Source organism: Tamandua tetradactyla, chromosome 22 (genome assembly GCF_023851605.1).
Source record: "Tamandua tetradactyla isolate mTamTet1 chromosome 22, mTamTet1.pri, whole genome shotgun sequence".
Classification (NCBI taxonomy): Eukaryota; Metazoa; Chordata; class Mammalia; order Pilosa; family Myrmecophagidae; genus Tamandua; species Tamandua tetradactyla.
Window position 1 is genome coordinate 33,126,336 of NC_135348.1, and position 72,089 is coordinate 33,198,424.

Below are 72,089 nucleotides of genomic sequence, written 5' to 3' on the forward strand. Positions count from 1 at the left end.
TTCCCTCTCAGGACAGCCTTTCCTTCATCTCATAAATTCTGATATGTTGTGTTCTTATTTTCATTTGTCTACAGATAGCTACTGATTTATCTAGCAATTTCTTCTTTGACCCACTGGTTGTTTAAGAATCTGTCATTAATTCTCCATATATTTGTGAAAATTATTGCTTTTTTTTTTGGTAGTTATTGATTTCTAGCTTCATTCATTGTGATTAGAGAAAATGCTTTGAATAATTTCAATATTTTTAAATTGATAAAGATCAGTTTTGTGCCCCAGCATATGATCTATCCTGGAGACTGTTCCATGAGCACTAGAGAAGAATGTATATCTTGATGTTTTAGGTTGTAATGATCTACATATTTCTGTTAGGTCTAATTCATTTATCAAATTATTTAAGTTCTCTATTTTCTTGTTATCTTTTGTTTTGTTCTGTCTATACAGGATAGTGTTGAATTGAAGTCTCCTACTATTATTGTTCAAATGTCTATCACTCCCTTCAGTTTTGCCAATGTTTATCTCAGGTACTTTGGAGCTCCTTGATTGGAAGCATAAACATTTACACAATTGTTATTTCCTCTTTCCCTTTTATTAATATATAGTATCCTTTTTTGCCTCCTATGATGTCTTTACATTTAAAGTCTATTTTATCTGATATTGGTATAGCTACACAGGCTTTCTTTTGGTTGCAGCTTGTGTGGAACATCTTTTCTATCCTTTCATTTTAGCCTATTTATATATCTATTTCTAAGTCTCATAAGTAGCATATAACTTGTTTATATTTATTAATCCATTCTGCCAATCTGTATCTTTTAATTCATAAGTTAAGTCTGTAACATTCAAAGTTATTAATGTAAAGGTATTTCTTGCATCCACTAGCTTATCCTTTGGATTTTGTTTGTGAGATCTATGTATTCTTTTCCTTCTTTCAATTTTTATCCCTTAGGTTACCCTTACTGGTGCTCTTAGTTGTATGCCCTCCTCCAGACCTCCCACTCCAGTCTTTTTTTTTCTGTTTTCATCCAATAGAACTCTCTTTAGTATTCTTGTAGGGCTAGTCTCTTATTGGCAAACTTTTTCAGCATTCTTTTGCTTGTGAAAATTTTAATCTCTCTCCCCTTCAGTATTTTTTAAATTTTTATTCTTATTTATTTGTGTGTGTGTGTGTGTATGGTTTGGGAATCAAACCCGGGTCTCCCACCTGGTAGGTGAGCATTCTGCCACTGAACCACACATGCACTCCTTCCCTCAGATTTGAATGACAATTTGAATTTGGGTACAAAATTCTTGGCTGGAAGTCTTTCTCTTTCAATGTCTTAAATATATCATACCACTGCCTTCTCACCTCCATAGTGCTATCTGAGTTGTCTGAACTCAGCCTTATGTGGTTCCCCTTGTTTGTAGTAGATTCTTGCCACATTCAAGATTTTCTGCATCTTTTCAACATTTGACAGATTGATTAGTATATATCTTGGTGAAGGCCTATTTGGATTTATTTTATTTGGAGTTTGATGGACTTCTTTGATTTTCATAGTTCTGTCCTTTATAAGGGTTGACAAGTTTTCCCCCATTAAATCCTCAACTAATCTTCCTAGCCTTTTACACTTCTCTTCTTCCTCTGGGACACTGATGATTCTTATATTTGTGGCTTTGTTTTGCCCATCATTTCCCTGATATCCAATTCAAAGTTTTCCATCTTTTCGTTATTTGCTGTTTTGTGTGTTGAAATCAGTTGCCCTGTCCTTTAGTTCGCTTATTCTTTTTTCTATCTCTTCAAATCTGCTGTTGTGTGTCTCTAGTATATTTTTTATTTGTGCTACAGCATCTTTAATCTCTGTGATATGTGCTATTTCTATTTAGTCTTTCAAATTCCTCTTTGTACTCTTCTAGTTTCTTCCTGATCTCCTTTAATTCATTAGCCATCTCATTGACTTTTTTAATAAAGTTATATGGGCATCTTTCATTAAATGTTCCAAAGTCTGTGTCTCCTCTGGTGTTTTAATTTGTTCATTAGATTAATTATATCTGCCTGCATCTTGATACATTTAGTGATCGTCTGTTGTCTTTGAGAAATGTAAATATATTGATAGCATTTATTTGGAAACCAAAAATTTCCTTCAGTAATCTTTAGCCTTGTATTTGTGGGATAGATGTAGAGTGAGATGTGGGGCAAGGGGCAGGACGCAACAGTGTGTGACAGGTTGTGACAAAGGTATAAGCATAGGTTAGGGATGCTACATTGGTGTCTATATGCCTCATGTGCCAAGTGTGGGATTGTGGCTGTGTGGTACAGGGACCATGGGGGTGATGTGTGACCCAGGCAGGCCTTGGAGTGCAGGAGCAGTGTGCAGCATACAGGACACAGAGGTAGGGCATGGCAGGAGGTGGATGAGGTGTGCTGTATGAATGCATGGGGGATAGTGTGTAGGTAATATGTGGGTGGATGCATGATGTATGGGGTTCGTGGGTATCGGTATGCATGGTATGGGACATAGTGTTCAGGGCACAGGGAGTGCATGGCACAAGTGTGTTCTTGGGGGGTAGGGATGTGGATGAGTGTGTGTAGGGGTGGGGTACATGCCATAGGGGTTGAAGAACTTGATTCAGGGGTGTGTGACATTGTGTGGGCAGGGCCCTGGTACAGGTGTGCAGGTCCAGGGGTATTGGAGAAAGGTGCAGGCATGTGCAGGGTGGGGCTATATAGCACAGATGTGAATGTGATCACCTGTCAGGTGTCAGAGTATGGTGCTTGTGCTAGGTGTTGGGGCAAGGGTTTGCACATGTGTGAGTCAGGGGGTTGGGGTGCAGGGGTCACAAGGTGGGTGCACAGAAGTGTGGGCACCAGGTGGGGAGGATGTGGCTATGTGTGTGTGTGGGCACATAGGGGACTCTGGGGAGTGACCTGGATGTGTGCATGCTCAGAGCTCGGGAACAGCGGGCTGGGGTTGCACTTGAGTGGGCTATTGTTGGGTTTGGTCCAGATGTGCAGGTCAGTGTTTGTCCAGAATTTGGAGTGTAGTGGGAGTGGGTGGGTGTGCAATCTGGGGTGTCCAGACACTGATGTATGTGTACGCCAAGCTCAGGAGTGATGGGGCAGTATTTTGTGACTCTATGGGCTGGGAATGTATGCAACATGGGCATGAAAGTGAGCACCCGGCAGGCTGAATGCATAGGTGACCACCTGCAGGGAGCAGGGAGAGGGAGGAAGGGGTCACAAAGCTAGGAGACAGTGCACAGGACTCAGAAGGGGGTGCGATGCGGCTGTCAGCTTGCACAGGAGAGTTGTGTAGGGCTGGGAGAGGCATGTGTGCATGCATGGGGTGTGGGTGTGGGGAGGGGAGTACTGTGGGGGTGGCAGGTGATGGATTTCAGGTATGTGAGGGATGTGAGTGGAATCACAGGGTGGGGTCAGTGCATTCAAGGAACATGGCCTGGCTTGCTTCTTTGTCCCTGTCTCCCTCTCAGTCACTCCTGAGGGCTCCGGACTTCCATTTCATAAGGGGTATGCAAAGCTGTTAGTACTAGCTGGATGATCTCCAATTTTCTGCATCTCAGTTCTCCAGCTTTTGTATCCAGGCTTCCTTGTGTGATGTAGAAGTCCCTCTCCGGTCACTTACACCGTGGAATCACCATCCCAGTTACCTTCCCATGACTTCTCTAGCTGTTCCTTGGGAGCAGGATTGAATTCTACCTACTCTAATCCACCACCTTCCCAGTTTATAGGTTTTCTCTCTGAGACTACCTTCCTCAAGAGAAAAGAGGAAAGGAAAGACATGAAGGCTTAATTTTTTCCCCACTGTTTACTCTTAGGACTTTGGCCTTCATTTCACTGACAAAAATCCTGACATAATGTCCTTAGAAAAAGAAAATCATTGGAGCCAAATTTTCAAGGTTTTTATAATGTGAAATATCATTGTTTTGTGCTCACCTTGATTGATAATTTGGCTAGGCAGAAAAAGCAAAGTTGAAAAATATTTTCCTATCTGAACAAGTAGTATCCCCTCTTCTTCCAGTTCCAATGGTCTCACAACCATCTGATTTTTGTCTTTTTGTGGGTGACTATCTCTTTCTCTAAAAGATATAGCTTACTCTCTTCATTAATGTTCAAAATTTTACAGTTTCTTTTTTGTATTAATCTACACCAGTATTTGTGGGGGATGTTAATTGGAAGACTTATGTACTTTCAACAAAATGTCCTCTTAATAGATCATTTCTTTGATAAATTCTTCTTTTCCATTTCCCTGTTCATTTTTTCTGGGTACTGTATTATTTAGTTGTTGGATTCCCTAGATTTTTTTTCTATGGCATTTGTCCTTTATCTAATATCCTCTTTTTTAACTTTTAGTTGTTTATTTTGATAAGCAGCCTTAACTTTGTATTCCAAATTTTCTATTGATTTCTTTCTGTTGGCAATTCTTTAATATATTTATTTTCATTAGAGAAGTTATAGGTCTATAGAAAAATCATTGGGAAAACATATAGTTCCCATACGACCCACTCTTAACATCTTACTTTAGTGTGGTACTTTTTATACTATTGATGAAAGGATATTATTATTGTGCTATTAACTATAATCCATAATTTACATTCATTTTTGCAGGGTTTACTGTTCATGTATGGTCCTCTGTTGTGTGTTGGGTTTTATCTGAATTTTTATTCTAGCAACATTTATGCAACCTAAAATTTCCCCCTTTTATTATTCAATATATGTACTCACTGCTGTTAATTACATTTATGCTGTCATCCTCCTTCAGGTCTCCAGGTGACCAAGTGATAATAGAGTCGTCCTATTTCTAGTCCCAAGTACTTCAATATCCCTCACTGGTTTCCATTAATCCTGCTTATCCATTTGTAATTAGTCCCTTCGCTACACTCTCTTCCACTACCCTAGTGGAATCAGCCATTTGTTTCTTGAGAGGATCCCAGGTCACAGGATATATAGTTATCTCATTCTACTAAGATAACTAAGTTAAGTTTTTAAAGAGAAGAATTTTGAAAATTTATTTATTTTTGAACTGAGGTTAAATATCTGAATACAAGCCAGATTGCAATACAAATATTCAATTGATCTCCCTTTTCCAACCTCATATTTTTCTCCTTTCTGTATTCTCCCAGAATGGAGCCACTGTGGAGTTTTGCTGACAATTTTGCCCCATGTTTGCTTCCCCAATCTCAGAATCTTTCCTAAACTGTGTCTTCTTCAGCTTTTCTCCTAGTCCCTACAATAATTTTTATGGGTCTCAGGAGAAAACAAAATATTTGTATTTGTTCTATTTGTCTCACTAAACTGAAAATTCCTCTTCCTTAATTTACTTTAAATTGAGCTATGAAGTGTCATTTTGGTCTTTTTGTCTTTCTGATTTACTCTTTAAAATGTATAAAAAACATACAAGGTTTAAAATTTAGTCTAGGGCGGGCCGCGGTGGCTCAGCGGGCAAAGTGCTTGCCTGCTATGCCGGAGGACCTCGGTTCGATTCCCGGCCCCAGCCCATGTAACAAAAAACGGAAAAACAAAATACAATAAAACAAGAAAATGTTTAAAGATGTTTCCCTTTCTTCCTTCCTTCCTTCCTTCTATCCTTCCTTCCTTCTATCTGTCTTTAAAAAAAAAAAAATAAAAAAAAAAAAAATAAAAAAAAAAAAAATTTAGTCTATTTAAAAAGGTATGTGCTGCAGAGTCTCATTCCTGTCTCCTTCCCTTTCATACTGATCCCGCACCTCCTATTAGTAACAATTTTCATTAGCTTTAGTTTGTCTTTACAGTGTTTTTTATACTAAAATAAATATATAATATCTGTATACATGATAGTCATTTTAATTTTTTTCATTTAACATTCTGATAATCACTTTATATAAATGTGTAAATTTTATTATATTTCATTTTCTTTGTTATAGCTTCAACATTCTATTTTGTAGATAAACCATGTTTTATTCAACCTTATCCCAGTTAATAAGCATTTTGGTTATTCAAAATCTTTTTATATTTCAAACAAATTTGGATTTATGGATATCTAAGTTTGGAGTAGAAAAACTCCCATAAACTTACCCACAGAATGTGTTGTCTAATTCTTGGATTTATACCAGTTTGGTAAATGGGAAAATGGTATTTTTTAAGAAGCATCAAATAGTAATGAGTAAAAATAAGTGAAAAATAAATCATATTAAAATAAATTACTAAAGTCAATGGTTATAATATTAATGCAAGTGATGGAAAGGTTTTCATGTTATGTTATTAAGTGATAAAATCTTACAGAGAAATAAACAACTCTTATCCTTTATTGAGCCTAATTTCTTTTAAGAATATAATGATCACTGTGGGCTCTTCCATAGAAATATACAGATATAGCCTGAGAAAACATTAATATTTTCATGTAATTTCACTTCATCTGCAGAAATAAAATTATAAATTTCTTATACATTTAGGAACACATTATTCATATGACGTCATTAAACACACATGTATATATGTATATATTAATTTATCTATATATAAATTCATAAACAATAAAAATATAAACTAAAATATTAACCATCATTATTTCTAGGATGATAGAATGAAACATGATTTTCATATTTTATTTACTACTTTATGCGTAATCTGATTTTTCTACAGTGATCATCAATTTCTTTTAAAATAAGAACACTAAATCTTTTATTTTGTTAGGAAAATATTGTTCGAGTTCATATAAATGATATGTTTAATTTTCTAAAGGTTTGAACTTTAATAAGTTGAGTAAATATTTTAGCATTCTTCTATTAATTATTTTTAGAATTCTTTTAGGTTGTATCTTTGGGAAATATCACCACAAGTGTTAACTAAGCATAAGGGAAATGTTTCTCTTAGAATTAATCAACAATGTACTAAAGTATTTTTTCAATGTTCTTTTTTTCCCAATTTGTTTCTGAAGTTTTTAGAAAGAGAACTTATTCAACAGATGTCTTTAGGATTTTTCTGTAAAATAAGGTGAATCTGTTTCTATTTAGCATAGCTAAATACTTAAGATGTGATAGATAGTCAATAAAAATGCTTAAATTATTTGATAACTGCATCAAACTCACCAAATAGATATAATACCCCATTAAAACACAATAAACTCACCGTTAAATAATTTCAACTCCCCTCACTAATTATATAGCACCAGAGATTAGAAAGTTTATGGTTTCACATAGATATAAAATTATAATATCACAGTGAGTTATAGCAATTTTGAGTTGTCAGGAAGAGAAGAAAGAAAAGAGATAACAATTGAAACTACCGAAATACAATTGTCAAGTTTTCCAGAGCTAACTTTAAAGAGTGATCAACTGCATTCAGTGCTAAGAAACTAGTAAGACCAGTACAGGAGATTTTCCATTAAATATGAACTTAAAAATATCATTAGAAAATACATCAAGATAGGTATCCGTGGATTTTATTTTTGTATTTTTTGCATGGACAGGCAGGCACTGGGAATCGAACCTTGGTCTCTGGCATGCAGGCAAGAACTCTGCCTGCTGAGCCACTGTGGCCCATCCATATCACTGGATTTTTAAAGCATAATAAAACAGTAGTGGGAACAGTGATAAATGGTATTTGAGGATACAGAATGAGTATTTCCAGTTTACTGTTTTGAGAATTTTGTGACTACAAGAGGACTGGAACCATTTCTGGAGAATAATGTGTACTTAAAAATGGTTTTCTTAAAAAGAGAAATGTTAGATTAAATATGAATGTGATTAGAAATAATTTCATACAATATCGGGATTAATGAAGTAGAAGAAACAAGACTTAATGGCAGGAACAGAGTGGTTGGGAAAGAGAAAGGAGTGATAGCCAGTGATGATGATCCTCTGTGTGAGAAAGGCTTTTTGAGAAAGGAAGGGTGATTCTGTTAGGCACCAAGTCAATAAGGAATCCATGTAGGGCAACAGTTAAGGCAAACAGGTTTATTGAAGGGAAAGGAAGCAGAGGGAAAGCAGGGAAAGAGCAGGCAGGTGGGAGCCAGCGAAACCTGCCAGCGAAAGGAAAGAAAAATGGCTCTGGCTCTTTGTTGTGGGAGCTGTGTTTTAAAGGGAAGGTGACACAGAAGGGACGGTGCCTTTCCGTTTCCTTCCTCACTGGGTCTGTTCTGACCTGTGGGCTCCTTATTGTTTGCCTCAAGGAACATTTGGCAAGGGCAGTCACAAGTTGCAGCAAGGAAGAAGGTCGAGGAAGAAATCACAAGTTTCAGCTATTGCAGCAAGGGGAAGAGGGGGGATTCATGAGTTTCATCCCTTGTGACCTGTCATTCCTGCCTAAAACTGAATAATGATGTTTTTCTTCTACCACTGCTAGCCATTCTGGGCATCCTAACAGGGGTCGGCACAAGAGTTGGCAGTCAAATCGCATCACAAATGCTTTCAAATTTGCTTGGCTGCAAAAACAAGGTGCAAACCCTTCTTGGTTTAAAATGTCATTGCAGCTGCCCTACCAATTTCCCCTTATAGGGCTTCTTATCTTATCAAACTTGTGAGAATAATGTCAAATATTTATAACATGTTAGTGAATGATTTTTGTAATGGTAATTTTGCTACTTTTTATTAAGAATTTAAGATTGGGGTTGGGGGAAGATTGTGGCTGAGGGTAAGTAGTAGGACTGCAGGTGGTATAATGCTTAGCTTTAACTAAGTAAGGGAAATGTGAGTACTGTGTTTAGTTTAGCTAGAATGTCTTGTTCTAAGAGAGGGACTAGGTATGTAGGCACTACTAAGAATGAGTGGGAAAAGATAGTATTTTGAAGAATGCAGGCTATGGGTGAGGTGTGTAGTGGGTGGATGCTTTTTCCATTAATTGCAATAATAGATATGAGGGAAGGTTGAGAGGCCCCCAAAACTCAGGTAAGACTGAAAATGTGGTTTCTCTGTCCACTACAAAAGAAATTAGTTTACCTGCCACAAGGATGGTTACCCTGGGCTCCGTCACGGAAATGGGAAAAGTTGGGGCTGGGGAGCCTGAGCTCCATCAGTCTTCAGTGGCCAGGCCAAGGAGGTCTGAGACTTCAGGTTCCAAGAAGTGGCTGACTGTTAAGGATGGCTGTCTGTTCCCACAGTATGAAGCCAAAGGACAGCCAGCTTTCCAGTGTCCTGCCTTATGACAAAGAGGGCAAGTCCCTGGTGGTGGTTTGGGAATAAGGCAAGCTTTTATTCAGTGTCATATTTGGCCACAATGAAAACAGGGACCCAGGGGTGGCTGAGCTCCCAATTTTGTTCCATCTTGCTGGGCATGGGTGATCCTTACAGGCCACTGGCTAATAATAAATAGCAAGCATCTTTGCACTCCTGTCTGAGTTTTTCCTGAGTTGATTCTTTGGTTTCCCTTTTCTCCTGCCTATTGTTGAAAGCACAGAATGCAATGCAGATGAGTTCGTCCTGTGGTGTTTGGGGTCCTTGCTCTAGTTTCTGGAGTTTTTTATAAATGTCAGGAGCTGATTGTGTAAAGAAGTGTGTGTGTAGGAGATGGCATCCTTCAGGTGAAGTGGGATCTAGATTTAGTGTATTTTTTATGGTATCAAGTAGGGTCAGTAGTAAAGCAAACTAAGCGTTCAATTCATGAAAGATCAGAGAGAGAAAACAGACTGTGTACACTGGCAATGCTTTTGCAACCTGCTACTTCCCTAAGGGGAAAAATGTTGGTGGAGGAGGGGATGGGGGGGCGCAGTTGAGGATGAGGAACTAGGAGTTTCAGTACTAGAGGGAAGAGACAGAGGAAGGGGTAAAGCCTGTGAGGAAGTGTGGGAGGGGCAGGGGAAGGGGAGGTGCAGAGGGTGGGGAAGGAGGTTGGAGGTAGGTGGATGGTTGGCTGGGTCAAAGAAGTTGGTGGGGGGAGGGGGAGAAGAAGGAGAAGGAGTTGGAGGATTTGGTTTTTCCAAAGAGGGAGAAGGAGTGCGAGGTTTCAGTTTTCCATTGAGGAGCAGGATTTGGTAGGTTAATGAAGAAAAGAGAGAGGGCTTAGCTTGGAGTGTCCAAAACACTTGGACATAGGGTACCTTGTCCCACTTTGCGGATTGCCACAGGAAGCTATCAAGGTCAGTAAGAATTTTAAAATCAAAAGTACCATTTTCTGGCCTAAGGAAGGAGAGGGTGAAGAAGTAGGAAAGAGCAAGAGTACTCTGTGGGAGTATTCTTTGGGGTTGCAGTTCAGAGGGCAGAGACGGAATCTCTGAGGGGCAGAAGCAGGGATCCCCACATCTGCACGACAGAGAGAGAGAGTGAGTCACCGAGGGGTTTCTAGGCATCCCCCAAGTCCACCGGGACTAGGAGTGGAGCAGTGATAGCTCACAAGCCCTGCAGGCCACAACAACAAACAGGGACCTGGTCTGTCAGTTTCGGGTGGCTGGGCGGAGAAGGTCGAAAATAGCTGTGCTCATATGGGAGATTCCGACTGAGTGCTCAGATTTGAAACGGAGAGAGAGAGAGAGTGGGGCCTCTAGGGGCCAAAATGAAACTTAGTATGCACCTGAGCCCAAACTGTTGCGGAACCCACAGAAGTATCCTGCCAAAGCATGCCCATGAAACCCACAGATATTTTCTCAGCCTTACTTTAAATAGAAGAGGACCGGTGTTGGGTCGAATGGAGTAACAAAACGAAAAGAGGGGTGCTCAAGCTGTACTGGGAAGAGGAAGGACATAACCGGTTTCAGTCCAACACCCATCACTGAACAGTGAGCCAGGGCATAGAGGCGGTTTATTGCAAGGGGAGAAGGTGGAAAGGGTAAGAGAACACTTTTTTCAAGAGGTTGAATAAAATATTTTCCTGCATATTGATGTGAACTGAAAAAAGGGAGGGGACTCAAGCTATGGCCAAATGAGTTGTAGACGCCTGAATGTCATGGATGTGACATGGCATCACATTGAGACAGTATGAGCCTGTAGACTTACACTGTTAAGTGCATGGAAACCTGAACGACCACGCTGGTTCAGGGAATGCAGTGGCTGGGAGGTTCCCGAAGCTCTGAGGGTCTGGAAACTTAAACATCAGTTTACTCTCTGTTCTTGGTTTTCAGCACCATTATGTTAGGCATAGAGTCTTTAAGGAATCCACGCAGGGCAGCGAGTTAAAGTTTAACAGGTTTATTGAAGGGAATGAAAGCAGACAGGAAGCAGGGTAAGAGCAGGCAGGTAGGGACTCATGAGTTGCAGCAAGGGGGAAGGGGGGAAAGGGTCATGAGTTTCGGCCATTGCAGCAAAGGGAGGAGGGGAGGGGATCATGAGTTTCACTTCTTGTGACCTGTCAGTTTCCTCCATTCTAAAAGAAAGAAAAAAGAAGTCAATGTAAATGAATGGCTGGAATTAGATTTGGTGGTAGAAAAATGAGGAAAGGTGAAGAATTTTAATTTTTCAGACATGTAATATGAATCATCAGCTAGATGTGTGTATGTATGTATGAAAGATGGGATAAGAGGAATAGGAAGTTTGGGGAGTCAAGCAAAGCAGTTCATTATCTTTTGGAAAATGAAGTAAAGAAATATTTTAGAATACCTTAAAGTATATAGGACATTTTTGAAGGATTTCTTTCTAATGGATATATGTGTAAGAGTCAACTGAAAATACATTATGTTCATTGTAAATTTTTATGAAATTATTTAGCAGGATGGAATGGAAAGTGCTTCCAGTTTTAGCATTATGTTTTTCAATGATGAACTAATATTGTAGTTATACAGAACAAATATTAAATTAAACACTTGATTTTCCATATTTTGTCAAGGTAGAAGCAAAAAGTCAAGAAAAATATATGGGAAGATTGAAGAGTTATAAGTTGTCAATATATTTAATGTTAAGATAGTACGTACCAGCTGTGTGACTCAAAGTCTCCAGAAGTCTAAGTAAAGAAAACTTTAGCTACAATAAAATGCATCATTTTTCCTTTGTAAAAAAAAAAGCTAAAATCTTCATTCACTTGCATTGTGAAGAACACTCTTTGTGAGGCCTCACTTCAGAAAGGTGAATCTTTGAATATGCAGATCTCATTTGCATTAAAATACAGTTATCTGTTTTGCTATTTTTGCCAGCCTTACCTGTCAAAAGTGCATCATAGTAAATGGCTATTTTTTTAAATGACATTTTGAGTGCTTAAGAGTTGTTTAATTTTAATATAATTCTATCCCTGATTCTAATGTACAACACTAGACTTCGTGACAATATGGATCAATTTATGTCAATACAATTATTCATGTTGACATAAAAATGATTTTATAGCATTGTAATTCATTTAACTGTTTAGAAATCTATGGGTAAAGCTAGAAATCAACAATATTTAAAGCAATAAAAGAAATATTCTAAATTAGACTGCTTACCTGTAGTAAGTGCTGCTTAGTAAATAATCCTATTAAGGATTTTACAAAGCGTTATTTGCAACAAACTGGAATTCACAGGAACATTATAAAACTTAAGAATTTAAAAGTGTAAATTAACTATGGACATTATGACTTTAACAAAGTCATAATGCATAAAGAAAATGTGAAAAACATATAATGAAAAAGATTTATTCCACAAATAAGTTTAAACCACTTATGATGCAAAAGAAATTTTCAGGGAATGTAAACATAAAGTTGGTGGTGTCCTTGGAATGACCTCTCTCTTAAAACTATTGTAACAGAAAAATTGACTATATCTTTACATGTGAAGGCAGTCTTTCACCAAATATTTTTTGAGCATGTACTACGTGCAGTCAGTATAGACACTGGGAATTCATTGGTAATCAAGTGAGATAGAAAAAAACAAAACAAACCTTTCTTCATGGACCTTGTAAACAAGTGAGACACTTAGAAAATGAACAGACAAACACTTCCCTCAGATGATGACAAGTGATAGGAGAAAAATTAAAGCAGCAAAAGTGAATAGGTAGTGACATGGGAGTACATCAGTCAAGTACTTAACACTTTACTCGTGAAACTCCATGGAGCTAGAAATTGTTGGCAGCAAATCAGGTTTTGCCTTATGTTGAAACTACTCACCACAGCCTAATTAAATGAGTGGTGAGAAATGAAAAGTGGGTACATCAAAGAAGGAATAAAAAATTACCCAACTACCTTAGTGCAATTGAACAGTTAGAATTCAAAGATTTTTTTTTTTATTCTTACAGCCATTCCTTTCCATATTCCTGACATTCTTAACAGCTGCTGTGATTTTTATAATTATAATAATTAAGTTTGAAATTCAGATAAATTTATATTAAAATAATAAAATTTGCAAGAAATCACCATGGGTATATATATGTATCAGTGATCTCTTTCCTTATATTGCAAAACACAAATATATTATTTATGGATAGCTGTAGAAAGATAGGAAGCACAAGGAGAGAGAGAGAGAGAGAGAGAGAGAGAGAGAGAGAGAGAGAGAGAGAGACTTACCTTTAACATTACCACAGGGAAACGATTCATGATCCCTCTCCACCCTTCATCATTAGATGGGGGGGTTCTTTGATTATAATCTATATATCTATTAATTTACTTTTAATTATATGCTTCTTAAGGGACCTCTTATTATGTTTTGGAAAATTTTTCTCATTTCTGTCAATTTTGTACTATTTCCTGTTACTAAAATCTGTGAGTTTTATTTAGACATAGTGTGTGGTAAGCAGAATAAATACCTCTCGAAGATTTCTACAACAAAATACCTGTAAGCCATGAATACATTGCATTGTATAGCATGAACACTTTGTTGATGTGATTAAAGTAAGGAATTTGGGGAGATTATCCTGGATTATGCAAGTGAACCCAGTCTAATCACATGGTATGTTAAAAGTTGAGGACCTTTTCTAGCTGTGCTCAGAAGGACATGTGAAGACAGGTTAAAAAAAGATGCAGCCTTGTTGGCTTTGAAAATAGAGGAAGGGGGTCATTGATCAATGAATGTGGTTGGTCTCTTGAAGTTGAAAAGGCAAGAAAATGGATTCTCCCTTTAAACCCTCTTGTGCCAGTTTGAAACTATTGTGTACACATAAAAGCCATATTCTTTGATACTGATTCAATAGTGCTTTGTGGGATCTTTTTGATTAAGTTGTTTCCATGGAGATGTGGCCCACCCAATTGTGGGTGGGAGCTTTCGATTAGGTGGTTTCCATGGTGATGTGTCTATACCCATTCAAGGTAGGGTTGCATATTAGAGTCTTTTAAAATGCAACCATTTGGGAAAAAGCTTCAGAGCTGACAAAGAGGGACCTTTGGAGATACAGAAAACAAGCAGCCCTGCAGAAGACATTTGAAGAAGCCAGGAGAGAAAGCCAGGAGAGAAAGTTTTATGCTTTCCCAGCTGGCAGAGGTGTTCTAGACCCATCAGAATTTCTTGAATTAAGGTATGGTTTTCTGGATGCCTTCGTTTGGACATTTTTATGATAATAATGATTTTGGCTGGTGTTCTGGCTTGATAAAGCTGCTGGAATGCAATGTACTAGAAATAAAACAGTTTTTAAAAAGGAAATTTATCATCCTGCAAGTTTGTAATTCTAAGGCCATAGTGGGAAGTTATTGCCCAACAGTAAGGGACCAAACTATATACCTCCCATTGCCATGAGAATTACATGTATATATGAAATAAGAGAGAGAAAACTAGCAGACATTGCCATGTATCTTTCCAGCCAACAGAGGTGTTCTGAACCCATCGGTCTTTCTTGAATCAATGGATATTTCCCTGGAAGCCTTAATTTGACATTTTCATGACATTAAAACTATAAAATTGCAACTTAATGAATTTCCCTTTTTTTAAAGATTTTCTATTTCTGGTATATTGCATTCTAGCAAATTGACTACCTATAATGAGGCCTAAGTGTTGCTTCCAGACCTCTTTTGTTGATCAGATGTGGCCTCTCTCTCTAAGCCCAACTCCACAAGGAAAATTATTACCTTCCCCACCATATAGGACATGACATTCAGGCATAAAACTCTTCCTGCCAACGTGGGACCCGATTCCCAGTGATTAGACCAGTCCTGGCCCTGTGGGATTGATAATTCCATCCTGACCAAAAGGGGGAAAAGAAGTATAATAAAATAAGGCATCAGTGGAAAAGAGAGATTAACTAGAGTCAAGAGGCTATTCTTGAGGTTACTCTTCTGCAAGCTTCGGTTAGATAGTGCTAATTGCCATGTGTCATGATCAGGTTCATGTGTCAACTTGGCCAAGTGGTGGTTCCTGTTTGTCTGGTTGGGCAAGCACTGGCCTGTCTGTTGCTATGAGGACATTTCATAGAATTAAATTATGATCATGTTGGCTGCATCCACAGCTGATTCCATTTGCAATCAGCCAAGGGGAGTGTCTTCTGCAATGTTTATTGAAGGGAAAGAGTGAAGTTTAAGCTAATCAATGGAAGGCTTTTACGGAGGATTCAGAAGAGACAGATTCTCTTCCTGCTTCGGATGATGAGCCTCTCCTGTGGAGATCATCCAGACCCTCCATTGGAGTTGTCAGCTTCACAGAATTACCTACGAATTTTGGACTCTATGTCCCCATGGTCAAGGGAGACACTTTTACAAATTTTATATCTACAGATATTTCCTGCTGATTCTGTTTCTCCAGAGAGCCCTAACTAATACACTATGGTTTGCTGAACCCCAGCCAACATCATGCCTGTTAATCCTTAATAACTTCAGGCTCAAGCAAAGATTCTGTAAAGGTTTCATGACTAAGGTTTTTTTTTGTTTGTTTTTTGATTTTTTCTGGAACCTATAATTTCCAGAGGGTTCCTAGGCCAGATAAATCCTTAAACCCAGAAGGGCCAGCTTTTCCAAGATTATCAGCTAAGTATATCCCCTATCCTTTAGTGTTGACACCCCTCTCAACATGAAAAAGTCAGAACAGGCGTTGCCTAAAGAACCCTATAGATTGGGAGAAGGGTCAAAGGAGAAGGAGGGGTTATAACAGAGAAAACAGGATTTAACAGATGAGAATGACTGCTGAATCACTGTATTGATATTCCTTCTAGCCTCCAGTGTTTTGGAGCAGCTAGGAGGAAAAATTGGAAATAGTGGAATGACAATCCGTAACAAATTCTGAAGTCTGTTCTGTAACTACTTGTAGAAGTGTACTTTGAAAATTATTTGCATATATGTCTTTTTTTTGTTTGTATTTCTTTTTTTATTTGTGTATATGTCTTATTTCACAATTTAAAAGATTTTTAAAAATACAAAAAGCCTGACTTCCTGAAGCTTACATTCTAGTGGGAAGGGGGAATATTATGCATCATCATAAAAAATCAGTTATTTATCTCAGGCCCTACCCTAGACTTACTAAAAAACAAATCTGTATTTTAACAAGTTCCTCTAGGAATTCATATATATAAAATTATGAGAATGATTCCCATCCTGGCTCTGGGAATCATTGATTTTTCCACTTTAAATTGACAGATGAGCTTTCTGCCAAATCCACGCTGAACCTCTGCTTGGTTACAGACACTTAAGATATAGCATGGTACTGATGATATGGAAGAAGACTTGTGAGCAGATATTATAGGCAGGATGTATCAGGTTGTCCTGAATTCAGGGTGCTTTCTTTGCTATGAACATTCCTGTATCTCATACTGTGCAACCAGTGGATATAATTAAAACAATCTTAATGACAAAAAAAAAAAAGAAAAGAAATGAGAACAATACTTAGTAAAAGATACTGATATTTTTAGAAATACTTCAAGTTTCTTCCCAAATTAATATTTCTCCTATCATCTGTTTCATGATGATTATTTTCCAAAATTCAAAAGAATGCAAGTGTGGCAAAAACATATGACCAGATGAAATGGAAATATAATGCCATGTAAGATTTGTAACACCATTTTAAATAAAAATTATCTATGATGCCATTATTTCAGAGATATTTCTTTGCTGTTTATTCTTATAGAGTTGGGTTAAAATTCAACCAAAAATTTGTTTGAGATGTTCTTTTCATAGACTTTTATTGTTGCTACTAAATTTAGTCTCAAACAATAAGAATGTTGGAATTTCTATGAGATCTGAACAAAGTTAAGGTAAACATTTTAATTATAGAGTATGCATTGAAATTTTGCACCATTATGTTTATTTTCTAATGAAATACTCAAATGTACTTACTTCGTTAATCAAAGTTGAAATAGACAATGATTATATATTTAACACCAAGCTAATAATAGTTTCAATTTGTCATAAGGTAAAAGGGAATTCTTGTCTTAGTTAACATGAAAACAGTCCTGAAACCATCCTTATTTCTCTAATTCTTTATTATGAATTAAAATATTCTCTATTGAAAAAAAAGACTGACAATTTTGGAGGCTTCCTGAGCTAACAGTTAAGAGACAATTAGTGACATGTGCTCAGGCAAAAGGCCTTCAGGTGGTGAGCGTGAGGAGGGTAAAGAGGATAGGATATTAAGAGAAACAGAGGAACCAAGAACATGGTAATTTGATGAAGAATCATAGAGTTTCTAGAAAGGAGTATGTAATTGGCCATAATGATTTTATATCATTAAAAGAGAGTTTCTCTGAGCAGAACAAGAGCAAAAAATCATGCTAAGGACATGCCACAGAAAAAGTGTTAAATGAAACTAAGATAGAATAGATAGACACATTTATGTGCTGGCAAAATGCAGTTTAAACTGAAATGAAAAAAAAATTACTTGGAAACTCATAAACTAGAAAGATTATTGCTTAATGAGGATCAGCCTGAAATAAGAAAAAATGCAAATGTAAAAGCATCAACATGTTGGTGATAAAATGCTTACCTGAAGCCAACAAACTAAGCAGTCATCTCATATTAAAGTACTTCGTTTCACCTGCATATGAATACAATCTGAAAACCTATGATGAATGAGGAGTACAAATTAAAGTTGAGAAAAGAATCCTCACCAATTACCAATAGGATGTGAAAGGAAATTGCTAACCATACCAAATACTCCTGCTTTTAATCTCTGGAGGATGGTTTACTCATTGTCCTAATAATAAAACACATTACCAAACATCCATAACAATGCTTCAAAATCTGGTGTAATATTTTTAAATATCTACGCATTTTTTGAATGCCTTGTTTTGACTCTAGCACCTATTGATTCAGACTTGGGACTTCTTTTGAAGTTATGCAAGTGCTGTGTATCCTGATGTCAGTAAATGTTCCTAACTTAAGTGAGCGCCACAGATGGAAGGAACAAAGAATCTGAGTGGAGACATTAATAAAATAGGTTATCTGTAAACAAGTTAAGCATAAATATACAGGAGAATATCAGAAATGTAAAAGAAATATCAAACCACCAAGAACAACTGTTTGATGTTTAGTGTTACAGATCAAATTTTTGTTGGGAAAAGTGATTATGAAATGTCCCTGAAACTCAAAAATATTTATCTGTTCACTCAGCTTTGTTAATAAAAATGTCTCTGATATCAAGTGGATATACCAAAAAAGCTTTCTACAGTATGACAAATAAACTTTAGTTTCTATCATTTCTCTCAGTATAGATTATATAGTTCTTTTGGAAATAAACATGAACTGGTTATATTTAAAACTTTACTTTTTGGATTTCCTTAAAATTATAGTATAACTCCTGTATAATATCTGAGTCATGGTGTTATATTATTGAAAGGACTATCCATTTAATGTAAATAAGTTTAGAAGAAGAAACATCAGTTTGTCACAAAATAAGCTGGAGAACACTGACATCCTCATTTCCTTCCTTATCCAGATTAGATTCCAGGCCATCAGTTTAATCACTCCTTTGCACACCCTCAATTACCTTGCCCTCTGTTGCTTCATCAAACTTCCTAAGGATGACGCCTGGGGACTTGGTTAAATCTGACTACCTCCTTACTCTGCATCTGTGTCAGTTTGAACGGATTCGTGTACCCTAGAAAACCAACGATATAAACCTAATCCAATCTTGTGGAGACAGCTGTTTCTTTGAACCTTATTCACCACTGCCATGTTGGAAACTTGATTAGATGATCTCCATGGAGATGTGGCTCTGCCATGGTTCTGTGGCTCTCTCCTCATTCTTGAGCTTTCTCCAAAACGCTTCCTCTTTTAAAGGATTACAGTGCACTAAACAAGACCCACTTGTAATGGCCACTGTCTGTTATGAGAACAGGTTTGAAATACTTGGGGAATAAGAAACATACTAGCATGGGAAGAGAGTTATAAGTAAGTTGTAATGGCCATTGCCCATTACAAGTGGGTCTTGTTTAGTGCACTGTAATCCTTTAAAAGAGGAAGCGTTTTGGAGAAAGCTCAAGAATGAGGAGAGAGCCACAGAACCATGGCAGAGCCACATGGCCAAGAGTCCACCTTTGGAGATTAAGATGGACACTGTTCCTGGGGGAGCTTCATGAAACAAGTAGCCTGGAGAGAAAGCTAGCAGATGTTGTCGTGTTTGCCATGTGCCTTTCCATTTGAGAGGGAAACATTGGACTTTATCAGCCTTTCTTGAGTGAAGGTGCCTTAATCTATGCATATCTGTAGACTTGTCATAATTTGGACAATTTCACAGCTTTACAAATGTAAACTGGCAACTTATTAAATTCCCCTTTGTAAAAGTCGTTCCATTTCTGATGTCTTGCATTCTGTCAGCTAGCAACCTAGAACAGCATCTGATGAGCTTTCACTTTCTTCATCCTGGTGCATATCCATTTAAATTAATAACCAACATCACTAGTAGAAATGTAGTCCCACACTTAGCAGAACATTTCCCTAATTCATTAATTTCTCATACCCCTAGACAATTGCTTTATACTTCCCCTCTCCATAAACTTTTAACAACACCATCCTCACTCTCATCTGATGAATCTGCTTTCTTTCACTGAGAAAACAGAAATAATCATAAGTGAACTTCCACACCACTTCCCTGAAAAACTCCTCAACAATTACCCACTATGATGGAAGTAAGTGTTATAATTCTGTCAATGCACATATATCCATGTGTTGAGCCCCCTTTCATGTATTTCTCTTATTTCATCTTCTATTATCCTCCTTTTTCTTTTTTCTCTCTAGCTAAGTCTTTCTTGATGTTCCGTGAATGCAGCAGGCATTTTTCCAAACAAAACTCCATGATATCTGGCATTGTCAAATGTCTCCTTCTCAGTTAGGCTCTCCTTGATCACCATCTTTTAAATGGACATAACCACGAAGGACCCTTCTTTACTCCCTGCCCTGCAGATGTTTCTCCATAGCTTTCCTCCCTGCCCAACTATATCAAATGAGCTTGTTTAAATGCAAGAACTATAAAAGCACCTGCCACATATCAGGCACTATATGAGTGTTGACTATTATCAATTATTCTTATTCACAATATCTTTCTCTTTATAAGAGCTTGTCTGTCCTCTCAAATTCTAATGGAAATTTGAAAAGGGCAAGGATTTTTTCTATGTCGCACACTGCTGTTTATCTCTTGTACCCAGCATAATTGTGTCATATAGTATACTGATCAATATCTGTGGAAATATACTTAAATAGTTGAACCACTGTAGGAGTATAATACATCAGTTATTATTGATATATATTTATCATTATTGATTTATATATTTAATTTATTGTTTTTCAAATAAAAGATTCAAATACATGCTGAAAAAAAACATTTTCTACCTTCAAGTTTATAAAATGAAAGTGTGTTTCTTTATTGTCATGGTTAGGGACAGGTGTCAACTTGGCCAAGTTGTGGTACCTGTTTATCTGATTGGGCAAGCCCTGGCCTGTCTGTTGCAATGAGGACACTTCATAGGATTAGGTCATGATCACGTCAGCTGCATCCACAGCTGATTCCATTTGTAATCAGCCAAAGGGGTGTGTCTTCTGCAGTTAGTGATGCTAAATCTAATCATGGGAAGCTTTTAAGGAGGACTCAGAGGAGACAGGTTCCATTCTTGCTTTGGCTGGTGAGCCTCTCCTGTGGAGTTCATCCAGGCCATCCATCGGAGTCATCAGCTTCGCAATCTGCCCTGTGGATTTTGGACTCTGCGTTCCTATGGTCACATGAGACACTTTTATAAATTTTGTATTTGCAAGTGTTCCCTCTTGATTCTGTTTCTCTAGAGAACCCTAACTAATACATTTATCTTCCAAATTAATGTGTATTTAATTTTTTTTCATATTTAAATTTTCCTGTGATCCAGAGATACGGTCAGTTGTCTAAAGCTTAAAGACTCAAGTATACTATATCTGATCTTCTTTTGCATATGTGCTAGGTAAGGCTTTTTGGAAATGTGTATTTCAGATACAAAACTGTGGATGTTGTGCTGTCAGCTCAGAAAATTAATTCTTTCACTTCAGTCCTCTTTCAAGCACTTGTTAAATAGCACGTTTGAAAAAACTTCACTTTGAAGAAAGGTCCAGAGTTTCTCAAATGGGAATAATATCGGTTTGCACATTGTTTTAGCTGCCTTAATGGCTTATCTTTATTGTGTCATTTCATACTGCATCACTTAACTACTTGTTGGTAATGTCTATATAATACAAATTAGTTACTGGTGCTCAAAGCCTTGTCTTTGGCCTGCTACTAGGCAAACTAGATGAATATACCCATAGGCGGTATTTCCTTTATCTTCTTAATGGATACAGGCTCAAAATTAAATATGGGCATAATGATGCTTGAGACTGGGGTTTTCCTCCATTGCAGAACTGGGCTTTGTTTTGAGTAAGCCAAGCCATCAGCCTGCTCTGCTAGGGCTCTCCACTTCTTCATGGCTTTGATGGTGAGGTTGACCTTAGAAAGTAAAATAGGTAAGTTTTAATGAATTCTTAACATATTTTCAACCTTTTTCCAAGAATTTTACATTTGTTATCACATATTATTCAAACCATGCTAAGAGGTAGATAACATTGATACACCAATGGAAAAGAAAAGTAGAAAACTGCAGAGAAGACTGTTGCTACTGTGTGCTCAAGGTCACTTCACTAGGAAGTAGCTGAAACAAGGTCTAAATGGAGGAAGTTTCATTCCAGAATCCGGTCATAAGCTCTATACTCTACTGCTGTTTGAGTTTCTCTGATGATTCCATTTTTCTTTCTGAATTGGAAGGTGGTAGATCTCATTTTTATGCTCAAGTTTCCTGTCATTTGAATAACTCACTATCTCATCTGGAGGCTCTTACTGTCCACTAATAAGGTTAGGCACAATTCCACTAATACATAAACTATTCTAACTAGTTCCCCTACCACACAGAGGCAAACATCAAAGGGAAGAATGAATAAAAAGGGAACATTTTTAATGTCTTATTCTATCATTCTTATTTTTGAGCACCTATTTTGTCACAGGCATTGACCTACCACAAGGAAATGGTGTAGTGAGAAAGAAAAACTATGTCTATTTTTTCACAGAATTTACACTCTAGTGGGCTGAGAAAGAATATAATCACATAAACAAAAAATGAATAAAACATTTCCAGATACTTGTAGGTGCTCTGAATAAGTAAGACAGGTAATGAAATTGAATGTCTGGGGTTTGAGTTATTTCAGGGAAAGCCTTATTGACAGTGAAACAATCATGGTAAGACTTGAAAAGAGAGGGAGCTGGGCATACCAAGATTTAGGAGTGATGTTCCAGCCAGACAAAACAGCAAGCGCAAGGTCTGTTATGAGAACAGGTTTGAAATACTTGGGGAATAAGAAACATACTAGCATGGGAAGAGAGTTATGAGTAAGTTGGGGAGATGAACTTGAGAACTTAAGCAAGACTCAAGTTATATAGGGCCTAATTTAGATTTTATTCCGAGTATAAGTATATCCTGTGAAATGACATATCTGATTTACTTTTAGCTTTAGCTTCTAAGTGGGAAGTTAATGAATAGGATCGGGAAGTGCTAGAAGATCTCTTTGGGATTCCAGGTAGAAATTCAGGCAAATGATGGTAATAGACTGAACAAAGGAGGCATTGATGCAGATAAAGTGAAGTAGATCCTATGGAATATGTGGTATATATGTATTCAATAAGACTGCTTGATGTACTTACTGATGAATCCCCTTAATGGACAACTCTGCAAAGCTTATACAGTGAGAGAGAAGATTCTTGCCAACAGCAGGGGAGAGTGTCCATGATATACCGCAGAGCTCACCTTAATCCCTGCTCAATTGTTATAATTTCAGTACCATTGGTTGTAGCTAGTTTTCCTGAAGTGCACTAATTCTAGCTCTCAGAGTCAAAAATTAAATGTAAGAAAAGACAAACAGTTAAGAATAATGAAAAGTGCAAGCTTTAGAGTATTCTTTTGGGACACTTCCAGTCTGTTAGAAATAAGAACGCAGACACAAAAACTGTGTGTATGGGTATATTATATCTTTCTGTAATGACTCAACATCTAAAGTAAATTCTAGAATGTGGAAAATAAATAATTTTTCCCTCTTGTTTCTCATAAGTGAAACAACCAACTCTTGAATTTATCTGCTGAATTTGAATCATGTAAATAATACAGACTGTTTTTTACTGTAAAGCATGCATCTTGAAATCCCCTTTGTGCTATAGCTTGAAAATGAATTCAAAGTTGTATAGTTCAAGATGAAAAACTATTTCATAAACCATGACTAAAATTTTATTTCTACCTAATCTGTACCCATCATTTACTGCTATTGTCTAAGATTCTTGTTTAAGATCCTCAACTTACTTGGGATAGCAGGAAAAGCAAAGACATTTATATTTATTGAATGTCTAACATGCATCACTGCAGATGAGATATTACCATATTTTCTGCCTATAATACTGGGTTTAGATAAGGAATGTTATTTTTGAATACATCATAGTATAATTTCACAAACTAATGATTTGCTTAGAAAAAATTCCACTCTTTCAAACTCAACCCACAAACTAACATTTAAATTATTAACGCTAAGATAAATGAATACAATGATGCATAGAAATAACAAATGAAAACCCATTCCTATAATATTTCTCATATTTTGGACTAATTTACAGTATTTAGTATTAATTATCTGATTTAGTCTTCATTTATTTAAACTACCACTTAATGTTGATTACTCTTCTAGTTTGCTAGCTGCTGGAATGCAGCATACCAAAAACAGAATGACTTTTAAAGGGGGGAATTTATTAAGTTGCAAGTTTACCATTCTAAAGACAAGAAAACATCTCAATTAAAGCAAGTTTATTTAAAAAAAAAAGGCACCAACATGAGGTGATGAGGAAAAGCTGATGAAGTTCAGCGATTCTCTCTCAACTGGAAAGGCACATGGTGAGCATGGTGACATCTGCTAACGTTCACTCTAGGCTTCTTATCTCATGAAGCTCCATCAGGGGCATTTTCCTTCTTCGTCTCCAGAGGTCTTTGGCTGTGTGGGCTCTCATGGTTCTCATAACTCTCTTGTTATTCTAAAAAAGGGACTCTTTCCAAAATGCCTTCTCTTTTAAAGGATTCCAGTAAATTAATCAAGACCCACATGGAATGTGTGGAGTCACATCTCCCTCTATTCAAAAATTAATATTTGCAATTGGGTGAGTCACGTCTCCATGGAGATGATCTGCTCACATGTCCAACATACAGTACTGAATAGGGTTTAAAAGAAATGGTTGCTTCCACAAGACTGGATTAAGATCAAGGTATAGCTTTTCTAGGGTAAATTGATTCTTTCAACCCAGCACATTCCACCCTCTGGACCCTAAAAAAGACATGCGTCTTCCCATATACAAAATACATTCATTCCATCACAATATCAGAAGGCCTTAAAGCATTTCAGTAACAATACAAATGCAATACAAGTGAGAAACAGTACAAAATCTCAAAGTATGTTACAGGCATGATCTGTTCTAAGGCAAAATTCTCCTCTGGCTCTGGAACTGTAAAACTCAGAACAAGTTATTTGCTGCCAACATTCAAAGGAGAGACAGTCATAGAATAAATACCTCCATTTCCACAGGGAGAAATGGGAAGGAATGTATGGGTCACTGGACCAAAGCATTTTCAAAAACCTGCAGAGTAAAATTCATTAGATTTCAAAGTCTGAGAATCATTTATCTTTGGAGTTTTAGATAGCAGCAGTTCACCCTCTCCAAGGTGGGCTACAAGTCTGCCCACCTCTCCCCAAATGCAACCTTGGGGGACATTGGGGAGACCACCTTTTTCTCAGCTCTGCCCTCTCCAAGCATCAGGGCCACACCCAGGCTCTCTGACATCTCCAGGGTACATGCTCAACCCCTCCAAGTGGTGGCAGCCAGGCTCTCCCCAATCCCCAAGAAATGTGCTACACCTTTCCAAAGCCTGAGGCAGTGCAACTCTTCCACTGCAATGAGGTGGATGCCCCATCCTCTGTCTTTGGACAAGCTCATCCTCTCCATGTGCTTGGGTGGGTCTGCTTTCCTGGCCCAAGGTTTCTTGACTTTAGTCTTTAGCTTCCATAGTTCTACCTCTGAAGTTATTTTACCTGCACATTTACCTTCTCTGTACCTTTCAGTTCAGGCTGGCAGTAGTTCTACATATACAGAGCCCACAACACTTTTATTGGCTTTCTATGCAGTAAGCTCAGATCAGGCCCATCAGACAGCAGGAATTTCCACAAATCCTCCCTGAATAATTTCATTCCCAATCCTAGTTTTCTCTGAAATGGCTGACTGGTTTACAAATTTGGGTAAGTCCTCCCATGGGGCACCATTCTCTGGGGTCTTCCTTCCTAAAAGACCAGAATTTTACGGAGCATAAATTTCTGGTATCTTTGTACCCTAGAGTTCAGTTCTCAGCTTATCTCTTTTCTGTCACATTTCACTATAAACTGCGAGGAGAAACCAGGCAGCACTTTCCACCTTTAATTTAGAAATCGCTTCTGCTAAATATTCATGGCTTTTAGAAACTGCCTTCCAGCCAAAGCCACTAGCAATTTTTACTATATTACCTTCCATTTTAAAACAAGGATCGCCTTCTTTCCAGTTTGAAATAGCATATGCCTCATTTCGGTCTAGAGCGTGGTCAGAGATCTCTTTAGAGTCCACATTTCTACCAACAGTCTCTTCAAAGCATTCTAGGCCTCTCCTTATCAGATCATGGATGCAGGCAACCATAGATTCAATCAACTGGCTGATAATTTAATACCCAAAATGCCTCACAGTAATGATTGAGTCAGGGCTTCCTTGATCAGACAACTGAGCACCATCACCTGTCCAACCATCATATGAACCTAATCAATATAGTCCACCCGTTGGCAATTTAACACCTCAACACAGCACCCTAAACCATACTTAATGTCTGAATAAAACACAATAACAAACATATATTCTATCTGACAATACTCAGCTGTCCTGTGTACAACCAGAAATGCATGACATCTCTCCACAATAGGGTGAAAGCCCTTTAACTCTTTTTTTATAAAGTAATTTTACTGAGAAATATTCACACACCAAACAGTCCATCTGAAATACATAATCAGTGGCTCACAGTATCATCACATAGATCTGCATACATCCCTATGATCAATTTTAGGTCATTTTCATTACTAAAGAAAAAATATATAAAAAGAAAATAAAACATCCATATCTCTCCGTCCCAATTATTGACCCCTATGATTGATGTGGTACATTTGTTATTATCAGAATAATTTTAAGACATTATTGGTAAATATAATTCATAGTTCACAGTGAATGCCCCTCCATTATATATTTTTTAAAAATATTTTTAATGAGAAATCCTCACACATGTACAGTCCATGCACTGTATACAATCGATGGCTCACAATATGATCATTATGATCATTTTTTAAATATATGCATCACTTCAGAAAAAGAAACAAAAAGAAAAAGAAAGAACTTATGCATCCCACATCCCTTACCCCTCCCTCTCATTGATCACTGGTATTTCAATCTACCCACTTTCTTTGCCACTTATCTCCCCATTATGAACACTCTGAACACTCAATTCAATTCCATTGATCAGTTTATCTATCTTTATAAATAAATAAATTATTTGTTTATGTATTTTTCCTTATCTTTTTCTTTTATTCCTTTACCCATACCCTAGATAAAAGGAGCATCAAACACAAGGTTTCACAATCACTCCATTTTTTAATTTGGTTGCTTCTCTTTTTGTTGTTGAGTTGTAGAATTTGTTTATATATTCTGGATATTAAATGCTTATCTGACATGTGGTTTGCAAATATTCTTTCCCATTGGGTAGGCTGTCTTTTTCACTTTTCTGACAAAGTTCTTTGATGCACAAAAGTGTTTCATTTTGAGGATCCCACTTATCTCTTTCTTTTTTAACTACTTACGCTTTGCATGTAAAGTCAAGGGAAACACCTCCTATTACAAGGTCTATAAGATATTTCCCTATATTTTCTTTTAAAAGTTTTATGGTCTTAGCTCTAATGTTTAGGTCTTTGATCCATTTTGAGTTAATTTTTGTATAAGGTGTGAGATATGGATCCTTTTTCATTCTATTTCTCAGTTGGGTTGTTTTGACTGCCATATCAAAGATCATTTTTCCTTAGATGAGAAGGTCTATTTCTGAACACTCAATTCAATTCGATTGGTCAGTTTATCTGTCTTTATGCTAATATCACGTTGTTTTGATCACTGTATATTTGTAATATACCTTAAAGTCAGTAGTTTGGACTTTCCAATTCATTTTTCTTTCTCAGGATATTTTTAGCTATTCAGGGCACCCTTCCAAATAAGTTTGCTTATTTATTTATTTATTTATTTGGCAAAGTCAGTTATTGGGACTTTAATTGGTGTTGCATTGAATCTATAAATCAATTGGGTAAAATTAACATCTTAACTATGTTTAGTCTTCAATCCATGAATACTGTATGGCCTCCAATTTATTTAGGACTTTCATGACTTTTTAGCAATTTCTTATAGTTTGCTGTATATAGGTCTTTTGGATTTTTAGTTAAATTTATTCCCAAATATTTTATTCTTTTGGTAGCTATTGCAAATGAAGTTATTTTCTTGATTTCATCTTCATATTGCTCATTAATAGTGTGTAGAAACACTACTGATTTTGGGGTGTTAATTTTGTAGACTGTCAATTTGCAGTATAATTATTTTTAGCTTTAGTAGCTTTGCTAGTACATTTTTGACATACAGTGCCCTATCATCTGCAAATACTGTGAGTTTTATTTCTTCCTTTCCAAATTCAATGCTTTTTTACATCTTTTTCTTGTATAATTGCTCTGGCTAGGACTTCCAGACAAAGTTTGAATAACAACAGTGATAGTGGACATTCTTTTCTTTTTCCTGATCTTAGAGGGGAAGCTCTCAGTCTTTCCTCTTTGAGGATGATGTTAGTTGTGGGTCTTTCATATATTCTCTTTATCTTGTTGAGGAAATTCCCTTCTATTTTGATCCTTTGATCCTTTGAAGTGTTTTCATCAAGATAGGATGTTGAACTTTTTCAAATGCTTTTTCTGCATGAATCGACATGGTCGGGCGGGCCACGGTGGCTCAGCAGGTAAGAATGCTTGCCTGCCATGCCCGAGGACCCGGGTTTGATTCCTGGTGCCTGCCCATGTTAAAAAAAAAAGAAAGAAAGAAAATCGACATGGTCATGTGGTTTTCCTGTTTTGACTTACTAATATGGTGTATTACATTAGTTGATATTCTTTTGTTGAACCAGCCCCAATACCTGAAATAAAACCTACTTGGTTGTGGTGTATAACTCTTTTAATGTGCTGCTGGGTTAGATTTACAAGCATTTTGTTGAGGATTTTTGCATGTATATTCATCTGTATTCATTAAAGGGATTGGCCTGTAATTGTCGTTTCTTGAAGTATCTTTGTCTGGATTTAGCATTACGGTGATCATAGAATTTACATATGGAACCATTAGGTCCTGGACTTTTCTTTTTGGGGAGCTTCTTGGTGAATCATTCAATCTCTTTACTTGTGATTAGTGTTTTATATTTCTTCTTGAGTCAATTTTGGTTGTTCATGCCTTCCTAGGAAGCTGTCCATTCCATCTACATTGTAGCTACTCATAGTATCTTCCCATTATCCCCTTTATTTCTGCAGGGTTATTCCTTATGCCCAATGTGCTGGTTTGAAAAGATTTATGTACCCTAGAAAAGCCATGTTTTAATCATAATCAATCATTGTGAGAGCAATGGCTTCTTCTAATCCCTATTCAGTTCTATAGACTGTAAACTTGATTAGGTTATCTCCATGGAGATGTGACTCATTCAATTGTGGGTATTAAACTTGATTAGATGCAGATGTTCCCATCCATTTTACCATTCTATGTGGGGCTTGATTAGTTTACTGGAATGTTATAAAAGAGGAAACATTTTTCAGAGAGCTCTTTTTGAGAATGAGGAGTCACAGAACCACGACAGAGGGATGAGATAACCACAGAGGCCACCAGCCAGTGACCTTTCAAGATGAAGAAGGAAAATTCTTCCTGGGGAGTTTTATGAAGCAAGAGACCTGGAGAGAAAGCCAGCAGATGCCACCATGTTTGCCATGTGCCCTTCTAGCTGAGAGAGAAATGCTGAATGTCATCAGCCTTGTTGAACCAAGGTATCTCTCCCTGGATGCCTTAGATTGGACATTTTTATAGGCTTGTTTTAATTTGGACAATTTCACAGCCTTAGAACTATAAACTAGCGACTTATAAATTTCCCCTTTTTAAAAGCCATTCCATTTCTTCATTATCTCTTTCTTTTTGTTAGTTTGCTATTCGTTCTCTAGCTCTTCCATGTAAACCATTAATTCCTTAATTTTTGCACTTTCTACTTTTTTAATATGGTATGGAAGGCAATACATTTCCTTCTGAGCACTACTTTTGCTGCATCCCATAAATTTTGATATGTTATGATTCATTTTCATTTGCCTTGAGATATTTACAGATTTCTCTTACAATTCCTTTTCTGACCCACTGATTATCTGCGAATTTGTGAATTTTTGGCCTGCTGCCTGTTATTGCTTTCCAAGTTCATTTCATTATGATCCAGCAAAGTATTTCATATAATTTCAGTGTTTTTAAATTTAAATTTAAATTCATTAAGACTTGCTTTTTACCCAACATCTGGTCTATACTCGAGAATGATCCATGAGTGCTTGAGAAAAATGTGTATCTTGTTATTGTGGGGTGTAATGCTCTGTAAATGTCTGTTAAGTCTAGTTCATTTGTTACGTTATTAAAAGTCTCTCTTTCCTTATTGATCCTCTGTCTGGATGTTCTATCCATTGATAAGAGCAGGGAATTGATGTTTCCAACTATTACGGTAGAGATGTCTACTTCTCCCTTCAGTTTTGCCAGTATTTGTCTCATGTATTTTAGAGCACTCTGGCTCAGCGCATAAATAGTTATAATTGTTACACTTTTCTGTTGAATTGTTCCTTTTATTAATACATAGTGTCTTTCATTGTGTCTTTTTATTGTCTTACATTTGAAGTCTAATTTGTCCAACATTAGAATAGCTAACCCTCCTCTTTTATGGTTGTTATGTGTATGAAATATCTTTTCCCAACCTTTCAGTTTCAACCAATTTTTGTCCTTGAATTTAGGGTGAGTCTCTTATAGACACCGTATAGATGAATCCTGCTTTCCAATTCATTCCATCAATCTATGTCTTTTGATTGTGAAGTTTAATCCATTAACATTTGATGTCATTACTGTAAAGGCAGTACTGCTACTATTTTGTCTTTTGGATTTCATATGTCATATCTATTTTTTTCTCTTTTTACCTTTACAGGTAATCTTCATTTCTACACTCTTTTCCAGTCCTTTCTCCTATGTTTCCTATCTGCCTTTAGTACTCCCTTGAGTATATGTTGTAGAGTCAGCCTTTTATTCACAAATTTGCTCAGAGACTATTTCTCTGAAAATATTTTATTCTCCCCCTTTTTATTTGAGGAATGTTTTGCTGGTTATAGAATTGTTGGCTGGCAATTTTTCTCTATCAGAATCCTAAATCTATCACCACTGCCTTCTTGCCTCAATGGTATCTGCTGAGAAATCTCACATAGTCTTATTGAGCTTCCCTTATATGTGATGGGTTGCTTTTTCTGTAGCTGCTTTCAAGATTCTCTATTTGCCTTTGACATTTGACAATCTGATTAATGTGTCTTGGAGTGGCCTAAGTATGCTGCATTTCTTGGATCTGTAATTTTATGTCTTTCATAAGAGATGGAAAATTTTCTGTGATTATTTTCTCCATTAGTTTTTCTGCTCCTTTTCTCTTTTCTTCTCTTTTTGGGACACCTACAACACATATATTTGTGTGTTTCATATTGTCATTCCCTGAGATCCTGCTCATACTTTTCCATTATTTTCTTTATGTTTTTTATTGTGCATGTGTCAGATTTCAGATGCCTTGTCCTCTAGCTTACTAAGCCTTTTTTTCTGTCTCTTCAATCCATTGTTATAGGTCTCCATTGTTTTCTTCATCTCTTTTATTATGCCTTTCATTCTTATAAGTTCTGTAATTTGTTGTTCTGAAACTTTGAAGTTCTCATTTACATTCATCCAATGTCTTATTTATATCCTCCCCAAGTTATTAATTTGACTTTTTATGAGATTTTGCAGGTCAATTTGAACATTCTGAATTACTTGTTTCAACTCTTGTATTTCATTTGAAGTGTTGGTTTATTCCTTTAACTGGGCCATATCTTTGATTTTCCTGGTATGACATGCTATTCTTGCTGGCACCTAGGCATTTTATTTTCATAATTAGTTTATTCTGGAGGTTGTTTCAACTCTTTGACCTAGGGTTTTCTTGTGGGATAGTTTTGTTCACTCTCTGCTCTTTGGCATTCAATTCAACTTATTCCAGACCTCTAGCATAGGTTCTATTTAACTGATCAGATTTTTTCAGTCCTTTTTTCTATTTCTTGTCCTACCTGTAAGGAGCCATTTTTTGTTTTTGTTTTTCTTTTGAGGAAGGTCTCCTCAGATATGATGAACCCCAGTCAGATTTTCCTATGCCAGACAGGCCCAAGTCTCAGGAGGACAGAGTAGACAGTATCAAGTTTCCTTAAGGATGAAACCCAGAAGGTTATCAGACTTTCTTGTGAAGTTGTTAGACTCTGTGATTTTCATATTCTGCCCAGCATGTGGTCTTTGGCTACCCACAGCTTCCCACCTTTGTAAAGTGATATGGTGCCTATTATTTCAATAGCCTCTCTCTATTACGTGGGTTTTTTGTCACCTAGGCTGAGATAGTAGGTTGATTTTAGCTGTTTCTATTTTTCAGTCCCTGGGGCCTGAATTCCCTGAAGAAAGGCTTCCTGTAGTGCTGGGGTCACTCCCTCCTTTTTTAGAAGACACGTTCTTTGGAATGGTCCACCTGACTACTTACTTTTTCTTTCAAACATGTCTTATTTATGCCCTAGCCTGGAGCAATGCTGAAGCTTGACAGTACTTGCAGTTCTATGAGCTATTAATAAGTTAAAAAAAAAAAAAACTTTTTCAGAGACAGAACCCCACTTCATGGGTTTTGCAAACAATAGCTGGAGTTGGTACATTGCTCTATGTGTCCCCCTTTTTTGGTCCAGAACTTTTCCAGTATTTTGTGAAAAAGCCTGTTTATTTTTTGTTTGTTTGTTTTGTTTTGTTTTCCATCAGGCCTGCTTCCTCTCTAATGGGGCAAAAACTCCTGGTTCCTTTAGTGCTTACTCCAGGTTTATCTATGCTAAGAGCCTGTTTTCAGAAGTCAGAATTTGTTTATTAATTCCACAACTGGAATTTGGTTTAACTAACTCCTTGCTACTAGTAAAGCCTATGTCGTTTCCTTTCAAAAGTCTGCTTTTCCCATGGGGGAGGGATGCCAGCCTCTGTGACTTGGGAGACTTACGGTTCTGTTTGAGATCTCAGCCCTTCCACCCATTCTAGACTGGTTTGTGGTGTGTATCCAGTCACTGATATTCCCCCAGCAGTTGCTCTGTACAGTGTTCCCACCTCAAGAGCCACTCCACTAGGTTCAAGCTTTCTACCTTGTGGTCATATCTGGGACAGCTATTGGAAAGACTTATGGCTTCCATAATATTTGTGTGGCTTCCAAAAGCCTCTGAAATGGGTCTGATTAGTTGAGCACTATTTAATATAGCTCCAAGGATTAGAAAAGTCACTGCTAATTCCATTGTCCATACTAACATATACCCAGTCGTGTTTTCAAACTAACCACTGTAGCTGAAAAAATGCTATTAACTGGCAATATGAAGACAACACATAAAATGCCAATTGCACAGAGAAGTTTTAAATATGAATATAAAGCTTCCCTGATTTCAAATTGCCGGTGAAATTAAAACAAAAAATTAGAAAGAAAAAGCATCCCCTAATGTTATAGGAATCTGAGAAGGGAGATGACGACTGCCTTTGTCATATTTTGGAAACTTGCCTTGTTTTAACAGAAAGACTAAGGAAATAATGCTTTTTTTTTAATATCCCAAATTTGTACAGAATTTGCTCTGTATTTTGAGAAGAAAAAGACCCCTGGAGATTTCTGCTGTTAGTGTGAAAATGGTAAGATGAATGCTTCCAGGGATTTTTACTGCTTTGCAATTATTTTATTAGTAGATAGCAAGTGACAACAGGGACTGTTTGCATTCCAGAAATCATGGTCTTTATATTACCCGACAAATACCTTATTTTAGTGAAAGCTAAAATGGGTAATATTTCAGTAACTAGGAATTAATTTAGAGGTTCAGGGGTTTGGTAATAAATTCACTGAAGTAACATTCCTGTTGACTTATAATATGCTTCAAATATTATTTTATATAAGTTAATATATCAAAGTAATTGACCCAATTCTAATTATGATGCTGTATTAGTGTAGATGTATGTAACGTTTCAACTAGACGGTTGCCTGGTATACGTATATATTATATATATATATTATATTTTCAAACTAGAACAATTTAAGCTTCAACCTCCAGGTTCATCCACATTTATGGGTCTCACCTTTGAGAAATGTAAATGAATAACCAGAAGAACTCCTAAGAATAAATTGATAGTCTAATTATCCTTGATGCTGCTGCTGCTTCAGCACTTTGTTTTTAACTTAATTCAGATGGTGACCTTTATTTTTTTTTTGTTTCTAAGTAATATTTTACTTTTTAACTCAGTTTCAGAAATTGGGCTCATATTTTTCTCTCATTTTGAATCTGTATCAAATCTGTACTTCTTCATCCAAGTTCTGCTGATAAAAAAAAGTCCCTCCTTATAATCATTCATAGTTTTTCTAGTGTTCTAGTTTCTTGCAACTGTGATGGTTAGGCTCATATGTCAACTTAGCCAGTGGTGGTGCCCAGTTGCTTGGTAAAGCAAGGCCTAATATAATCATTATTGCAAGGACATTTTGTGACAGGTTAATAAACCAGAAGACTGACCTATTAAATCATCAGTTAGTTGATTGAATCTGAGTTGAATACACCTCCAATAAACTAAGGGAGTGCCTAATAAGGGAATCCAATCAGTTGGATTTAATCCAGTCAATTGAAGACTTTTAAGAGAGAAGAGAGAACATTCATTTCTTCAGACACAGCCAGCCTCTCCTGGAGATTTCATAGATGACCATCATCAGAGTTGCCAGCCAGCAACTGCCCTCTGGAATTTGGAATTGTGTATCTCTACATGCGTGAAACACTTTTATAAAATCTTATATTTACAGATATCTCCTGTTTCTCTACATAACCCTAATGAATACAACAGCTTTCTTATATCTGCTCCTAATTCCTTTGATAAGAAACCATCTGAAGCCTGTGTATCTTACTTTTGACGTCATTAGTTTCTTAACCCACTCCAACCATATAGAACTCATTTTGCAAACAGTTCAGTTACAAATTGTGCATTATTATTTTGTAGTCTCTGGAGATACCAGTAATTATTCATTTCTGGCTGACTTTGTCTAAGATCTGTAGAGGTTATTTTCTTTTTTTAATCATTCATTTCATTACATTCATTTGTCCTTTCCTGGTTAATATTGTGATCTCTTACATTGTGTCCCATAAGCCAACACACAAGTTTTATTTAACCCTATAATTTCTAGCCTAAATTCTAAGAAGAATATAAAATACATAAAGGAAGTTTTACTAGTCAAGTTTCTCCAAAGAAACAGGAAAAACAGGATATGACACAGATTTATTATAGGAAATTGTCCCACATGACCATGGAGGCTGGCAAGTCAGAATTCTGTAGGGCAGTATGCAAACGGGAAAACTGGAAACTCTGATAAAAGTGATGCCAAAGTCCTTAGTCCAAATTCTCCAGAGGAACCTTGTTGGCTGGAAATTCCTGCCAGAACTAACGCTGAAGTTGAGTCTGAATTCCTCTTTTGACCTCTGAATTCTCTGTTCTGATTTTAAGACCTCAAACAGATTGAATAAGGTGAATATTACCATTGCTTAGGGCAACCTGCTTTGTTTATGATGGACTCAGTCAGCTAATTATAGATGCAAATCCTGTTGATGAAATGCCCTGAAAGTAGCAACAGGCTTGTGTTATACAGAACAACTAGACACCATAGCCTAGCCAATGTGAAACAGAAAAGTAGCCATCAGAGAAACAAATAGACAAAATAAACTTTATTCTCAAGATTTAATATCATACCACAGGGTATACTTGTCATTTTTCTGGGCATGAATGGTCAATTATACTTCTGAAGAAAATTCCCCTCCCCTTTCATTGTGGTGATATTGTTTCAAGACAGGGAGAACAAAGTGGAAAATTAAGTACTTATTCAAATGTTTCATGTTAAAGTACACTGATACAATTTAACACAGTCATTTAAATTAGTGGCCTCTATTTGTGTTTATATCATCTTATTAATTACAATGCTAATGACATTATCATCTTGATTTCTGCAATATTATATGATGATATCAGTCATATAGCAAAAATGAGTTTAATTTCCCATAATTTTTGTAAATTTTTTTTAAAAAACTGGACTTTTTCCCTGAACTCCAAGTCAAATAACCTATTTAGAACTTATTTAAATATCTGTCAATCAATTTATTCATTCAAAAGAAAATTTGCATAGCTTAGTAACAATAAGCATTACTAATTTTGTCATAGTGAAAGAGTAGCTTTCTCTTACTGAAGAATCATACTTTAATTCTCAAAATGGGGCCCTTGAACATCATTATCATCAACACTTGGGAATATGCTAAACTCACAAATTATAACTCTATCACAGACTCCAAAATTAGTCTTTCTCATGTGAAGCACAATAGTCTGTGTTTAAACAAACCCTCCAGCAGATTCTGATGCATGCTAAGGTTTGGCAACCCCTGCTCTAGAAAAAGTAATGAAGAAAAGACAAATAATGGTATCTTAAATAGAGATATGAAGAGGAGAATATATTTTATACATATATAAATTATTAAATATCATAAGGGAAATTTTATTTTCCTACTATAATATGTGCCTTGAGTTTTATAAAATATTTCGAGTTATAAAAATATTTATAGTATTTTTTGAATGTGAAAAACTAAATTGAACCCTCAGATGAATTTTTTGCAATGTATGTTGAATTATATCATCAAAGATATACTTTAAAGCTGATTAAATCAAAAGGAAAAATTATTACACTTAAACTTTGTATATTTTGTTATGTGAATCTTGTTTTCATTTTTAAAAAGTTCTAAAAGAATTCTAGGATTTGTCTACCAAATGTGAAAGATATGTTAATTTTATCTTACTTTTATATTTTCACTCTCTTTACTGATAGCAAATGATAAATTAAAAAAGGAGAAAATAAAAAAAGGTGAAAAGATCTTGAAATTTTATAGAGTTATATTCATCTGCACTTTAAAGGACTTTAACAGAGGCAAAGTTTGAATCATGAAACCCAACTTGCAGGCAGGTCACCAAAAAGAAGATGTAAAAATGGTACTCAGACATATGAAAAAAATGTGTAAACTTGTTTATAATAGAAATGAAAATTAAAACAACATTGAGATGCCATTTCTAACCTATTACATTTGCAACAATTAAAAACTACTGCATACGGGAGCATAGAAACTCTCATATATTGCTATTAGGAATGCAATTTTCCCTTCTGTGGGAAAGTTGGAGAACACGTAAGAAAACTACATATGTTCTTGCCTTTCAATCCCAGCAATTCCATTTCTATTTATCTACCCTGAGGATGTGTCTCCAATAATACAAATATATATTTACAAAAGATTACTCATCACAAGTGTTTTTTCAATTGGAAAATATTAGAAACAACTTATATGTTCCTATATAGAAGAGTGGTTGAATGAACTATGGAACATTCATACAATGGAATGTTATGCAACAATAAAAATGAATCAGAAGGATTTTGTTTTAGTTTGTTAGTTTTGCTGGAAATGAAATATACCAGAAGTGGTGGCTTTTATAAAAGAAATTTATTAAGTTACAAGTTCACAATTCTAAGGCCATAGAATGCCCAAACTGAGGCATCTAGAAAATGAGGCCTTGACTCAAGAAAAGCCAATCTGGGAAAGCCCAGGGCTGACAACTGCTGGCCGTTTGGCTTCTGATCTCAAACAGCTTCCTGGGAAGTGTTCTGTTTCTGCATTTGCAAAGGTCTCTGTGTCAGCTCCGAAGTTTTTTCCAAAATTTTTCCCTCTTAAAGAATTCTTGTAAGTGACTCAACTTGAATGGGTGGAGATACATTTCCATGGAAACCACCCACCATTGGATGGGTCACATTTCTGTGGAAACAACTTAACTGAAAGGACCCAACCCAAAATGTTGACTTAGGATTGAAGAACATGGCTTTTCTAGGGCACACAACAGCATCAAACTAGCATATTACATTCTCTGGACACCACAAAGACATGTTCTTTCCATATACAAAATACATTCATCTCATTACAATATCACAAAACCTTGAACCATTTCAGTAAAAATACAAGTAATACAAAGTTAAAGCCAGTACAAAATCTCGTCAAAGTCAGTTACAGGCATTGTCTGTCCTAAGGCAGAATTCTCCTCTGGCTTTGTACCTGTAAAACTCAGAATAAGTTATCTGCTGCCAATATACAAAGGAGAGACAGTCATAATATAGATGATCCCATTGCCATAGGGAGAGACTGGAGGGAAAACATGGGCAATCAGACAAAGACAGTTCTGGAAACCTGCAGGGCAAACTCCATTAGATTTCAAAGTCTGAGCATCATCTATCATCAGGGCTTTAGAAATCAGCAGTCCCATCTTTTCCAAGGGCCTACATAGAGGCCCTGTTCTCTCCAAACACTGGAGTGAGGGTTGCAACCTTGGGAAACCTGGGAGAGACCACGTTTTTTTTTACTCTGCCCTCTCTGTTTTAGTTTGTTAAGGCCGGTGGAATGCAATATACCAGAAATGGAGTAGTTTTTAAAAGGGGAATTTATTAAGTTACAAATTTACAGTTCTAAGACCCTAAAAATGCCCAAACTAAGGCATTCAGAGAAAGATACCAGGACTCAAAATAGACCAGTATCTGTCACATGGGAAGGCACATAGCTGGCACCTACTGGACCTTGTTCCTGGCTACCTTGCTTCTGTCTTCTGATGTCTCTGAATTCCTTTCTAAGTGTCTGTGGGCCTTCCCTTAGCATATCCAGGACAAAGCTCTGGGTTCTGTCTTACTTAACATCTCATGGGAAGGCACATGGTGATATCTGCTGGGCTCTGCCTGTGTCTACTCTCTTTTTTGGCACTCCAACATCTCTAAACATATGTGTGTCTGTGAGTTCTGAAGCAACTATTCTCCAAGCATCTGCAACTGTGGTGTCTCCAAAATGTTTCCCTTTTTAAAGGACTTTAATAACTAATAAAGACCCACCTGGAATGTGTGGAGTCACATCTCCGCCTACTCAAAAGGGCACACCCACAATTGGGCATATCATGTCTCCATGGGGTAATCTAACCAAAAGGACAAACCCACCTAATTAAAAGTCCCTACCCATATTTTGGTGGGTCACATCTCCATGGAAACAACTGAATCAAAAAGATCTCACACAGTAATATTGCACCAGGGTTAAAGAACATGGCTTTTCTGGAGAAACAATAGTTTCAAAGTGGCAGAGATTTCTGTGAGCTAACATACAATGATTTTCAGAATGCACTATTTAGTCAAGCAAACCAAAAAGAAGTATCAATAATAGGCTACCATTCATGTAATAAAGAAAAGTCTTAAAGAAAATACTTAGTGTCTATAAGTTGTACAATTAGTAGACATCATGCATTTTACATAATGAATAAAAGCAAAAAAGAGAGGGAAAAGGAAAGATTTATTTACAGTCAGTGGGAGGAAAAAGGAAGTAATTAGGTAGGTAAAAAAAATGAGAATGGGCCAATAAAGATGGGCAGGGGTGATGACATTTTTCAAAGAAACTTTTCTGTATAGCTCTTACTTTTAGAACTACAGTAATGTTTCATATAACCAAAGAATAAATAAACTATCAAAATCAATCAGGATATAGAGGGACCCAAAAGTAGAGTAAAAAAGTAGCAAATGTTCCAATTAATTATAAATGAATAGCATAACCATACTGGAGGAGGTGGTCATGAAAAGAATTAACTTTAGTATCTTTAGAAAATATATTTTGACTGAATACTATGAAGCTAATGACACAAACAACCGTCCATAAATACTGTATTCTCATTGGTAAGTTTGTTTCACAAAGTGATGTGGAGTAGCAGTTCTGAATGTAATTTATATTCAGACTTTTTTTCAAAAGGACACTTACAATAATGTAAACCAAGTTGTCAATGTCAGAGAAAGAAATTAAAAATGAGTAAAAGGAAAACACAGCTTGTGAATGTTTGAAATCAGAGAGCTCAGCATGAACGCATTGCTAGGAATGTATGTATACGTACACACATATACAAAAATATGGAAAAATGAAAATATATATAGAGGTGGGAAGGTGGTTAATAATATACATATATTTCATAACTGTACATTAAGATGACCTAGAAAAACTGGTACCTCTGTATCAAGGACCATAACTCACACCCAGTATTAAGGACCATACATTGTTTTTTCAATACTATTCTCCAATAAAAAGAATCAGGTATCCTTGGAGAAGTATTCAAAACCAAGGCTGTGAAGGATAAATATGAGGAGCTTGGAAAATCCTTTGGTATTAAAAAGTGTTCTAGTTTGCTAGCTACCAGAATGCAATATACCACAAATGGAATGACTTTTAAAAAGGGGATTTAATAGGTTGCTAGTTTACAGTTCTAAGGCCAAGAAAATGTCTCAATTCAAACAAGTCTACAAGCAAGTACATAAAGATGTCCAAATCAAGGCATCCAGGAAAAGACACCTTGGTTCAAGAAGGCCAATGAAGTTCAGGGTTTCTTTCTCATCTGGAAAGGTACATGGTGAACACAGCATCTTCTGTTAGCTTTCTCTCCTGGCTTCCTGTTTCATGAAGCTCCCCAGGAGGCATTTTCCTTCTTCATCTTTAAAGTTGCTGGCCAGTAAACTCTCTCCTTCTTGTGGCTATGTCATTCTGAAGCTTTCTCCAAAATGTTTCTTCTTTTAAAGGAGCAAACAAGACCTACATAGAATTGGTGGAGACAAGCCTCCATCTAATCAAGTTTAATACCCACAATTGAGCCACATCTCTGTGGAGATAACCTAATCAAGTTTTCAACCTATAGTACTGAACAGAGATTAGAAGAAACTGTTGCTCTCACAAGATTCTTTAGGATTAAAACATTGCTTTTTTTAGGGTACATAAATCCTTTCAAACTGACACAAAAAATAAAAAAGGATAGTAACATGTCAAAAGCATCCAGATGCCAAGCTATAGGAGCTCTGAATGAATGGCCATAGCAAGATCTATTGAAATCTTGGGATTACAAAACAAATAATAATAATGGTTTATAACCTTAGAATAAAATAAGTACTCCAATAACTCACAGTGATATAAACAAATATTTGGATAAATAAATTAATGGGAGTTAGAGGACTGCTTTTTCATATAGAAGCATTCCGATTAATAATTGTAAAATGAAAGATGGAAATAGATAATCACCATTGAGAAAATTCAATAATGAACATTGAAGGTGGATCAATAGATGATATAAGCAGCAAGTAAAAGTTTGAGAGAGAAAGGGTATTTGCATAGTCTGAAGACTCTCACAAAACCATAAATGTAATAAGCTTTCAGTGGAAAAACCCAACAGATAGCAGCGTAAGCAAGAGATTTACATGAGTAATATCACATACTGACATCACAAATGAACTTTTATCCCTATAAATATGATACACTAAACATGAGATACACTAAACATGAATTCTGTGGTAGTCATTGCAGAAATGCATAACCTCAACCTAACCATTAGAAAACATAAGACAAATCAAAATTGAGGAAAACTCTACAAATAACTGATACACTTTCAAAAAAAAGTGTCAAGGCCTTGAAAAACAAGCAGAGACTGAGAAATTGTCACAGATTAAAGGAGACTAAGAGGACATAATAACTGAAAGCAATGTGGAGATTGGATCCAGGAAGAGAAAAAGTACATTAGTGGATACATGAAATCTAAATAAACTCCGTATTTTGATTGAGTATTTATTGTATCAATGTTAATTTCTGGTTATTGTGGTTATGTAAGATATTGACATTATTTCAAGCTGGGTGAAAGATACGTGGGAACTCTTCTAATGTTTTTTACAACTTTTAATGTCTAACAATATTTGAAAATAAGTAGCAACACTAAAAATGAAAGGAAAAGAGAGAAAAATAAAAACTGAAAGTGAAAATTTCATTTTTATACATCATATAAATTAAAATTGGTTACCTGCTTCCAAAGAATTCTGATTATGTAAAAAAATAACCAAGATTTTTATTTACTTTTGTCTTTTAAAAATTATTTTATTTAGGTGATTCGCGATTCTGATAATTAGAATGAGCTGGGGAACATTTTAAAATGCAGATGCTTGGGTCTCAATCCAAAAAAGTAAATCAAAATGTCTAGAGGTGGAGATGTTAAGTATTTTTTAAATGCACCCACAGGTAGCAGTTCACACAGGCTTGAGAGCATCTAGTTTAGATCATAAACTATTTGATTGATTATCTGACAGTAGCAAAGGAAAATATATGTAAAGTGCTAAGAGCTGTTATTAATTTGAGTTATATCAGAAGTGAAGAAAACAAACGTCTGTGATCATAATGCAATTTTATGGCAAAACAGAATTACATTTTTTTCACAACTTTTTTTGTAGAACATCTGTTGTGTAAAGTAAGGCAAATGTAAACACTTTATAAGCATGTTTTAAAAAGAAAAAAACTGTCTTTAACAGTAATACTTAACTCAGAAAGACACTGAAAGATAATAAGAGGTGTATGTCAAATATAAGGGTAATTACCATGGAAATAGTACTCTACATATCTAGGTTATCACTAATTTGGTGTTTCATCCATATGATATCTGGTTTTTAAACATGTGATACCTACTTTTGAAAATTGTGCAAAAATACCGTCATATTTGCTAAAATGCTACAGAAGATTTTCAGGTCATGCTCCTCTTTTTGCTCCCTTAAAAAAACTAAAATTGAGTGATTTAATGGTGAATCAACAACTAGAAGAAACTTTTTAATTCTATAAGCTGACTGGCTCATTTTACAAATGAAAAATCAATGCCCTATATAGCACCAACTTCCAGCATGAACAGTCATTGAAAGAATTGGCCCTCATACAATCAGACACAAATGATTTATAGTAAATACGTGACCCTTACTTGCTTAACTCAGCTGCTTGAGAGCCTTTCAGGTCATGAAGCTGTGTCAATCCTTTCTCCTAAGAGTCAACATTGCTTGCTATTGCTGTGGCTACTGCTGCAATAGTTGTTTACTGTAAATATCTCTCCAAATTGACCAGTTATGCAGCACAATTGTAGGTTTAAGTGAAAAAGGATGGTCATTATTGTCAAAACTACTACAGCTAAGGAAAATAATCATATCATGCATCTCTGTTAAACCTCCTTCGAAACAGCATATATTATTTGTAAAACCCATACTAATTTAGTCTTGATGCATAAAAGCCTTTAGTTCTCTTTCTTATTCTGAATTAATATGTTAAAATCATTTTGAGCAAATATAACGTTCCTACATGTGGTGCATGAAATTGCAAATTATCTATAGGCTGATTTATACATTTGTTTCTCTGAAAACTTTGTCATTTCTCACTTAAAATCCAGCACCCAGAAGCTGTAATTTGGAGTTCCATGCACTCTTTTTGAAAGCATCATTCCCCCTTAGCAATCACTTCACATCATTCTTGTTCACTCAGTGAAGGGCTTTTAATGTATCTAAAAGTAGATTCGTGCACTCAATTCTAAACACAGATATATATGAAGCAGATTCTGTGTTGTCTTCTGTCATTTAAGTCCCTTAGCTAAAAATAATAGATATGCCTTGATGATAACTATGTCTACATTTATAGCTATACTTGTAGTGAGTTGCACAGACATAACACATTTACCACTAAAGAGTATATTTCATACATTTATATGCATATATATAATACACCCATATATAGACAGAGCTAACATGGAGCCCATTCAAGACATGTTAGAAGTAATTTATTATATTCCATGTCCTTAGAACTACCTGGTTATTTGGTTGAGTAGACTTTAAATTTGTTTATCTAAGCCATACATTATGACAGATAATTTTCTTTCAAAATATAAATGAATATTACTACTTAAATGTAAAAACTCTACTTTTTTTTAGGCAAGTTTACAAAAACATTACAAAATAACATTTTGATATGGGGAAAATTCATGTAACTTTACTGTTGAGAAACCATTCAGTATTCTTCAAAATTAATGACATCATGACCAGACATGATTTAAAGTAATTTAAAAAGAAAAATGAACGCATACATTTGTTAGATTACCTAATCACAGCATTCACATCTCCAAAATAATCTGTTGACAAAATCTTTTAAAGTTATGGCTTCTAATAATAAAGTTATATTCAGGTTTCAAATATATTGTTAAATACTCACTGGAACACATTTGTGCTGGTGTTTCTGCAGTTTCTTCAGGAAACAATTATTATCTTAAAAATTCCTGTGGAAATGTGATTTACTAAATGTTTTACTAGGAATATTCTCATATTTTAATATAACTAGAGAAGAAAGTGAAAATTGGTAACGCTAACTAGGAGAAAAGGCAAACAAATTCATTAGTTAGTGGGGTTAAGAGTTCTTGGTATCTTTAAAGGACTTCTTGAGGGTCATCTTGGTAATCTGCCATCCTAACACCCTCATGTGATAAGAGTCACCATATGATGAGATTTGCCATATTCTAGGTGACCAAATATTCTCAGAACTTTTCATCACTTGCCTGAAACGAAACCTAAACACAAGTCTTAGCAAAACTGTTGATAATTATAAAGCCACGCTGTTCTTGACAAGCCCAGGGTTCCATTTTGGCTTTTATGATCTATTATCTCCGTAGTGAAATGTTCCTTAAAGCTCCCAGAAAATTAATTTTCTGGCACTCAGAGGTATTTTATTCAACCACATGCTCTAGTTCAAACCTCAGATGCCCAGAGGAGACATAGCAAGATGAGTACCTGTGATCATATAATGGCTGCATATATCTAAGTGATCACAGAGCTTTTCTTCAACTTCAGTGACTAATGAACTAGGTAAGACTGAGACCACAATAATTACACAGATTAGTTTTCTCCCAACATTTGTTCCATATACGCCACTAGCAATGAGCCATAACTAGGGGCAGATATAAGTATGGCAGGTTTGGAATGCCATTTAAATCTTCCAGGGATCAGTACTCAACAACAATAAAAAAATCATTCAGATTGAATGAGGGTTTAATCTCATAGAGAATGAAAATCTAAACTACTTTGGGTACTTCATGCTTTTCATCTAGCAATAGGACAGCTTCATTGAGTAGATATTACAAATTTCTCCACTTTATAGCTGAGATTTAGGGACGTTCCTATGACTACATGTTGGTCTAAATTTAGAGCCCATGTTCATGATAATGGTGCACTGCTTCTCATTTGGGCCACTATTGGCAGGAATGCAGAACTGACAAGATGTGCCTATATTTAGGTCTGACTAAGTTCCATGATAGGATGAAAGAGAGTCTTGAGAAAATAAGAGTAGTTTTAATTTGACAGATATTTATCGAGTTCCTACTATGCTTTAAATGCTATTCTTTATAACAGGTATATGTGAACAGGCAGAATAGAAAAGGGAACTTCCTTCATGAAATGCATGTCCAGGTTTAGGAAATAAAACATCAAACATGATGAATAAGTTAATTACATCATGTTTTAGAAAATGATCATTGCTAAGAAGAGAGAAGAAAAATGCCAAGAGTTGTGATCAATCCTCATATATTTTAGGTGGTACTGTATACTGGCACAGCTATTCTGAACAACAATTTGATGCTACATAGTCAAATTAAATGTTCAGATATCCTATGATTCAACAGTTCCTTGACTGGATATAAATCCCAGGGAAATACTCACACAAATTCATAAAGGAACGTGATCAAAGATCTTCACTGAAGCATTGATGATTACAATTAGTAGTTATATGAACTCTTTGTGTCGATTTGTTGTAGATGGGTAACTAAAAACTAAGCATTAAACACAAACACAAGTTGCATTTTAAGGAAGGGAATTCAAATTAGGTTTGATGTTGAAGGGAATACATAGTTTGTTGTCTTGATTTGAAGATCCATTAGACACTTAAGTGAAGATGTTGAGGAGACAATTGACTACAACAGATCTCAATTCAAAAGAGATGGAGTTAAATTTGGAAGTCATCAGCGTAACCTATGGAAAATGGACGTAGTCTAAACTATAACATTTTCTAGTTCCATAGTTTTATATTTGAAAAGTCTTTACTTTCTTAAATAGATATAAATATAAGTATTTTGTAGTATAAGATCATAAAATATAAGAAGTATATAAAAGCCAGAATTTTCTATGAAAATGTTTTTAGATCTCAATATATTTTAAGAGGAATTGTCAAAATTAATAAATTGAAGTTTTGCATATGTACTTGTGCGCATGTCTATAAATGGTAAATTAATCTTCAACTGCCCAAGTATTTTATTACTATCTAGGTGTGAATTCTGAGTTTGGGTAAAATTAAAATATAAATAATGTATTTCTATTTTCCATTTATAGTCTCAGTCAATTATTCCTTGAAAATTCTTGTTATATTCAGCAAAATCATAGCACTATCAAATTCAAATATATATTCAGCCTAGTTATATTCAGCAATACCAAATATCAGGGAAAGAATAATTAATGTTTTTGCTTCTCTATGACTTATTTAAAAATAAAATATTTCTTTAGTGACTAATACATTAAATAGGGAATGTGACAATAATTCAATAACCAGTAATTCTACACTTGCATTTATTTATAAATGACATATACTCACATGTTTAGTCAATGAGACACACCAAAATTTAAATATTCTTTCATTATCTAAAAAATCCTGAGGAAGAATTATAAAATAAACCAACTCTTTTTGAACATTTGAAAGATAATCTCTAAAGTATATGATCAACCAATACTCCTCTACATTGCTGGCTAAAGCATAAATTGTCAAGATCATTGTGTTAGTTTGAAGCTGATATGTACTCCAGAAAAGGAAATGTTCTTTTAGTCCACTTCTGTGGATGCCGACCTATTGTGGGTGGGACCTTTTGATTAGGTTATTTCCATTGAGATGTGACCCACCCCACTCAAGGTGGGTCTTACTCCTCTTACTGGAGTCCTTTCTAAGAGGATAAAGGACACACAGGAAGTGCCCAGAGAGTTCACAGAAGCTGAGAGACGGGAACATATGCCCATAGAAGATGAGAAAGGAGGCTAATGAAGTCAGAAGCTGGAAGCAGTGACATCCAGGGCAGAAGGACCAGCAAACGTGACCATCTGCCCGGCCATGTGTCAGAGGTGCCCTGGATGCTGGCAGCATGTTTTCAAAGAATATATTATCTCGTTGATGCTTTTAGTTGGGACACCTTCATGGCCCAAGAACTGTACATTGTAAATTAATAAATCCCCATTGTAAAATTCAACCCATTTCTGGTGTATTGCATTCTCACAGCTTTGCATATTAAAAAAAAATGAACAGAGATTCATTTTTAGCCAATTAAAATAACTAAACTACTTAGCTATGCTTGTAAAAATGAATTAAGGGATGAAAATTATATTGAGTAATTAAAGTTCCAGACTTCCAAAATAACATATAAAATTAAAACATTTGTAGAAAGCACAAAACATAGCATGTTAAATAATGTATTGTTTAGCAAGCAATGCATATTTTATAATTAATCATGAAAAGTAGAATGATTCTAAATATAGAATTCAGATGTCTACTTTTATGGAAAGGTGGTAAGAGGAAGGGAGATGGTATAGGGAGGAGCATATTTGGCAGAAGAAAATACTGATTGTGTTCCAATTCTTGGAGAGGTTGCAGATGTTCACTTATCTTTATGTTTCATGAATTAGATATCATCCATTTTTTAAGGTACTCAACATTAGTAAGACAAGAGAGAAAAACACAGATTTAGAAAAGTTCCCTCACTATGCAAAAACAAGTAAGTTAAGAAGAGTAACATTAATCTTAATTACTACAATGCTAACTCAATACCACATAGGAAAATAGCCAAAACACTTCAGATAACATAACTCTGTTCATTTTTCCTTTTTGCATGATGAGGAATATTTTCTTGCCACACTTAACTTGCAGGCTATCATTTAGCCTGTCTTAGTTTGTTAGGCTGCTATGACAAATAGCAAAGAAGGTGTTGCTTAAACAACCGGGGCTTATTGTCTCACAATTTTGGAAGCTACATCTTCAAATTCAAAGACTTGGCAGCCTATGCTTTCTCCTGGAATCTGAAATTTTCTGGTGTTGGCTTGCCACAATCCTTGGGGTCCCTTGGCTTGCACTTCTGCCTCAGTCACGTACTGATCTAACTCTTCCCACTTTATTAGCTATGGAATGGGGAGCATCTATAACGGGAAGTTTAAAACACTGTGAAATACTCCTTCAAAATCAAAGCTGCCAGAGATTGCTGTATGTTCATATTCCTAAATAAGTTATAACATTCTTAAAAAAAATTGCAAAGCTTTGTATGAACCACTTTTTTCAGGCAAATTTAGATAACAATTTGTGTTTATATTTATGTGTGTGTGCATGTATGTGTAAAATGTTGATGTGGTCATAGGATAATAGAGTTTTGAAGGATCTCGATTTAAGTGCACACTGAAGCTGAGAAGCTTACCGACTTGTCAACATGGGCCATATCACTAATGTTAGAGCTGGCACTAGAATAGGACCTGACTCCTATGAAGTCCTGTATGCTGCCAGCTGGTTCAAATGGTTCTATGAATGTTTGCAATACCCTCTGTTTCTGATTACTTATATCAAACAGCATACCATACTTGAATTCACACAGCAAGGAAAATATGTCTGTCATAATCATTTGTTTAAATAAAAATAAAAATAAGAAACAAACTCTGGTGGCCATTTCAAACTTCTAATCATCTCCTTAAGATGATACGTTAAATATTGACATTTTAAGTTAAAAAAAAAAGAACTATTTGTAACTTTTTTTAGTATGGTGTTATTTTAATAGTTTGTTTAATTTAAACTTAAGAAACATTAACTCTTTAGAAGTTTCTGAAAAATTTTCCCTCTAGGGGTACCTGTTATTTAAAGTTACTTACTAAATAACTTTTTATTTAATAAGTAAATTACTTCAAGAGCTTCAGTTATGCATATAGTTGTTTAAATGCATATATATGAAAAAAATGTTAGTTTATTCAATCATTCTTTTAAAGTTGCATTTGCTATTTTATTTTTAGTTTTAAAATTTAGCTTTATTGTGTTTCATCAAACTTTAGCCTCTATTTCTCTTAGGAATTATATTTCTCTCAACTGCATGTATCACTAAAAGTCACTAAAATATTCAGAGTATAATGTTTTCAATAATAAATTCATTTTCTATAAGCTATGAACATTTTTAATTAAAGCACTTTATTGATTATTTCAGATTTTATTTGTAATAAAACATGGTAAAATTAGCTTAAATGTTTTGAAGAACTGTCAAGAGAACTAAAGCCTAAAAAATTGTTTCTTCTGGGAAAACCAAGTAATATTACATTAGATGCTCTGTGACCATAATATAGGAAAATTTTCCTGTAATCTTCTATTCTTCTATTTACTGATTACCTGTCTCTCCAATTATGGGAATTTATTAATCATAAATCAAATGAATACACTCATTTCATTTTCTTCTGTCTTTTTGTCTTTCCAGTTGCCAGATCCAGAGACAGACAGACAGCAGGCAGCAGCTCCGGCCAGGGTGGCTGACTGGAACCGCATCTGGACTGGTTGTAGTGCTCAGCAGGGAGTATGTGTTCCTACAAAATTTCTGAAATATTAATACCCAAAATTGTACTGAGGTTACTGATAGCAGAAGCTTGGCTGCTGTGTGGTTTTCTGATTAGGCTTCTATTGGTGATTCCGAGAAGTCAGTGGCGCCTAAATGGGTTAAGTATAATGAGGTTTCGAAAGCTGATAGCATAATTTAAGAAGACGTTCAATCTCTGAGCTACAGACCTGACTGACTCCAGCAAATTACAGTGTTTGTTAAGGCTCAGTTATAGACATCTTCTAGTCAACCAAAACCAGATATATTAAGTGAAAAAAATCAAATTGTGGTCTCTAAGAAACGCTCCTGAATGCATTTTGACAGATCTTCTGATCCCAATTTCTAAAGGCATCTGATACTTCCCTGTTTCATAGGGGATATAAACTTAAACACACAAACACATAATAACTTTACTTCTTGCTGAAGATATATAACTACCTTCAAATTTTATCATCATACTCTTAGGTAATATCTTTCTTATAGGGAATGTAAAATCATTTAAAGAATCATCGAGAGAAGGGCAATATCAAACCTCAAATTTCCCATTCTGAAAACAGGCAAGAAAATAAAAACTTAAAACCAACAGTTTATGTTCAAAGTCTATAAAGATGTAATATGATTTCATAAAGACTGTGATTATAAAAATTATTACAATGTATTTTTTATTGAATCAATGTAAATTTAACTAATGATGAACTAATGGTGCTTTAAAAGTGAGCATTCCCACATATATTAAATATCATAGATAAAAGTTGTGTCTTAAGAATGGAAATCATATAGAATATATTTCAAGAATAGTAGTTAAATTAAAATATTGATAATTTTTTACAGCTTAAAGCAATTTGTAATTTATAAATATAGCACCATAACAGATTTCCAAAAAATGAGAAACTTGACAAAACTTAGAAGCTTTGGAAACGTCCTTTGAAGCTAGGGTTTCTAAGTTCCTTATAACTGCTGGCTTTATAGAACTGTAGAAAGAATTTTTTTTCTGTTTGAATTGAATTTTTTTTAAGCAAAGTCTCTTTAGAAGTCTGGATTGCTTTTTATCATGCAAACATTTTAATTGAATTCCAATAAATCAGAATTACTAATAATTTTGAACTGACTAAATGTCTTTTTTGAACATGTTAATGGTGTGCATATTATAAAGCAAATGCTTAATTATTTAAAGTAAAAAGATTCTCCATTTAAAAGTTTGCAATTTAGTGTGTTCCAAAAAGTGCCTTTCTGCAATTAACTGAAATTAAGGCCTATTTTAAAATTCAATATTTTAAATAATTTTGCTTTCCCCTTTAATGAGTTTATATATTTTTATCAGTCTTTATCCCAACCTTGTATCCTATAGTGAATTAATATTTTGTTCAAAATAAGTGAAAAATAAAACCATACTAAAAAAGAAAATAATTTTATAAAATGATCATGTTTTAGAATCAGGAATATTTTGACATTTTCCAATATTTTAAAGCCAAGCATTAGTTGACATTTTCCCTTTCTAGTAACTTATTGTTCATAAAATCTATTTATTTGCATTTCTTAACCTGTAGGTGAGTGATTGTATGTAACTCTCTGAAACCCCAAATTTACCTTCAACTATGTATGAAATATTGAAAAGCCTCCTTAATTAAAAAAAGTCAGATGAGTATATCTCATATTAGAATATTTTAAGATTATACTTAAGCCAATATGTAGAATTTTTTGTTTCTAAATATTTGTTGTACCTCAAATCCATTGCTTTGGATAGCTATACACATTCTTTAGTGTAGTTAATATTCAAAAGTTTTAATAGTCCTTTTTTAGAATTGATTTACATTCACCCTAGAATGTACATAATAAAACAAATAAAATTGCTGTGATATTCCTTGATTTTACCTGAAAGCCATTTACTAAGCCATTTCACTCATTTCTTTCTAAAATCAACAACCAAAAACAAGAACAACAACAAAAAATACCTAACCCTTCTTTAAAAAGAATTACGGACTTATGTAGCAATTCCAAGAAGGCAATAGTCAAAATAATTTTAATGAAGAAAGTGTTATTAAAAGAGGAACTATTCATTTACAAGGCTGAAATGTATTTTATTGAAGTAACCATTAACATTTTTTAACTCATAGGTGTTATTATTTACACTCTGAATCAAATTCACAATGGTTTTATGTATAAATGTTCCATCACTTATTGTTAAATAAGAGTTATGGATGATTTACATTACTGCAAAATAATCCCAGTAATTAATTTTACAAGTGGCATGACATGTCATAAAATGAATGTGCTATTCTTATTTAAATTGGAAAATTAGGTCAGCTTCTGTCTGACCCTTGTCTGTGCTTTTAAAGTGTCTGAAGAAATTATATTTTATGTAAAAATACTATATCCAGTTATTTTTTAATTCTCAGACTTTTCCATGGTTGTCTTGCATTAATTTCATGTCTACACACTTAAGTACTTATTTACTCATCGACTCCTTATAAGCAATGCCATATAAAAACATGGCATTTAAATCAAGCAGATTTGTAGAGGTTGGAGTGGGCCGGAGGGGTGGAAAGTTCCTCGAATTTATAATACTGTTTAGGTCATTAACCAAGCTCTCAGTAGAACACTTTGCTATGAGAAAAGGAGATGGATGCTGTCGTCTTTCCTCTCCATTTATTTTTGTATGGTTATTTATTCACAGATGATGTGGGCAGACTGTGTGTAGAGATAAAGCATGGGTAATTTACAGGCAAATGTAACCCTCAACTGATAGGATATTCAAAGTGATAAAAGGAATTAAGAGGAAAGGAGGTCATTGGAATCATAAACATTTTTGACATTTACTACATAAATGATTCTAATATGTACTTGTTCTAAAAGCAAAGGAAAAAAAAAAAAAACTGGCTCCAAATAGGATAAGGAAAGAAGTTAAACAAAACAGAAGTATTGAACTAGTCCAGTTTCCACACCTCTATGAGCTTCAGTAGGTGGTCTGCTTCTGACAGTGTGTGAACCAGCAGGAGAATTTACTAATGAAAGACAAGATACATGTGTTGAAGTAGCATTAAATGTCTGGTTTGTCAGTCCCCTAGGATGTAAATTGTGGATTGCATGCTGTAGCAGCATAAACGAACTGCTTTTATCTTCTTGTTTTCTTAACTTTAACTTCTCACACAAATTAACAGCTTTCCATTTGCCAATTGTATGTTTATTTCATGGCACACTTGATTAAAATTAAAATGGACCCACTAGTTAGGGCACTCCCAAATTTAGTACTTCTTCAAAGACCTGCAGGATGACTTAATGAGCTTGGCATGCAATGCTGTTCTTTAAATCAAACTCGATGTACATTGTCTGTGTTCAATACTGCAAGGGTACATTTTACAGGATATAAATTGAGAATACTCAATATGAAGAGATGGTTTTATGTCTTCCAAGTCTGAAACTCTGCAATGTGATTGGCTAGCTATAGATTTTTCCTCCTGGTTTATGGCCATAGGGGACTTTCTAAGTTATATCGCTGCAGATCTATCGCATTAGTCCCTGAATTAGAACAGCAACGGGACCTAAAAAGATCAAAGCTCAAGTTTTCCTTGGAAAAGAGACATCTGGTAAAAAGAAAAAAAAAAACTATATTCTTGTTATCACCATGAGACGGACTTGAGGGGTCATATTTCCATGCAAATTCTTTAATGTCACATTTTTTGGGGGGCAGGGGGACATAATCAAAAGGAAAGCACACTCCTGAGGGTCACACAATTAAGTGTGGCTGCAACATTACCAGGTAGAGACACCAGTGGCTGGGAAAGTGAATGTATAACCAGCTAAAATAAAAAGTAAGGAATCTATTAGTCTCCAAGTTTTTCTTTTTATTATTAACATTATAAGAGCACCACAACTGTTATATGACTACAACTTCTAGTTAAGATATATAACATACTTTCATTTTCTTAAAGAGACCAACCTAATAGTTCTGCTGTTATCAATATTTACATATTTCTTGCAGACTGAGATTGGCATTGATTCGCTCATCTTGACACGCAAGGATAAGCCTCTGGCGTATAATATGTTACTTATTTAGAAGTTATCAGCACAGATCCTACAGTGCAGGCAGAATGGATTTGAATCTGACACTAGCCAGTGTCCAAATTTCAAATAGGAAAAATGACAATAAGCTAGAACACTCTAAAGTCCTATCCTAAAGTGTCATCTAAATATGACAGAAGAATTTCTCACTTTCCTTATTTTTACTCAAATATTGCTTCTCATTTTTATATGTGACTCATATTGTATTGTTATGAAGTTTGCCTTAACATTTCCAGATTGTTTTGCTGTCTTCTCTCTAGTATATGACTTGCCCTGTCTGGTCATTTGAAAAATAAAATAAAAACATGAAAAATAAACTCACGAATCATTTTACTACAGGCACCTAGGATATAAAATCAAATTAGATGTGACAATGAACTTTCTTCTTTTAACCTCAGCTGCAAAATAAGTTAATCATTCCAGAATCTGTAAGGACCTTCTCTATTCTTTTTATTTCCTTATATTTCCTGTCTTTTGTCTTATTTGAATGTTTTTTCCTGCTTCTCCCATGATTGCCACTTCCATTTCTCTCCTTTCCCCATGACTCTGATAATGTAGTGTTTCATCCTCTTGAATATGTACGTATATTTGAAACATAGAGAGAGTATGTATATTACCTTAAATAATATTGTACTAGACTTTATTCTCTTTCTTCCTTTTTACTCAATATTATTTTATATTTTAAATTTTATCTATGTTGCTGCATAAAGTTGAAGGTCATTCTTTTGAATACTGGCTTTTCTTTCACACTTAGCATGATGATATTTTTCTTTATTATCTTACAAATGAAAGATAGAAGATTGTGTCCATTCCCTGGTACCTCAAATAATGCTATAATAAACACTTGTAACATGTCCCATTAGGGACTGCATTAGTTTCCTAGGTGTCATAACAAATTAACACCAGTTGTGGGGCTTAAAACAGTAGAAATTTATTCTCTCATAGTGATAGAGGCTAGAAATTAAAAATCAAGGTGTCAGCAGACAATGCTCCCTCTAGAAGCCCTAGGGAAGAATTCCTCCTTGCCCCTTCCTAGCATCTGGTGGCCCCAGGTGTTCTTTGGCTTGTGACTGCTGGACTCCAATCTTCTGCCTCCATCTTCACATGGCCTTCTCCTTTGTTTCTGTGTGTCTCTCTGTGGCCTCTCCTCTACTTTTGAGGACACAAGTCATTGGATTTAGGGCCTCAACTAATCCATTGTAATCTCATCTTGATCCTTAATTTTATTACATCTGCAGCAGCCTATTTCCAAATGAGGTCACATTCTGAGGTTCCAGGTGAGCATAAATATTGGGGAGAAAGTATTCAACCCATTTGTGTTGATTGGAAGGTGTAAGTAACCCCAGAAAAACATGTTGTTAAGCCTAATACATTCCTGCGGGTGTAAACACATTGTAATTAACACCTTCGGATGAGGTTCTGCAGTTAAGGTGTGACCCATCTCAATCAGCTTGGCTCTTAATCCTACTCCTAGAGTCTTGCATAATAAATGGAATGAATTCAGACATGAGAGAGAGAATGCCATGGAATCAAGAAGCTGAAGTCAAAGAAACCTGAAAGAGAAAGGAGACACCAAACGATGCAGCCATGTGCCTTGCCACATGACAAAAGAGCCAAGGATCGCCAGCAGCTAGTTTTCATGAAGAAAGCATCGTCTTGATGATGCCTTGATTTGGATATTTTTCTGGCCTCAAACCATGAACAAATAAAAATCATGGTTTAAGTCAACCCATTTCATAGTATTTGCTGGAGAAGCTAAGAAATTAAAACAACATAGTTACCTGTGCCCAAGGTCTCTGGAAGGAAGAACCGGGACTGAATTGCTGGATGATTGAGTACTGTGGAGTGAGTTGCTACAACAGTACATTCTGAGAACACAGGCTCATGGACACAACAGAAACTTTCAGCAAATGACCTGTATATTACTTCCACAGCATAGAGTCCAAAAGATCAGGGGAAGGAGTCCCATCATGGCACGTCTGCCCAAGTGGCTAAAAACTGTTCTGAATGGGGGTACAAAGGATGGCAGCTCCACATATCCCACTTGATGCTGCAAAAGAAAGATACATTTATAAAGTTTGAGTATAGTTTTTATCCACTTCAAGGGGAGGGGACCCAGCCACTGAGAATATCTGACTTGATTAGCATCTAGGGTTTCTTTTTGCCAAGATTTAACTTTTAAGGCCTGGCTGGCCTTTTTCATTAGATTTAACATCTCCCCAGCTCCCAAATGGCACATAACAGAAAACGGGTTGGGGATAACTAAAGGCTGGATGATGGCTACTTATCATGTGTTTGTGACTTCCCCAGAGAAGGAGATGTGGACAGGTGGTTCCAAGCTATAGCCACCTTACAGGTGTCTCTCTACACTTATAAGTAGGACAATCCATAATTTCACTAAATCTATTGTGGAGCATGAAGATTTTGGTTCCACCACACCCTCACCATCAGTTGTTATAATTTTCCATACATTTCCCCCCCAAATCAGTGGATATAAAATGGTTCTGTACTTTAATTTTCATTCTTAGCAATGAGATTGAGCCTCTTGTCATATATTTATAAGTCATTTCAATTTCATCTGTAAATCTTTTCATATGCTTCATCTAAGTTTTTCTAGCCAATTTTTTTGAAATCCATAAAACGCCATGAGTTTATTATATATTATCTCATTGTTGAATTTTGTCATTGCAATAATCTCCCCCATGTCACTATCACTAGGCATTTACCTTTTTCTGAAGAGAAATTCAACACATTTTAAATTTGTTATTAAGTTATTTTAGGAATCTGTTTAGATCTCCTGTTCCATCTTAAGGTTATATACATATCTTCTTGTCTTTTGTTATTTAAGGTTAGTTGATGAAAATGAGGTACAGGACAAAAATAATTGGTCACTCTGTTGATCAATGGGGAAACTGGATATTCAAAATATATGTTAAAAGAAGAAAGAGCCACGTTTTAATGTGACTAGATTACACCACTGCCATTAGAATGGGAAAACAGGAAAAAATTAGGAGGCAAAGGGATGTGCCAGGATATATAGATGTCTGGGTCAGGACTAGAGATTGGTAATGTATTTAGATTTTTGTTTATTTGTAAACAACATAAACTACTCTGGTTAGTTTAAATTGAAAAATAAACTCATGGATATGAGTATAATGAATGGTTAACAAAATACTTTTGAGACCTGGAAAAACAGAGTCAAAACTAAGGTTTCTGGGAAAATGATGTGTTCTAATGTCACTTAGGAAACCAGTGCTGCTTCCACCATTATCACAGCCCCAAATAACAAAGCCCAGAGGCTGGATTGACTGTAACAACTCTTGCCACCATTTTTGACAATGTTAATTGAGAATGAAACTGTTCAAGTCTCCTTCCACCATCTGAACAAGTAGCAGACAGCTTCACTTGTATTCCTTTCTTCTGAATTAGAATGTCAATTGGATATATGCAATTGCAGGGCCTAGTCACATATCTGGGTTCATATTATAAAAATGGGTAAAACTCATAATATTGGGAGATGCCCAATGTTGAAAGGACATTCAAAAGATAACATGTAGGCAGTAATTTAATAAAGTGTTGACTACAATCTAGTTTTGGGCTTCTGATTTTCATTTTCCTAGAACAATTTAAAGAGCTTCTTTCAGTTACTGAGTACAGCAGAGTTTATTTGACGGTTAAAAAATGTATAGCGAATTATTAGCTCATTTCAAATACTGTATTTGCTTATTTGTGCCTTGATCCATTACTTAAAAATATTGACTGTATCTTATTCACTACGCATTTTCTAAGCTATGCAGATGATAAAAGAAAATGAACAAAAATGTAGTTTATGTCATGATGTCTTGATATAAACAACAGTTAATTTTTTTTCACAAAAATATAATATTTAACAGACTTTTACTTCAATTTTTGGAATCTTAAATTTTTTTCTATTATAATGAAACAATAGGAAATAGAAGCCTCAAAGTTCATATTCTGTTTTAAAACAGATTTTGGACCTTTTCCCCTGGGAATTCTTCTTCTGTATCAAGGAATTCTAAAGACAATGTCACAATTTTCTTTAATCAAAAATAGTAAAATCTAATTGTTTCCCTGTACACTAACCCAAAAGATTTTACTTGAAATATGTTTTACATAACCAAATAATTTTTTGAAATACTATATGTCATATAGGTTTCTTGGGGTTTTAGCAATCAAATTAAAATGATAAAGACTCTCAGAAGTTCTGCAGTAAGAAAACCTTTTAACTTTGTTTAAAATACTTCTTCACTGACAAATAAATGATACTTTGACTTGGTAAACATTTTGGTACTATGGCTTTTTTCTCTCAGTTGTCTACGGAAGTTATTCTACTGTCTTCTATTTTTTTTTTTTTTTTTTTTTTTTAAGGAAAGACAGAGAGAAGGAAGGAAGGATAGAAGGAAGGAAGGAAGGAAGAAAGGGAAACATTTTTAAACATTTTCTTGTTTTATTGTATTCTGTTTCTCCGTTTTTGTTACATGGGCTGGGGCCGGGAATCGAACCGAGGTCCTCCGGCATAGCAGGCAAGCACTTTGCCCGCTGAGCCACCGCGGCCCGCCCTTCTATTTTTAATTACTCTAAGACATCTGATGTTGAGTAAATTTTTTCCTTTAAAAGTAACTCTTGTGGTGCAAGGGTAGTTCAGTGGTAGAATTCTTTGCTGCCATGCGGGAGACCGAGGTTCGATTCTTGGCGCACGTACTTCTCCAAAAACAAACAAGCAAAGAAAGAAAAAAAAAAAAAACAAGCACACAAAAATTCAACAAGTGGTATTGCAATAACAGGATACTCACATGGAAAAAGAATGAAATGTGACCCTGCCATATAGCATACAAAAAAAAGTAATTCTATAGGTTTAGATTCATGAAAGAGATCAGAAAATTGAATAAAACTTTAACTCTAAGCCAAAATACTGTTCCCATTTACTGGTGAAGTCATCTGATTGTTTTAGTTGGCATTCATTCCTATTGATTAGAGCAGGATACAACCAGTTGTTGCACATTTTTAATATTCACCTCTTCTTTTATTACCAGACCTACCTGGAACTATTTGAAAACTTTCGATCTGTACACTTAGGTTTGCTCAATTGTATATTTTACCATTTTTCTTCCATTTAATGGTTGTTCTTTTCCATCCATTTGCTTTTCTCCTCCTAAAATATGCTAATTCACTTTACATCTTCACATCTTCTGAACCTACCCACCATGTCACTTTTATCCCCACTCTTTTTTACTTTTATTCATTTATTTTTTCATTGGCTTGGTTTTTCATGCTTTACATTTTTATTCTATTGATCTTCCAAGGCACTATTTTGGGACTAGTCAGTGTTAGTTCATTGCTTCAATGTATCTATTGAGTTATTTAAGTAGAAAATAAGTGTTTCGTGTGTGTATGCAGGGGAGGGGGGTCATATCAGCAAAGCTTCTTCTGAGATTACAGTTCACTTTAATTCTTTTTTTATTACATTTCTGTTCTATCACTTATATTTCTTTTCTTAATGCTCCAATCTTCTGATCGTTTGTTGTAGATGTCCTGGCTTACCCTTTGTTGTTATTGCTACTTCACTTCTTGCTTCTGTGGTTGTTGGAGCGCCGTAAGTGTCCGCAGGGTGACAGAGACTGAACGTGAAGTCACATGACCCTCATAAACCAGTGAACAGAAGAAATTAGGTAAGGGTCCTCTGGTGATAAATTTGAAGAAAGATTTTCTGAAACAATCACTATTCCTATTCCCTCAGTTCCAAGAACAGAGATGCCCCAGACCATACCTTTAGCTACTATCTTTTCAGCTCATGGGAGGAAGGGAACCATGAACTATTACACAGAATAATGTCAAGCTTCTCTTCTTGAATTTAAATTTTTAACAGCCAAGTTCTTCCCCAAATCCACTGCTTTATGATCATAGGGCTGGTCTTCAGAAGCACACTTTTCAAAGAGGAGAAGACCCCACAGAAGTTTCCTTTGCCAGAACCTCCACAGAGCACGGGGTTTCAACTGCCCTCGGACATGCAGGGTCTCCTCCATTAGTTTGACTCTGGAAATACATTTACATTGAAGGTGAAATATAGCGGAACCTTTGGGTTATTTCATCTTCCCAGAAGCATTCATAAAAGAGCATTTTAAGTACCTCAAACAGCTTAAACTTTTTGCTGAAACATCTGTTAAACTGCTTTGTCTTCAGTTTCCTAATCTGCTTCAAGAATTGATAATACTAATTTATTTATAAATCCAAATAGGTTTTACAAATAACAAATTAATCATGCTTTTAGATTTTGAAGTGATTATGTTGTACATACACATGTGATTCTTTTGTTTATACTTAAAAATATTTGACAAGCAAAGTTAATATTGTTTTTCTTTGTTTACCTCTATTTCCTTTCTGTGCACACATTTTTTGATAAATTACCTTTGCATAATTCATAATATATTGTTTCGTGGCATATTCCCTTTTATATCAACAGTTTTGGAAATACATGAAATATGAGACAAATATAACTTCCAAATAGTTACACGGAGGTTTAATTAACGGAAAAAAGTTTTGTACTTTTTGTTTAACATTAATTAGATAATTTTTGTACAGATCAGAAATCTGGATTGACTGCAGCAAAATTACTTCCTCTGAAACTACTGGTGGAACCCAACAGCCCATGCATTACCAGCTTGTAGGTGAACATAAGCTCATTTAATATTGATGATTAGATTGTAGTAGCATAGTTTATGCTACTCAAGCAGGACTTCAGAGCCTTCTCTGACATCCTACACATCATTGGCCTTCAATATTTTAAAAGCTTCCCCCAGTATGATTGTATCTCTTAAATTCTCACTCATGCTTTTGATTCTCTTTCAGCCTCCTCATCGCGTGATCATATCCATCTGCCGTATCTGCTGCTTTACCAGATGCAGAGATCCAATTAAGTTAAGAGGAATCAGTCAACAGGTGAGTTAAGTTAGAGCGAGCATTGGGTGTGGAGAAGCAGTGATAGAATTGGTTAACTTTTTCTCATTGGAATATGGAAAATGCTGAGAATGGAAAACATTGATACAGCTTGGACTGTATGTTCATATAACTTTTTTATTCCACTAGATATATCAACATAATTCGGTTTTTCTAAGAAACTTTTGCCAAGGCATATAATGGTTGCAAATAACTTCATTCCAGGAGTCTTAAAAAGACCTTTCAACTCTTCAATAGGAAGCATTAAACAATACTTTATACCTAAGGACCCTTTTTGAGTTCTTTCCCTCAAAAAGTTTACTATGGTGTTTTCAGTAATTCTAAACTTTTATAACATCATTCTTACCCTATCCTATGCTATCTTACTTTACCCTACTCTGTCCATTGGAAAGACCCAGCTTAAACAAAACTTCAAAACCTAATGTGCTGACTTTGCCTTTTCCTTTCAGAAAAGCTACGAAGATGGCATTCAGGTAGCACTATACTGTTAGCAAGCAGTGTGAAAACTTGCACTGTCATGCACAGCAGGGTGTTTTGAACAAAGTAAACTGACATGCTGTAAAGATATGCCTCTTTTTTTTTCAAAACTGTTTGCTTCTCTGTAATTATAGACCTGGAGCCATTTGTTTCCCAGAATCAGTCATCCCATTCCAAGAGGTTGAGTCAGCCAAGGGGTCTTCTCCTCCCCCGTAAAGAGAGGATTTGTTTGTACTCCAGAAAAAAGGATAAAAGTTTCCATTTCATAATTTTGGTTCCTCTCTGATAACATAAAAGAGCTCTATGTGTATAGGGTCCACCTGGCTCCCATCATATTGGCCCCGGGAGAAAAGAAAGGACAGAGAATCAGAACTAAGATATAATGTAAGTTAATTATTGTTTTGCCTCTGATCCAGAAAGTTTATGCTTACTCTCAGGGTAAAATAGATAAATATTTATTTGCTTTTGCTTTTACCTTACCATAGTGAAAACAACAAGCTCAGTTTTGTCTTACCACCGATTGTTTTGGTGGCTTTTGGAGAAACACGCTTTCAACTGTGGGAATTTCAGGAACCATATCACCTATTCTATCTATGGGAGCTATAAACAAATATGCTGTTGATAGTGAAGGTTCAAAAATTCCTATACATCTACGTTGTTTATATCCCTCTCCTATTACCTTACAAAAAATAAAAACAAATAAGCCACTAAACAATACAGATATCACCTCCTGCAAATTGATGCCTAAAGCCTTAACTGTTCCATCTATACCCTTAAAAATCCTTTTAGTGCTCAGAGAAGACACCTTGAAATAATCTAAAATGTTTCTGCTTCCCAATGAACTGCTACATGGCACATAAGAGATGCAACTGATGAGTGAGACTCTACATCTCCAGTAAAGTGTTGATTAATGTTTGTTTCAAAGCTTTTTCAGATAGAACCATTCATTATATTGCTATCCTAACTTTGGCTAGAAAGTTGTAGGCATTTGCAAATAGTTGTTTCTATATGCTCTCTGCTCACTGCATCTCCAACCTTTATTTATAATATGCTCTGAGTTCCTACCTCAGTTTTATCCTAAATTCTTGGTATAAAATTCCTCCAAACACTCAAGGATGTTTGGAATTTCATGCACTTTAAAGTGTTTTATTATTATTATTTTTTAAACTTTAAAACATGCAATATGCTGTGCTTCTCAAACATCAATATATACATGGATAACTTGTTACGTTGGAGATCCTGATCGTGTACATCTGCATAGAACTGGAATGTCTGCATTTCTAACAAGTTTCCATGTAACTTCACCATTGCTTGCCTGAGGTAGATAATAAACTGGCTACAGTAGAAGAATTTGCAAATTTCAACCAAATCTAAGAAATAACTTCTGACAGTCATTCTAGCATACATGAACTCTACTGATAAAGATGCTGAAATCACCTAGTTAATACAACCTGAAATTTGTACTACCTATAGAATGAGTGACAATCATAAGCCAAATTCTTTTCATTTCCTTCTCTCTTCCCCTCCATTGCCATCCTTCTCCACTTCTCTTTCGGTCTAAATACCCATTTTCATTTCTTTACCAATTCTTAATCACATTTAACCTCCTTTCTATTCTAAGTTATATTTTTTATATATCTGCTTGCTACTCCCGTACTCATTCCAAGTTGTCTTGCTTCCATATGTGAGCCTAACTCTTCCTCATTCAAAATGATCTTTAATAGGAAGACAAAGGGGTTATCAATATTGGAGAATAATTTACAAGGGATGTAAAAATATCCTAGCATTGTGAATTAAGTTAGACCAAAATTCATTAATATTCTACTTACAGTTTGTCAAAAGCAGCTATAGAAATTATACAATGATTTTTCAAAATATTTACCACATGGTATTGTCTTACTGTCTTTAACACACACACACATACATGTAATCACACATCTATGTTATGAACATTGTATTTGCTTTATGATAACTATTTTATAGACTTGTTTTTCCTAAAAAGTGAAAATTCTAGACTTATTGGTTTATCGATATTTTTGTTATTCTTTGTGTGTCTTCTTTTATTTTAATGCAGTTTGCACAGATACCGAAACAGGGATAAAGACGTGACACATTATCAGAAAATAAACTGTTTTGTTTGGAAGGCATAGATAAATCCTACTATTCTATTTTTTTTTCCAAGCTGAAGCAGAGAAATGGTATATGAAAGAATGCAATGGGATGAAAATCTGATTTTTTATGGTGTTTTCTTATTTGTGCTTTCTTCTGTTTCCCTACTTTGTGACTAAGAAAAAAAGTAAAGAATGATTGAAAACAAAATAAGGCATATGGATTAGGAGAAGGGCAGCATTTAAAAGAAAACACAGCAAAATTAAAAAAAAGAAATAAAAGAGGGACAAAGTGGGAGGATTAGGAATCCTAGATATACAGTTGAGAGGAAAATCTTACTTTAAAGTATACCTTAATTTTGAATTGCATATTAATGCTCATACTTTTCTATCTATGGTATTTTAAAATTACTTTTTTCCTTGGACAATATTCAAACCAAAAACAACAGTTTTCTACAGTCAATTAGGGCTATGCATAGCATAGACATGGGGGTGGTATGTCCTGGTTCATTGAGTTTGCAATCCAAGTTAATACTATTGTGTGATGCTTCAGTGAGTATGGTATACCTCAGAGGCAAATGAGCTCAATCAGGGCACATGAGTGTCATTTAGTGTACCAGAAAAGGTAACGGAACTGTAACCCAGTATTCTGGAAGAAGATTTTTGTCTCTCATGGGTGAGCATCAGAAACGAATTTGCTCACAGTAGGATTGGATAATCATTGTGGCAACTTTGTCTTTTCTTCTTTTTATTAAGATTGTTTGATCACAGACTTGTTTATACTCTTGGGAAAACAAAGATACCTTCAAGTATAGAAAGAAAACAATTATACATACATTCAGTGATACATCACTACATTAAACAGATGATTAAGCCTTAAACTGTGCTTTTCTGATGTATTTTCCTTTTATTTGTGGTATTAGAAGAATTAGTCAGACAAAATAAAATTTATGTGCCAAGTGATGTCCTAATTAAGAAAAAGGAAAACCATGAATTTATGGATTAAAAAAACTATAATCTATTTGAATTTGGGGGTGACAGTGGAAATGTATAAATAAATTCAAGGATAAACCTGGCTTAACTTAAAACCATATTATTTTGTTCCTTCAAATGAAGAGGGATTTCTAACTAAAAGAACAATTTTAACATCAAGGGTGTGCATACTGTGTTTTTAACTAGTATCCTACTGTGTGCAAATTTTCTATGCTAATATTCTGAGACAGGGCATTCTCAAATTTTGAATGCCTGCAGAGAGTGGGGACAATGAATGAGGAGAGGAAGTTGTTTGAAACTTCTAACAAAGTGTGTAGACTATTTGCTCCCAGGAATGGCAGGATGAAACTAACATGCATAATATAGCTACTGTGAGATAGGAACTCTATGAGTTATTTTCAAATCATTTCTTCTTCATTTCTAAAAATGTTTAGAAATAAGTTGAATCCCGAAAGTATCACCTTGAAAACTGAAGCTCAAAGATTTTATGTGATCAACCAAAGGCTGTTAATATGTTGTATGGACATGCCTCTCACAAATGGTTATGTATTCTCTTGTATGATTTTTTCTTCAGATTTATCATAGAAATTTACAGTGATTGAGAATCAGGGGGAAAAACATGACATGTGATGGGGAAAAAAGTTTCAGCCAAAGGTAAGAACCAGAATAAAGCATGTTGTTGTGTAGATATTTGATAAAGGTGTTTTTTAAGGCAAATGGGTTGATAAAATACTACTTTTTAATTGAGTAATATCAAAATTGTGTGAACAAAAGTCAAAAGAGTATACTTACACATTTGATCATCAGTTACAATAGCATACACACTAAGATATAATGTGTTGATGTGCTTTAATAAATAATTTATTTTCACTTATATGAATTATGGCTTTTGAAGTTTGATTTCTAGGATTATTTATGTATACTTTGATTAATTATAATAATTTTTTCATTAATTTGATGATTTTATATCTTTTGTCCTTTTTTCTCTTGTGTAATGCATTTCATGCTGCCCTAATTTCTTATATGGATAAAAACTTGATTGATTGCTTGTAATTTCATATAATTGATTTTTAAAATTCATATTCCCAAGATTTATTTGTTATAAAATAGGATAAAAGAACTTTGTGGATAATACATAAAATTGATTGCTTAATTTATTAGAACATATATAAAGCGTTCGGCACCAGTTAAAAAAGCTCATAAAATCAAAGTGACTAGAGATTTATAGATGCCACTGTTCTAAAGTAAATAATTCATTATGAACATATTTATTTTCTTACTTGCTAACCTCAGTAGCTATAGTGTAAACAAAACATTTTATGTCCTTATTTAACTCCTAATAAATGATAATATAGATTATCTAATTTGAGAGTCTATCTTTAAATGATATTTAACAAAAATCATTTAAATTTTATTTCCAAATATATTTAGTAGACATTTGAGAAGTAATAATTAGCTCCTGAAATTTGCCTGGCTTTCCATAACTGCTTTTAAAAAATTTTATACTACCAATAAACATTAATTTCTCCTCACCTAGAGAAACAATAGGTTGATAACATCCCAAAATATTAGGTTTTGCAAATCAGTTCTAAGCTCTATTGTATATTGATCTTATTTAACAACAACAAACAAAAGCAAGCAACACTAACAACAGTTTCAATAAAAAAATCTATAATTTGTTTCACCTGTCATTTAATTTAATATATAATTTAATTATTGAACCTCATCTACATCTATATAAAATTCACTATGTTATTTTGGTTATGCTTCTTATGTTTTACTGCATCATTCTAATGTTGGAATCAGAAGAAATATACCTAAAGAACATATTTTGTCTTATTCGATGTGTATGTTGAGAACAACAATTAATTCAAATTTAATTTTCTTTTATATTTTAAACAAATGAACAATTCATTGCCAATTGAAATATTTCTGTGAATTTAATCACAATTATTAGTATATGTTGGCTCCCTAAGGTGTACTGTATGCAATGCAAAATAAATTCAAACAAATATTTGCAACCTGTTTTATCTGGAATGTTGCTAATTATCTTGTATTATCATAAAAGCTAATGTACCCTGATGTAAATTATCTCTAATGTTCTCAAAATTCCTGATACATGTGATTCTGGGAATCAGAAATGTTAATCAATATGCTCAAGTTTTAGCAATGTATAGGTGGAGGACCAATGGCATAAGTCCAGAATTCCTAAAACAAAATGTTTGTACATTTTTACACTTCCAGTTTCTCATTCTCCTGATAATAAGCATTTAGCCTCTATAGTGCACAAAATATGAACTGAGGCAGCTTAGAAATCTGTGAAATTGGGTCTTTCATCTGCCTATCCCTACATGCAAACATAGCCCTCTATTTTACATTTTTGAATTTCACCTGGATGCTTTTTCTGACTGTCATTGACAATTTGAGTAATGTTTCCTTGATGAATATGCCATTAAGGAAACAATCATATATAAGTGTAGCAGGTGAAATATTAACACACTATACCCAAACTTTATTTGCCCTCTACACTTCAAAAGCAGTTTAAAAATGACAGTAAAATTACTAGATAAAAGCAAAAGATTTAGTGACCTTGAAGTGTTAAATAATTATGCAATTAAATCAGGATTTTAATGATCAGTACAATTGTACCATTGATATACAATACACACTGATGCACACATTTTTCAGTATTTTACATGCATGCACAATTATATTTATGTTATTAATATTATTGTTTCATTTTTTTACCTGGAAAATTTTTATTATTATATACTATGTTGTTTTTATATATTTTTTCAAATTTGTTGTATTCTGTTTTGAATGTTAGATAAGAATTTGCTGATATATACTTACCTTTCCAGTAGGTGGTAGTACAGATGTTCGTAAGAGAACATTTGGCATTATACAATTCAAAAGGAGACAGGTACTTTCAAACTTACAAATAGTGCATTAAAAAAAAAAACTTTAGTTTTAAATACTAAATGAATTATGAGGAATGGGAAATATAAGAGCTGCTATATTTAGTTTGAGCAGTTGATGTTTAAAGAAAATATGTTGGCTGTTCAGGTGTGTACATTAATAAGTGAAGTGAATAAAAACAACAAAGCACCAATCTATATGGCATTGATCCATAATGTTTACATGTGTTTATCACTGTAAATCTAAACACTGATTTGTTAAAAAAGCCCATTCAGTTTGATGTCTCATAGTCAATACAATCTTAAACAAATCACACATTTCCAATTTTTAAGTCATTGTAAATAAAACTACTCTGATATTCTCTGACCTTGAGATTTTCCCAAGTAAATTTTTTCTCTCTTTGGTTTTATTAATGGTTACACTTCTGTCTGATATTAACAACAGTCCTGGCTTAAATATATGCTACAAATCAGTGATATAACAAAGATAAAATATTCAAAAATCATCACAGGGAGGTTGTGAAAAGAAAATAAATAATAATCACAGTTGGTAGAATCATGGGGAAAATTTTAATGCCAAAAAAAGTTCGATTGTGATGATTATATAAAGAAGGGAAAATTCTTTATGTGTTTTGAAAAGTATAACTATCTATGGTCAGTTAATAAGAAACACATACTTGCCATTTACATATAGGCCTAAAACAATTTGTTCAACACTTAACATGCAGAACAATAGGTTAAATATGTTTCTTATTGTGATATATCCTGTGTGTAGTCGCTCATGTTTTATTGGGCTCCAGTAGGGGTAAGTTTAAAAATCACTTTATAAAGTTATTTTGACTCAGCTCTGACTGTGACACAAACCCACGTGCCCTGTAGTCCTTACGAGCAGGTGGCCCATTGGAAGTGATGCTCGCACATAGGAGATGTGTTGTGTGACGCGTTATGCAGTTAGTATGATAACTTCTTGTGGGAGTGGCCGTCCTACAATGCACAAAGGTAGCAACCCCTGCTGGCTGTTCTACCGTCAGCCTGGTAGGCAGTGAGGCTGTGATGGGTCCTCAACACTTCACTAACCCTGTGAAGAATATCGGGTTCGTATTCCGGGTCAGGATGAGATAATATTCTGACATACATTTTCCAGGAGTTTTTTACGATAACTGATTCTCTGCTATTCTGCTGCCTTTTTGGTTCAAACTGTTGTGCTTTTCCAACCACTTCTCTCACGTGGAAGACATCTACCTAATATTCGTCAGATAACTGTTACCAAATGTTATTTGGTAATGTTTGCCCTATTTTTGAAGGTTTCAAAGTTTTATTATAAGACTGTCTATAAACAATACTTTCCCAAGTGGTGGTTTGCCTATTTATTTTTGTTTTTAATTCATTATATTCAGAGGATAACTGAGAGAACTTCACTGTGTAAATGTATAAAGTCAAATTCACCCCAATTGGCAGGGAGGGTCTTCAGGATGAAAAAAGAATTCCTGCCTTTCCGCCCATTTCCTGTCACACCCACTTCCCAGAGGCAACTTGGTGGAAATCATGGGGACTTCAAACAAACAAACAAACAAAAAATAGAGGACGATATGCTGACACAAATTTTTGATATTATGAATGTGAAAGACGCAATCTAATCATAGCAGCATCAAATCATGTGAAAAGTGAACAATAAAGCAATCTTTAGGAACTAAAATGTCATATATCTCCATATGAATATCCATTATGCCCAAGAATACTTTCATTAAATTCTATCACACTTGACTGAGCATCTATTCCCAGCAAACTTGAAATGAACTCTGTCTATAGCTCATCTTTAGCACATACCAGTTCAGAGACAACCACAAACTCAAAAATACGTATGCATGCACACATACTTACAAACACCAAATAAGTTATTAAAAGGAAAATTTGACCCATATAAAAAATTATCTCATCCTTCCTTTGCATTCCAAAAGATCTTTTATACTGCCTTCTCATCATAAATTACATCTTTATTTTTAGCATTTCCATGAAATTTTCATGAGGAAGATGCTTCCTGTTTTTGTGGGATCTTCTCTTTCATGAACTCCACAGAGGTTAATGTAAAAGTACTGTGGTAGTCTGAAAATTCGTCAACATGCTTCCAGTTTCTCTCATTCTCTCTGAATCTATTTGATAAACTCCTGTTAAATGTGTGTGTATGTGTGTGTGTGTGTGTGTGTGTGTGTGTGTGTATGTGAGTAAGACACATTTAATTCCCCTTTCTGCTGAATTCAAACTCCTAAAGCCTCTAAAACCTGGTCCAACAGTCGTTCAAGTTTTACTTTCTTTACTCCCTGGAATTCATTCTAATAGTCAGTTAATTTGGGGTTTTTGATTTCCTTAATATTCCCCAAACAAGTCTTAACCTGTTTTTGCTTCCAGGGCTTTACTTATCCTATATGCGCTTTATTTCAGGTAAAGAAATACCCAGTCTCCACTTGCTAAAATCTGGCAAAATCATTTTATAACTTACTCAAAAACCATCTTTAAATACAAGGCACTGATCACCCCACATGGAATAGTTTATTGCCTTTGGACATTCTATAGAATATGATATAACTTTCATGGCAATTTGAACATTTTCCTTATATTATTATAGTTTTTATCTCACACACTTGATTCAAGATCTTGAAGTTTTAATCACTGTGAATTATTTATCCTTGCATTCTGGATTTTCTGAAAATAGTCAATGAAAACCATGTGAAATTAAAGTTATATATACATCCATTAGGATTATAAATTAAAGAAAATAATAGTTTGAGATATGGCAGAGGTAGTATAGGTAATTGCATTGAAAAGCAGAAAAACTTTTTAAATAGTTTTGACAATGAATTCTGGAAAATAAAGTTAAAAAAATCATAAGAACATTTACCTCCATATCAAATGTAGAACCAAAACTGTGACTGTTTGAGATACTACTCATTGGTTTTCATTTATGTATACTCTAATCAAGCATTACCACGAATTTAATTTTTTTCTTTTTAGTCAGGTTTTTTGAGGGATAATTTTTGTACAGTAAATCCATCCAGAGGGCATATAGTTTTATGCATTTTAACAACCATCTACAATCATGTGGTCATGTGTAACACATGGAATCTGACCACCATCGAGATATAGTAGTTTCATCAGCCCAAAAGTTCCCTCATGCCCCTTTATTGTCAACTCCATGCACCATCCCAGCCCCTGGAAACACTGATCTATTTCCTGTCTCTTTAGTTTCGCCTTTTCACAATGTTATATCGGTTAACTCATTTATGGAGCCTTTTGCGCCTGGAGTCTTCAACTAGCTATATACACTTGTGCTTCATTCCCCCTACTTTTTTGGTTAATAATTTTATTGTGATATATTCAATGCCACGTACTCCCTCCAAGATGGACAGTCAATGGCTTGTAATATAACCACACAGTTGAGCATTCATCATCACAATCAATTTTAGGACATTTTCATTACTCCAAAAAGAAAAAACACATACCCCTTAGCAGTCACATCTCCACCCCTCTATCATTCCCCAGCCCTACGTAACCACTAATCTAATTGTGCCTCTATAGATTTATTTATATTTAAATACTAAATTATTACTGTTAACTTTAGACCATAGTTTGCATTAGGTATATTTTCCCCATATACCACCTTATTATTAATAACTTGTAACGTGATGTACATTTGTTACAGTTCATGAAAGAACATTCTTGTATTTGTACTATTCAAAAGGCATCATCCACCACAGGGTTCATTACGTTACAGTCTCATGTTTTATCCTCTAGCTTTCTTTCTAGTAACATACATGGCCTAAAACTATCCCTTCCTTCCACATGCACACCCATAATTCAGCTTTGTTAGCTAAACTCACAGGCAGGTTCTACCATCACCTCTATCCAGTTCCAAACATTTACAATCACCCTAAATAGAAATCCTGCACAAATTAAGCATCAGCTTTCCATTCTCTATACCCACTCTAACTCCTCCTAATCTATATTCTAGAAATCTAACTTTATATTTGCTTCATATACTTAGTTCATATTAGTGAGTTCATACCATACTTCCCTTTTGTGCCTGGCTTATTTGATTCAACATAAAGTCCTCCAGGTTCTTCCATGTTGCCACGTGCATCAGGACTTCATTCCTCCTTACTGCAGAATAATATTCCACTGTGTGTGTGTGTGTGTATATATATATATATATCTATATATATATATATATGGTATATATACATATATATATATATGTATATATATATATATATACCACATTTTGCTTATCTATCCATTGGTTAATGGACACTTTAGTTGCTTCCATCTTTCATCTTTGGTTTTAACTATTTCTTATTTTTAAATGTAGTTATTTAGGGCTATATATTTCCCTCTCAGCACTGCTTCACTGCATTCCATACATTTTGATATGTTGTGCTCTGTTCTCATTCATCTTTAGATATTTAACAATTCCTCTTGCAGTTTTTTCTGATCGCCTGATTGTTTAAGAGTATGTTGTTTAACTTCCGTATATTTGTGAATTTTCCAGTTCTCTACCTGTTATTAATTTCTGGCTTTATTCCATTATGGCCAGAGAAAATGATTCATATAATTTCAATCTTCTTAAAATTTTTGGAGACCTGATTTTTGACCAACACGGTCTATGTAAAATGATCCATGAGCACTTGAGAAGAATGCTTATCCTGTTGTTTTGGGGTGCAGTATTCTGTACATGTCTGCTAGCTCTAGTTCAGTTATCATATTATTTAGGCTCTCTGTTTCCTTATTGATTCTTTATCTAGATATTCTATCTATTGATGAGAATGGTGTAATAAATTTCCAACTATTACTGTAGAAACATCTAATTCTCCCTTCAGTTTTGCCAGTATTTGCCACATGTATTTTGGGCACCATGGTTAGGTGTATAAATATTTATGATTGCTATTTCTCCTTGTGGATTGCCCTTTTTCTAATCTGTAGTGTCTTCCTTTGTCTCATAACAGTTTTGCTGTTAAAGTTTATTTTTTTCTGGTGTTAGTATAGCTACCCCTGTTCTTCTTGGTTATTGTTTATATGGAATATCTTTTACCAACCTTTCACTTTCAACCTATTTGTGTACTTGCTTCTAAGGTGAGACCCTTGTTGAATGCATATAGATGGATCACACTTTTTTTTTTTAAATCCCATCTGCTATCTGTGTTGTTTGATTGGGGAATTTAATCCATTAACATTCAATGTTGTTACTGTAAAAGCAGTACTTACTTCAACCATTTCATCCTTTGGCTTTTATTTCATGCCTTATTTTTGTCTCTCTTTT